The sequence below is a fragment of the Dipteris shenzhenensis genome, chromosome 13 (genome assembly GCF_047967505.1).
Source record: "Dipteris shenzhenensis isolate YYH24624 ecotype China chromosome 13, Dip_SZ_1.0, whole genome shotgun sequence".
NCBI lineage: Eukaryota > Viridiplantae > Streptophyta > Polypodiopsida > Gleicheniales > Dipteridaceae > Dipteris > Dipteris shenzhenensis.
In genome coordinates this window covers 39,780,950-39,844,760 of record NC_141608.1, presented here as the reverse complement: position 1 = coordinate 39,844,760, position 63,811 = coordinate 39,780,950, and the positions used below count along the sequence as shown (strand labels likewise).

The window sequence follows — 63,811 nt, the reverse complement described above, 5'->3', positions numbered from 1 at the left end:
AGCTATTGGTTGTGGGATTGGTATTCCTGTCCTCTTGTCCACTACTCTACTAGTTTTGTTTTTCCTTGCCATGTAGTTGTGAGAGGAGGAGATTCACAAGGAGAGATGGATGAAGAGATAGGAGGTTTGCTCTCTAAGAGAGATGAGAGTTTTAGTGAACAAATAGGTACAATGAGATAATAAAGGGCTTTCACTTTTAAGGTCACTTTTATAGTTAAAGTTATAAATGGCTTTGTTAAACCTTTTGCTCAATAAAGCCACGCTAATAAAGAAAATAGCCACCAAGGAAATTTATATTTTCAATATGGTTCAAATCAGTGGCGTCAATGTACACTCTTTTTGGCAACCCAATGCTTTCCTAATCGACTTCTAGCTACTAGCCATCCTTTGTGCTTGTGAGATGCTTCCGAATCTTTCCATGAATGCCTTCTTTTACTTGTTTGAGTTAGGTGAACCGCTTAGGCTAACTGCATCTACAAATCTTTCCACCAATTATTCCATGATAGACCACTCAAACATTTCTCAAAGGGCGCTACTTCCATTAATCCCACCTCCATGTCATGTACTTTTGAAGTATGCACCTCGAGCTCTATAATGTGACTTGTCCATCTCTTGAACACTCCAAACATTCAATGAACCATATTCTTGAAGGTACCATGGACCGTGAACATAAATAATGTGTTGCATCCATTGGCGAGCTTGGTAAACATCGAAGAAATGAAATTTGTGGAGAACAAACATACCATCTAATGAGTAATGTGCAATTCACCCCATCCATCCACTATGGCTTCGGTGAACTCTTTCACTATGACCTCATATAGTTGCACATCCACATTTTTTATGGAAGGCTTTCTTAGTATCTTAACCAAGTTATCCAATGATTTCCAAACACATGCTCTCAAATTTCTCAAGTTCGGGTCAGCTTCCAAATTAGTGGTACAGTCACACAAGTCTTTCCAATAATTCCATTGCATGTTTAGTCGATTTCTGCCATGATTGGACAAAAATCTTCGTGCCTTTGAGCCTCCAATGGATACTTTACTTGAAAGGTTCCCTAAATTTCATGAGAGTTGTGCAACTTTTCATAGCTTCACATTTCCTTCATGTAGTCCCATGCTCGAGAGAAGAGCTTTGAGCTTTGCAATACATGTTTCCACTCTCTCTTCCAGTTTCATGTTCCATACATATAAAATGTGCAAGTAAAGCAACTTGTCAACAAGTCGCATATCGGCATGCAACACACAAAAATGCACTCTAAGTAATGGAATGTTAAATATTGGATCCCATTTTTCATCGATTTTATCCCTATTGGGTGCAACATCTTGATCGCAGCTTATCACTTCATTGTTCTAGTACATTCGTTTCTTAGCAACGGCATCTACCATATCACTCATCACATCTTTAGCATTAGCAACATTTTTTCCTTTCCCTCTACGTTCCCCATTACTCGTATCCATGGTCACTCGAACTTGTTGTGAGTGCATGCAAAAAAGGCATGGGTATAATGCATTGGCACTCAATTCCACTCCAAACATGCACTTCAACGTTTTAAGATCTCCTAACATGTGCCATTCAACTTGGAAGGATCCAAATCCTTCATCTTGGAGCAACTCTCTTTTGGTTTAGGCATTTACTTGGAATTGGGGATCTACTAAACACCCACTATGTCTCTTTTAGAAGTTCGAATGCAGTGAGCCACCAAATGTGCCTTTTTAACTAAAAACAAAAATCCTCCTCAACTTCCTTATTTTTGGCTTGTTTAAGGGATTTGTTCATCAATGTAATACTCACCCACTCCAACTTGTGCCCCTTGACAACCTCACACTCATCCAACTTGATCGCAACACAAGCTTCCCTCCACAATATGAAAAAAATACAAATTTGTACTAGAATAAAAGATCAATAAATTGAAACTCAAGTATCTAGCATTAATTCCAACTCAAATAGCTTCCAATTCAATCAATTCCAACTCACATTTATACTACTAAAAAGATTATCAATTCCCCTATCTAGCAGTGTTCAGTAAAAATCAAAGTTTAATTTCTTGAAGGGAAAAAATACAAGTTTATACTACTAAAAAAGATAATCAATAAATACAAGTTAAGATGAGAAAGGTCACTTACCCCATGCTTTCATGTTGTACTACTCAACCGTAGCAGCTTGGACCTTGCGTGCATCCAAAAATAACATTGTTCATCTCTTTGTGTTGGAAGGCATTTGGTGTATGCTTTTCCCCCTTGGTAGCTTTTCCACCTTTCTTTATGGTTTCTTGGCCTTTCATCTTGTTTGTGCCTTCCAACATCATGCTCTTTGAAATCTATAAAAATCCACCATTTGTTTTCTTTCTTACATTTCTAACATGTACTAGTCTTGGCAACAATGGGTTCTTTACACCTTGAACAAGAAGTGCATTTACAAAAACGTGATATTGTTGGGAAAAATTAATGTAATGGGATTATATCAATGGGCACAATGTTGTCCTTCACTGTGTCTATTTTGAGCATTCTGAAGAAAAAGGAAGAGGGCACATCCCCTAGAGACAACCATAAGAGTCTCCCCAAACTATCCCCATTCATTCACCACCTTCCTCTCAGCCTTTTTTCAGTTGCTATCTCTTTGTTCCCATTCTTTCTACAATGGTGAAGCACTCCCCTTCCCCTAAACCAAAGCTATCTCTTCAATTTTGTGTAGGTTACATTTTGAAGGATAGTGTGTGCTTGTGTGTGTCCACATGGTGGTTAGTGTGACCATGTTAGGTGGTAGAAGCTTCTAGTAGGTGTGATTGAGAGATTCATGGACCTAATTGAGTGTTTGCTCTTTCTCATGGCTACTGCAGGAAGAGCTGGGTATTCTTAGTATGCAGAGTTCCGAGGCTTTTTGTCACCTACAGATATATCAATGCTATAGTTTGTAGTATAAGTGTAGCTTAGGACCTTGAGTCATATTCTGGTGAGAGACGTAGGATTAAGTGTGGCAAAAAAACATAGTGCATGCATGTGTGAAAGGAACGTGCATCATCATGGTTGGGCTAATGAAGGCTTTTGCCTTCATTGGGGGTTGAAGGGTTTAGGAGGAGTTTAAGGGTTAGAGGGAGGTTCAAGGTTTAGAAGAGGGTTCCAAGGTTAAGAGAGAGGTTCCAGAGTTTAGAAGAGGTTCAAGGGTTAGAAGGAGGATCCAAGGTTCCAAGTAGAGTACATGGTGGAGACCTCGTCTCCCTCATAGATCATGGAGGTCAAGGGTTGAGAAACTAAGGGTTTAGGGGGAGCATAGGAGTGGGAGAGGAAGAATGTGTAAGAGCATGGGAGGAAAGGAGAAAGAGGAGAAGGGAGGATGAGAGAGGAGGAGGAGGAGGAGGAGGAGGAGGAGGAGGGAGGAGGGAGGAGGAAAAGGGAGGAGGAGGTGGGAGGAGGACGAGGACGAGGAGGAGGAGGAGGAAAAGGAGGAGGAGGAGGAGAGGGAGAGGATGGGTTGCAAGATTGGAGGAGAGGGGAGGAGGGGTTGCAAGGTTAGGACATGCTTTTGGATGTGGAGTGCAAGGAAGCATGGACATTTGGAGACAATTACGTGGAATACTAAAGTAGAATTCAACACAATGCCCCAAATAATGCGGGCTTCATTCCATTATGGGGTATTTATACAAGTTGGAGAGCTTCTCTCTCTGCATGTAGGAATTGTAAGACATTCTCTCTCTACATGTAGAACTTGCATATAGAAGTCGCATGTAGGAGTTGCAAGTTGCATGTTGCATGTAGGAGTTGCATGTAGAACTCGCATGTTGCATGTTGTGAGTAGGAGTTGCATGTAGAACTCGCATGTTGCATGTTGTGAGTAGGAGTTGCATGTAGAACTCGCATGTTGCATGTTGCATGTAGGAGTTGCATGTTGAACTCGCATGTAGGAATCGCATGTAGGACTTGCATGTAGAACATGCATGTAGGAGTTGCAAGTAGAACTTGCATGTTGAGGATTCCTAAGAAAGATTATTCCTAGCCTTATGCAAGTACAAGCGGAGCTTTGCCACTACTCTACACACACATTCTATACTACCTAAGTCCATGTTGGCACAGAGACAGCATACTCCTAGATCCATTTTATTACCCATCCTTGGGTTATGGCTTATTGTGATCACGGAGTTGGGATGCCATACGTGTAATCCAGTGGCTGTGGAACTTGTGTCATGCCAGTCAATCCTGCTATAAAGCCTTGGCACTATACAAATTTTGCTTAGTTTCCAAGTAGCCAGTATCCACCATTTGTTCGAATAGAGATATGTGGCATGCTTCTAGAAAAATGACTCTTTGATAGAGTCAACTTGTAATATGAGAATCGATCCGTTCATTGGGATTGGCGGTCGATGTGGCTGGGGACCTCTAGAATGTATTCCAATGTTTTGCAGAAGATAGCACTTTGGCGAAGGAAGCGGTCAATGTTGCTACGCATTATTTGCTCATGCTGTTGAAGTGCTCAGATCAGTGTCCCTTGGATATTCCATTCTACACTAGAGTATGGCTCAATCATTGGCCTCCTTGTTGCAAAGGCTTCCAATTGCACCTAGTATCTTTATTTGTTGGAATGTGCATTTTCAAGTCTCCTTCCTAAATCTTTTCTGTGATCTAGCTAGTCTATGACTCAAGGGATTCACCTAAAAAATTTAGTGTACCACATGCATTCAAAAGGAGGGATAATTCAATCAAACTTTTTGGAAAAATTTAACAAAATTACAATAATAGGAGGGATTTTTTAATTTAATTTTTTAAAAAAATCACTTAGTTCATAAGTAAAGAGGAGTGTTTTTATTGTGGGAGAAATTTTAGTTGAGGGGTTTTTTAATACCCTTTGAACGCATGTTATCTAGGGTTTCTTAGTAGTGCACCCCCCGAGGTCTATGATTTCCCAAGCAAAGAGAAACTTTAAATGCCTTGCTATAAACTATTCAGGATCCAAATGAGTATTCAAAGGAATTATCATTCCTTGTTCCCCCATGAGTCTAAATACTCCAATGTGACCAAAAAAAACTTCAAGCATTCGAGTTTTAGTGGAACATACTCTTTTTGTAATGGAATGCAATTAACACATACTCCAAATTTTATGAGACACACTTATTGGCAACAAAAAGTGTTAATGGTTTTATTAATGTTTCTTGAGGATAGAAGAAGACTCGCTCATGGTCATGTAGAAGTCCATATTGGAGTAGATTTGGTCTCAAATTCGGGCCTCATATAATAGTAAAATTTGATCCCCATGGTTAATGGAGGCCTTTGAGGTCTCAAAAGGGTTGACAATGGCATATTGAGGTGGTACCTTGGCCTTTAATGAGCCTTCATCTCATTGGCCACTTCTCTTACACACTTTACCCTCAAGCCCCTAGCTAACCATGGTTTAGCCCCCTCCACATGCCCTCCCCACATGTAGCCTATCGTGCCCCCAAAAAGTCGGCTGACACATGTGGGTCCAATTTGACATCCTAAAGGGATGTTCTATTCCCCCCCAAAACTAAAAATTCAACTTTTTGGGCCCTTTTTGCACCCCACTCCATTGCACTTGCTCCACTATACCAAGCATACACCTCCTACTCCATTCTTGATCCCTCGTACTTTATTCTTGCCTCTTATACTTTTGTAATGCTCCTTTTCTTCATTCTCACTGCTTTCCCTTGTCCACTATTTCTTTGATACATCCATTCTACCACACCTCCATACACCTACCTACTCCATTGATGATATATCACCCATAGCCATGGAAAATAGCATGAGCAATCATCCTTGTAATGTAATTTCCTCTTTTATTATTTACAATGCTACAAGATTAACCCATCGTGTGACATAAAGGTTGATGGACTAGATCTTCATGAAAGGGTCCACACAAAGTGATCAAGAGAAAGAGAAGTCAATAGACCTTAAACGTGTCCACAAATATGTACCTTGATCCTCATGTGTACCACAAAGGATTGTGAGTACTTTTTCTACTAGCCATCATAGTTTGCTTTAGTTCTTGTTTCCAATATGATTTGTAGGTCTGCTTCCTCCTCAAATTATGTCACTTATTTTTTGGAATACTTTTCTATGTCTTTTTAGATGTGCTCCCTTCAAATTCATAGATTGGGAACCACTTGAATCATTTATAGGTTGTTTTAGTGCGTTTCATGAGGAGGTGGGTAGACTTTTTTCCCACTATTATATAATGAAGAGTTGTCATCCTCGTTGGTGAAGAAATATATATATTGGTACAATGCTAGAGACATTGTCCCTAAACATAAAGATGACTTTTGAGCACATGCCAATTCTAGCTCCTCCATTGGAAGATATTGATAGTCAAATGCCCAACATGGATACGATGCATTCTTACAAAGAAAAGAATTTAGGAAACATATCAAGGGCAATGAAGCTCTCATTTGGGTCAAAATGGTGTAGGTTACCATGGTCTTTTTTGTTCCATATTTTTGTTTATCGCTTCTATGCTATAGAAATGCATAGAACAAACACATTGTGGCCTTATAGCAGTGTTGATGACATGGTGCAATCTTTGTTAGGTGAAGGATGGGGGGTCAAAAATGTTGTGCAGAATGGTGATGAATTTGGAATCCATGCAAATGTTATTTTGAAGTATCACATTGAACGACAAACATTCTACATGTCCTTCCAATACAAAGGGTGGAAGAAGACCCATGGCCATTGGATTCCTTTAGATTCGAATGACACAAGTATGGATATCAACATTACCATCGGCATTGAAGGTGCTCATATCCATACAATTTTGATGAACTCCAAATGGACATTGCATGTGGTATGGGACCACATGATATCTCGAATGCTTTTGTGCTCAAAATGAATGGCCAAAGAGTTTCTAGAAGTTTAAAGAGGTCCATTTCATTTGGTGATTTCCACCCTCTAGCTGCATTACACATTCTCATGTAGCAGTTTAGTTGAATTTTATAGTTACGCATTCTTTTTTATCAAATTTACTTGTTTTAGCTTTTAATTAGTTCATATATATGAAGTGATTGTCAATATATCATTTCAATGGCTCTTACTCACTTCCTCACAACAAACTCTCCTACCTCCACTACCACCTCAGCCTCCTCCATGGAATCTACATGATAGGATTATCCACATGATTTCATTCATTAGAAACTACCTACCACGAGTGAGAGGATGAGCTCTTTGCCATCTTCTACAAGTCAATGGATGTCTTGGTACCAGGCATGTAAGGAAGTTTTCTTGGAACTCTTTGTTTTAATGGATAAGCATGTACATCCATTTGTATATGCTCTAGACAACTCAAGCAAGTGATGGATTCCATATCATTTCATCTTTCGTGTTAGTGGGGATGATAATATCATGAAGAAGTGCCTTGTTATATTTTTCCAAGAGCTTCCAAAAGAAGACTTTAGGTACGTTGACATGCATATGCTCTTGAACATGGGATTCCCTAACACAAGAACTAGGTTCCTACCATGGGAAATGACATTCATCTACTACTTGACACACGGACACAAGGGTACATCAAGAGCCTCATCCTCAACACCAATAAGATCATCTGGTGCATAAGTACATAGAGAGGAAGCACACATTCAAGGGGAGAATTAAACTCACAAAAAAAGGAGGTTTTGCCATTAAATCCATTAGTTGTTGCTCGGTCATTGCAATACCACCCCTCAACATCACAAAATCTAGTTGAGGCTGAGTAGGAGCAAGATAATCCCTCGACATCACATTGAAATCCAACTAAGGCTAAGTAGCAGTAGAAGTAGGAGGAGGATAATCCCATACTTGAGGTGTGGAAGCTCATTCCAGTCATTGTGGAGGAGAGTTAATACCTTTTTCTCCATGCCATTGAGAGCTTTTCCACCTTGTAAGAGGATGATAAATTTGGCACTCTGTGCACCTTTAAAGAGGCAATGTTGATGGACCATGACTTCAAGGACATTAGATTTTTGAATGCTCTAGCCAAAATTTGACTACCAAAAGTCCTAATGGACACACAAGTAAGAAGATGTAGAGAGACACATTAATTCCAACCCAACTTGGTTGTGAAAAATTAAACTAACTAATATTTGACTACTAGGATACACATCGATTTCAACCACCGGGCTTCTCATCAATCAAACAATAATAATATATTGTTACTATTTCTCCCTATTGCAAAATATATCGTTGTTCAACCACATTGGTTTAGGATAGTCACATAGCTAGTGTTTGGCCCAAACTAGCATGGTGATATATTGCACGATCTTCCAAGTAGACTTGATCGTATTAAGTCCAATTTAGAAATTAAACGATTAAACTATTCCAAAACTCATTCATAGACAACCACTGGGCTAGTGGAATATATTGTTGCTCAGTCAGGCTGGTTGATATTTCATACTTCATGAATGGTAATCTAGTCTATTTTCACATATTTCTCTTGTTTTTTCATAGAGAAAGGCTATAACTTCTTTCAAAACTGCCAGCCTGGGAATTGGTTTTTCCTGAATGCTCACAACAAAGCGAGTCTCAATATCAATGAAAATTCTAGAGAGCTATTATGAAGGTTTTTTTGAACACCACTATGGCTCACGAGATGAATCTCCCTCAAATGGGTTTTGAAGTTTATTCTTTTTTTGATGATAACGTAGATTAGACACTAATAGTCTATTCATTATTTGAGAATGTAGTTGATATTTCATACTTCATGAATGGCAATCTAGTGTATTTTCACATATTTCTCCTGTTTTTCATGGAGAAAGGCTATAATTTCTTGCAAACTTCTAGTTTGGAAATTGCATTTTTCCGAATGCTCACAACAAAGTGAGTCTCAATATCAATGGAAATTCTAGAGAGCTATTATGAAAGTGTTTTTGAACACCACTATGGCTCATGAGATGAATATCACTCAAATGCATTTCGATTATTATTTTGTTGATGATAACGTTGTTTAGACAGTGAAATTCTATTTATTATTTGAGAATGTACTTGATATTTTATTTTTCATGAATGGCAATCTAGTCTATTTTCACATATTTCTCCTATTTTTTCATGGAGAAAGGCTACAATTTCTTCCAAAACTGCCATTCTGGGAATTGTACTTTCTCGAATTATCTAATACGGTCTTTTTGTGCAACCAGTGCTACAAAATGCTAATGCAATTTTTAGTTTATAAAGAGCCATCAATACTTGCATGCAGTATTCAAAGAGCACTCATTGAAGGTGCTATGACAATTTTGTCAAACTAGGTTTGCCACATATTTTCTTGTGCTTACTCGATTGTTGGAAGTGTGAGAGGCTTTAATTGAGATTGTTGCTGATAGACGATGGATGAAGTGGCTTGAGAAGAAGCATGAGTACACAATACCATGTAATAGATGTGCACATCTTGTACAGTCATCTGCATTTTGGAAAAATGTAGAAAAAATCAAAGAAGGTGCTGAGCCATTTGTGCTTGTATTGAGGATGGTTGACGTGGATTCCTTTCTTATGGATAAAGAAGCAATATGGCAAGTTAAAGAATCTATGCACTTTGTAGTTAAGGAAAAGCAAGAGGTCTTGGCTTTGGATTATAAGAGATGGAAGCAAATGCACACCCCTTTTCACGGAGCTACATTTGGAAGTCATAAGTAACTTTTGGGAGGTTTGTTGAAACTTGCTTCCAGGCAAGCAAGGAAAATTTCCTATCAACAAGTGAAGTATACAAACCATGAAGAGTATTTTGGTGATCCTTGGAATCTTGATGCTATTAAGATGATGGTTGCACCTACTTGGTGGAAGGAATATGGTGGAGAAACATTGGAATTACAGCATGTTGCAACATGTGTGCTCTCTGTTGTTGCATAATCAGGTGCATGTGAGTGAAATTGGAGAGTTTATGATTCTATTCATTCAAAGAGATGCAATCCCTTAAATCCATTAAGAGCTGCCATTAAGAAAAAAGGAAACTCATTTTGGGGCCTTTTAGCTTGGAAGGAAAATAGCCGTCCGCCAATCAAAGGAGGGCCAACATAACGTTGAAAAAATACAAGAGGAAGAAAAAAGAAATATTGTCAAGTTAGCATTCAATGAGGATACTTGAGCTACTTTATTAGATCTAATGCAGAATTCGATACTTCTAACATCATCGATGCATTTGAAGTGGGCAAAAACCCTTGGAACAACATTTGAAACACTGAAAATGAGCACCCGAAGGCCCAAAAAAGGCCAAGAAGGCCCCACAAAAAAAGTTTACTGAAGAAAGCGATTTCACAGGTTGGCCCCAATTTCGAGGGTTCGGATGTGCCATGATGTTAGAATTACCGAATTCTACACCATGTGTCAGTGGCATGGTGTCAGTGGAGTTATGTCATATTTTAGTGTTTTAGAGGAAAGAAAAATCAAGAAATTGTGAATTTCTCTTAGGGACCCAAAATGAGCTCCCTTTTTTTGTAATGAGATTTGGTTTCTTGCTTTGGAAATCTGTGGTTGTTGAAAGGGTTTCATTTTGCGAAAAGGGTAGCAAGTGAATCCAAAGCAGTGAGAATTGCCAAACAATGCTTGATGACAGAAGTTGTTGCTAGGGGTGCATTTAGTGAAGAAGAGGATGAGCTTGAGCTACTCAATGACAACAGTGAAGTCGAAGAGATCGATGATGTCATACTGGTATTGACTACAATATAGTTTATTGAGAATATGTTAAGTGACGAAAGATCACATATGCTCGTATCCATCTCAATGATGTCATCCTGACTTGTATGCTTTTGTGGGATATTATGGTCATTTAATTTAGGTGCCTGTATGCTTTGTTGTCTTCTTATAATGCTCAGGTTCCATAATGCCTTCTTTTTTTCTTAACATGTCACCTTGGAAAGTAGTTGTGTGTTGGAGTTAATTTATGAACTCTGTGAGCATTGCTATAATGTGTTTCTGTAATCACCATTTTCAAAGTCCTTCTATTGTGCAAACAAGAGAGGAAAAAGGAGCATAGTTAAGGACTATAACATCTTTACAAAACTGCATTGCATATAAAACTTGAAAAAGAGTAAACATATTTCAAGATAATCTTTACAAAATTGCATTCCAGAATCTAGATACACATGTTCACAACATAATGTCTCATATAACAGGTTTGTCTGAAAGACATATCAATAGACAAACATGCTAGGGTCCACATAAGTAGTACCATGAGTGCTAGGTCCTGCACCCTGGCTGTCCAGATTGGTCAAGTCCGCAATATTGAACTTATCAACAATATCTTCAGAATCTAGATTTAAGTCCCTAAAATTGGTTCTATATCATTGAAGTTGCATCTCTAGGGTATGGACACGCACTCGCAAGTACTATATCTCTTTCTCTTGTCTTGCAATCTCAACTTGCAAGTCCTCTGCGGTAACACCCTATTAGACGAAGAGGTATGGCCAACATAGCTAAATTAATAAGGTCATTGTGTGCCTATAGAATCAATATGCAAGGCCTCCGAGATGCTGGCTCTTTGTTCCCAGCCCTTACTCGCTTGTGCTCAGCAAGACATCCTTTTCCTGTGCCCAACAAATGGTGTCTATAAATCTAGTCTACGTGCCGATGCAAGACATCATGTACATACACTTACTGGATGAAGTGCATCGGAATTTGTTGATTGTTTGGCATGTTCCCTTCAACTTCTATGAATTGCTGGAGTAGAATTTGCAAAAGATCTTTGTGTCATAGAATGGATAACTTGGGCTATGAGTACTTATTTTTAGCACGTCCACTTCAAAGAAAAGTGTGTTTCATACAAACAAACTCAAACAAAGCTTGGACACTTGTGAGAGAGAGAGTGGCTCACCTTGCATGGTGGTCTCGTCATCCATTGGACCTATGGCAAACACACCTAATCCCTCCCTTTGAAGCATCTCTTGCTGCTCATTTAAAATGGCTTGAGCCTTAGCATGATTCAATTGCTCATCCAAGTCGGCCTCTTGAGACCTACATCATTTGGAGTTGTGTCCATAGATACCTCAAGATGCTCTTGATTAGGTACGTTCTCTACCTCTGTGCTCATTTCAATATAAAATTAACCCTAAAAAATGACACAAACAATGCATCAAGAACATGCGATCCTGTATAAAATGATGATAATTTCACTATACTGTATCAATTAAGGATAGCAACATAACACTTATCATAGCAGCGACACTTATTTAAACAAATAACTTAATTTCAATTTTATTTATTTTTAAATCATAGCAACATGAAAATTTCAAAATCATAAGCAACATGATTACTTTATTTCAGTTTACTTATTCTTTTTAGGTGTAGCAACTAGGAATCGTACATGTAGAACTCGCATGTAGAACATGCAAGTTGGATTTCTAAGAGGGATTATTTCTAACCTTATGTAAGTACAAGCGGAGCTTTGCTGCTACTCTACACACACATTCTATTCTACCTAAGTCCATGTTGGCACAAAGATAACATACTCCCGGATCCATTTTATTACCCGTCATTGGGTTATGGCTTATTGCGAGCATGTACCTGGATTGCCATGCCTTTAGTCCAGTGGCTATGGAACTTGTGTCGTGCCAGTTGGGAAAGGCACTCCAAATTTACGTGGTGAAATCTTTGAGCAAAAGACGTAACAATCATGGGACTATTACGCTTCAATGAGAGATTACACTTGTTGGTTCTAGTCGGTGTCATCATTCCCCAATCACAAATGCCCAAATACATTTCTTCGGATTACTTTGAGAAATGAAGCATAATGTTTTGTGCATGCAAATAATTATGTACGATGAACTATGTTGGTACATGTAACAAATAGTGCATACAATTGCACTTAGAAGATTAAAACCATGCTAACAAACACGTGGAGCTCTAGCAGGCATTTATGCATCATCTCTATGTCCCACTGGAGAGGGACTCTTTCCATCATGTCTAAGATAGGTCATCCATTTTGTATTAAAAACTTAAAGTGGAGAAGCACTTCGTTGCTAAACCTGGAGATAGCTCATGAGGCTAAACCTTGACATGGTGATGTTTTCACTCAAGTCTTGAGATTAATTCAATAGCTAGCACTACTAGAGTAGCATCAAGAGTGACTTACTATAGAAAAAAATGAAAGAAAATAAGCATTGTAATTCTCGATAATCCATTGCTTCCATCATTTTAAACTATCCCCATAACTCCAACATAATATAGTTCAATATAATGTTCTTATCATAATAGAAACCCATGGTTTAATGGTATTTTCTCAATAGTAGAACCAAACACTTGCTCTATATATAAAACAAAAGTAAGAAGACAAAAGCACCATGACCCAAGATTCATGATAGCATTTTTGTGACTCCAAAGGAAGGGCCCTAAATTTGGGCATTGAGGGCATGCCGCTATGCCTTCCCAAGTGCATGTCATATTTTAAACAAAAAAATGGCAAAGAAATCCCAACAATATATTAAAAAACCAACCCATGAAGCAATTCAACTACCAGTGTGGCCACCCAAAGCATCATCAACTTGATTTGAAGAAGGTACATGAGAAATTATTGTTGGAGGAGCTGTATGTATGCCCATGGATGACATTAATTTGCCATAAGAGCCCTCTAAAATCTTTAAGATATCATAATAGTATTAATAAACATATATTGAGAGTTTAAAAACTCTAAAACCTAGTAGATATGGCATCACACACGATAATGCACATGCATGCATGGCACATAAATGCCCTTGGTGAGCCCTTGGTTCATCGATGGAAGTCCATGGGTACATATGGTAGGATTGTTTTCACTACACTTGTTCACGTGGCATGGGCATGACCTCAGGGCTTTTAGTTGATTCATGTTGGTGTGGGATTCAGGCTACGGCTATTGATGGAGGACAAGGAGGGGGAAAGAGAGAGAAAGGGAGGGGGGGTAAGAGAGAGTGGAAAAGGAAGGGTAAAGGGTAGGGGATGGGGAAAAGGAAGGGGAAGGAGAGAGAGAGAGAGAGAGAGGGGGGAAGGAAGGGGGAAGGGAAGGGGAGGGGAGGGGAAGGGAAGGAAGGGGGAAGGGAAGGGAAGGGGAGGGTGAGGAAGGGGGAAGGGGAGGGTGAGGAAGGAGGAGGGGGAGGGGGAGGAGTAGGGGGAGGGGAGAAAGGGGAGGGGAGGGGAGGGGAGGGGAGGGGAAGGGGGAGGGGGAGGGGAGGGTAAGTGGAGGGCTGAAGAAGGGAAAGGGAGGGGAGGTTGGGGAGGCAACCTCAAGCTAATGCACACTCTGGCAGTCGCGTCTATTGTCGAGCGGTGAAAAAAAATAGGAAATAAAAATTTAAGGGGAGGGGAAGGGGGAAGGGGGAAGGGGGGGGAAGGGGGGGAAGGGGGAAGGGCAGGCGAGGGGTGAGGAATGGGAGGGGAGGGGAGGGCCTCTCCCTCCTCCCCTGCACCCGATGCTGATTCTCTGCTGATTCTCCTAGCCAATCCTCTGGTTACACCATTGATAAGGCATTGGATCTTCATGATCTTGGCCTCAACGTTGCGAAAATGAATCTCCGCCTCACTGGACTTGAGAAGCTGAGTGGAATTGTGCGAGATGACAACAGGAACTATGTGTCCAAGCAATTTCAAGAATCAGAGAAACCCGAGGATCCCGAAGCCGATATTGCTACAGATTTTCATGAATGCCTCGCAAATCACGGTGTACCAATTGTCCAAAATAAAACCCATTGGAAGGCATTCCTAATGATTTTCCAATTGTAGCTCTATTTGAGATATAACCAATCCATGACACGCATTGGTATGACTAGATGGTATATTTTTTGATGGATGGTGTGTTTTCGAAGGATATGCCTTTGGATCAAAGAAAATGGATGGCAGAGAAAAGCAAACCATTCATGGAAGTGAAAAGCAAATTATTCATGGTAATTGCAGATGCTATCCCAACTTGTTGTTAATAAAGTGGTTTGCACATGCATACCATGAGTAGAATGCTCTTTTCATGAAAGCTTGTCAAGATGTATCTGATGGTCACTTTTTAGGCAAGATTATAGCAAAGAAGATCTTCCAGGCTAGATTGGGGTGGCCAATCATGAGAAAATATGCACATGATCTTGCAAAATGTTGCTAGTAAAAGGGATGGCCAACTAGGAAATGTTGATAGAATGCCATAAACCCTATTTTGCCCCCAGAATTGTTTCAAAATTGGGGCCTAGACTTCATGCCAGGTCCATTTAAACTCGTGGCTTGGCATACTGACAACAAGTATACCATGATGGCGATGCCGAGATGAAAACCACCTTTGTGGACCCAGGACCCTCATCCTTTGCAAGGCACCCTCAATGGGAATGCATGGATGATGAAGATCCATGGATGAGGGACTTTCGAGGGCAAGACCCTAGCTGAGGGGATATGAGAGGCTTCCAAGGAGGGGCATCTTATTAACCCCCAATAGTCCATGTGCCACCAACTTTCATCAACTATGGGGCTCCACAGGTTCCACCCTATTGCCCATTGCATGGAAACACTGTGCCCACGCTCCATGACCCAGGCTGGAGTATGGCCGTTTCCATCTGTACGTATTGCTCCAATGAATGCAGGCCTTGGTGCATCTATTCCAATGCCGGTACCAACAACTACATTGATACCACCACTTGGGCCAGGCTCAAGGCCACCCCTGCATCCCGTTAGGCCATACTGGCACCACTGCCCCCACCAGCTACCCAAATAGTGTTAGCTGATGAGGCAATGTGCATCTTGGTGAATGCCCTAAGAAGGGGGGCCACACCACCTCCACCCACCCCAGTGTTTCCCGCAGGGATTACGAATCCGTCAACGAGGTGACCCATACCCATCTCCAAGTTAATGACCAAATTCCTTAGGGAAGGAGACCCAATCTCCCATGTGGAGCGATTTGAGAAAATATGTGAAGCCTTTGGGGCTCCTAGGAATCTAGAAATGGCTAATGCATTTGGCCTCAGAGCAGGCCAATGGTATAGGGCTCTCACCCCAAAAGAAAAAGTCAACTAGGAGATGCTGAGAAAGGCCTCTAGATGGTTTGGCAAACACCAGAGCCAGGGTGGCTTGGGAGACTTTGATTCTCCCCACGAAGGAAGGAGACCTTAACATAGTAGACCCAGACTTACAGAGCAGCTTCAAGAATACTCTTCAGAGAGTTTGCCCCACCTCAGAGGAAGAGATTGATAGACAACTTGTCATGTGGAATGATAGTATACTTGATGAGCATCATAGACCACTTGTTGCTTCTCATTATATGCAGTGGTCTCGAAAGACGGATAAATCTTTACTCTATTCTTTGGCAATGGTGTCAAAAATGTTAAGCTCCCCTCCAGGGTCTCAACCATTGTTTGAAGACTTCGAGATAGAGTTGGTCAGGCTACTCCTTTCTTACACAATTGCCCTTTGGAGGCCGATCCACACCACTCCCATCTACCGTGTCAATTTGTAGCTCCCAGATTGCAATAATATCATATTGAAGACATGTACAAAGTATGGTTGAGTTTGGAGCTTGTTAGACTTATCAAAATAATGTGCAAAAGATCAATTTTGCCTAACTCTCAACATTCACAAAATTTTTATTTTGATTTCATAAAACATAGTAAATATGATTATATAACCCCAAAATCATACAAATAGATGTGATATAACTATTAATGGACTATGGGACCAAAAAATTATTTTAAAACAATCAAGAAGTGTCGCCATTTAATCTAGAAGTTGAGAAAATGACTAGTGAAATTTTGACTGACAGCTTGAGCTTAAAAATTTTTCAAAAGTCCCAAGTGAGAGTTTGAATCCATAATAATTCCAAGTTTTTTTAGCACATAAGCTAACATGTTCAATAATAAAAAACCCAAATACCTTATCAAATTTCCTTTAAAACATAGAAGGGGATCAAAGAAGATGAAATGCTTGATTTTGCAAAACTTATTACTGCTCTTACTCCTTCTCCCAGGCTGGTTGGAAGCTAAATGGAGGCCTAGAAGTGCTTTGGTAGTGGAACTTGAATTGGAGCTCACAGGTCACAAAAAACGTCGTCAGTAGTAGCAGCGAGATGTACAAAAATGGGCTATTTCCTTGCTCAAGTCTTTCACAAAGCTTGCAAAATGAGTAGTAGAGTGCAAAGCCAGGGAATGCCAGCACCCACGAGATGATTCCAAGAGAATTCGGCTCATTCAGGCTCAAAAAACATCATCGGGTCCAAAACCATCCTAAATTTGTCTTTTTACTTCAAAAACCACTCAAGCTTGGAAAAGCCTCTCCAAAGACTTCCAAAACCATCAAGAGGCTTCCACAAGGTTCAAGTACCACCTTGGTAGATCAAACAAGCACCCACAGACTTCGGCAAAGTTGTAAATGCCACCCACACAGCTGTATGGATGCCAAATGACCTCTCAGGCTTAGCTAAACCACCCACAAGCATCAGATAGACCACCCGGGCTTTGATACTAGTTGAGAGTGCTCTCAACAAAAGCGGGATGGAAGAGGGTAAGAGAGAGGGAGAGCCATATGAGAGCCACACAACTTTTGGTGGGTGCAAAACACCCTAATCTTTCATGTCATCCATATATGTATGGATTTGAGTATTGTAGAGATAACTGGGGTTACGACACACTAGCCTTTAGCCCCCATAAATTAGCCCAATTTTCCAACTATGGGGAATTGAAGACAGCATTCCTACATAGGCCCCATAAGCAGAAAAACTCTAAATGACATTTGTAGGAAGTTACGAGAGCTGTGCCCAAAAAAATTAACATGGTGGAGGCTTACGTGTAGAAGTTCCAAAATCTCAACACATAGTTAGATGTGGCAGAAAGACCCACAACTGAGACATTGGTAGAATACTTCTGTAAGGGATTACAAAATGAAATCCATAGTGCAATGAGTGGATTAGAAATCCATAGCCAAAATGTTTTCAACAACTTGGTAGATGTAGCAAAAAGAGCAGAAAGAAGGTACGGATTGTTCAAAAGTAGATCCAAGGAGGACGACTCTGATAGTGGGTCAAACTCGGATACGAATGAATCTGATAGTGATATGGATGAAGATATGGAATCAAATAGTGAAGAATCTGATAGTGATTTGGATGATGAAGACAGTAACTCAAAGAAAAGGAGAAAACACAAGAACTGGAAATTGACCAAGAAACAGTTGAAGAAATCCAAAAAGGACAAGACAAAAACAAAGAAGAAGACCAGTGAAACGAAGAAATTACTAAAAGAGAAATTGAAAAAAATTTGGGAGCAACCAATTCATCATCCCAGATAAGGTGTGTGATTTGCACAAAAAACCATCCAGCTGAGGTGTGCTGGTATAATCCTAATGCCCAAAGGAATCTGGTGTAGCAAGTACCCTGCACGCCAGTAACATCAGGAGCCAATCAGGTGACAATTGATTCAGCGGGCAGTGGCACAAAATGTGGCACAAATACAACAAACAAATAGCCAGAATCAAAGAAATAGCTAGAATCAAAGAGGTAATTAGAATCCATAAATAGCGTGGGGCTAGAATTTTGATGTGGATAAATATTGTAGGTGCTATTTGGAAAAAGGTCACCGTTATTAAGCCTCGGATTGCCCATTGTGGTGCAAACATTGAATAGAACATGGGCTAGAAATTATGCACTAGCCACTAAGACACGGACTACCCTAGCAAGAGTAGCCACCACTAGCACAAACCAATGCAGTGCTGATTAAGGAATGGGGGGACACATCTATATGTCAGACCAAGTCTACAACTCACTTATATGAGTTGCAGGAATGCGACTACTCAACATGCATTAAGTAGAAAGAGGTGAAGTACACCCATCCTAAAACAATTAATGTATATGTAGTAACATGATCTAAGGGTCCCATCCAAGACACTATAGTGGAGGCACTATTAAAAAAAAAAGGCACTTAAAAATGGAATGACAAGGAAGAGGTTTGTATGATAGCTTTGAAGTAAATTGAAAGGATGCAAGCATCTGGCAAGCAATAGGAGGAATGGTGACCTATTACACTTGTATCATGGGAAGCCATACCAAATCCTCCTAGAACAAGTGCAATACCACAAACGAATACAAAGGTAAGTCCCATAATTCATGTTGATGATAAAAGTCTAGAATTGCAAAAAAAATTGGAAGAATTGTTGACAACAAGAAGGCAAAGATGGAACTTCCGGTAGAGCGACTATTATGGATGGCCCCGAGGTCAAAAAAAGGCTAATAGGAGAATTGATGTGGCCCCGTGCAATTCAAACCCCAAGAGTTTGTACCACCAAGTAACCTGTATGAGGATGCACCAATCACATGCTGGGCTAAACTTGAGGATGTTGATTATATGGTACCGGCAGTGAAGGTGCAGTACCATGGTTAGAGTTTGGCAGGGGTATTGCTAGATGGAGGTTTTGGATAAAATATCTTACCTCAATATATTTTCAAAAGATGAGGCCCATTTTAAGTCTGCATGGTGGATTCAAGTGATTCACATGCAGGGAATGGTGTTTTGTATCAATTTCATGGTTCTTCAGATGGAGGAAGAAGATGTGCGGTACCCTATGCTCTTGGGTAGGCCATGGTTCAAATCTTCTAGAATAAAACAAGACTATGTTTTATCAATGATTATACAATAAGGAGCGGCAAAAGAAACTCAAGATGTGAATCATTCCATGTACAGTCCTCAAGAAAAGAGAACGACTGGTCATGGTGCAAGGGATGAACATGGGTACAAAACTTGATGATGACGAGGAAAAGAAGTTCTTAAATGCTAATCTATTAGTGGCTCTAGTCTTTGAGATAGATGTGGCAAAATTGTTCGAGCATCTCTTTTGAAGGAAATAGCCCACTACTGGTGTTCATTCAATAATATGCTATGGGAGAGTTCTAGCTAAAGCTGGTTGAGCTATTGCATAAATACAGAGAAATTTTTGCATGGGAATATATGGATATGAAAGGAGTGGATCTGACTTTTTGTATTCACCAGATCAATTTGAAAAAAATTACAAAGCCCATGATTAACCAGCACTACCATATGAATTCATAACTTTTGCAAAGCACGTCAAGGAGGTCATTGAGCTGTTGATGATGGGATTCATCTATCCAATAGATAAAGTGACTTGGCTGTCCCTAATAGTCATCGTTCCAAAGAATAATGGTAAGCTAAGAATTTGTGTGGACTACAAGAAGCTAAATGTGGCAATAATCACATATCCATTTCCTTTGTCATTTTTGATACTTTGCTAGATGTTGTTGCTGGGCACAAGATGTCAATTTTCTAGATGGTTCCAGTGGCGGATACAATCAGATCTATATGGTTAAAGAAGATAAGGATAAAATAACACTTGAGGGGTTTATGTAAGTATTGTGATGACGTTGAAATAAAAAATTGCACCACTAACATTCTAGTCCTAGATATAGATGGCATTTGAGCCACATCTTACTAGCTTTATGCAAGTGTTCTTAAGTGATTTCAACATCTTTGGAAAAGAGGCTAAACATTTACATCAATTGCATCTATGCTTTTATAAATGCCGTAGTGCTCGCTTAAGCTGAAATTCAACTAAGTGTGCCTTTGTAGTGAAGGGGGGTATTGTTGGGAAACATCATTACTAAAGAAGAGATGGCTATTCATCCTTGTAAGGTTGAGGCCATCAAAAAACTAAAGTTCCCAAAAATATGAAGGAGTTGCGAAGGTTTATGGGCCAAGTAAACTAGCATAACCAGTTCCCGTGTTACCTATCATATGTCAGCCAACCCCTTACAAAACTGACTAAGAAGGATGTTCCATTCGTTTGGGGGGAGGAATAGGAAACATTAGGGGAGAAATGGGGCCTCAAAAGGGCCTCCAATTAGTGTTTCCTAATTTTAAGGGATTAGAGAGGGATTTGAGGCGTACCAATGAGAGTGCTCCTTTGTGTGGGGCAATGGTATGGTGAGGTGGAGGGATGGCAAGCATGCAAACAACCCCCATTGGCTATTCCTCTTACATTAGGGACCTCCCAAACCGTCCCCCCCCCTTAACCCATGCTTGACCCTCCCAGATCAACCCAAATCTTGTTTAAGCCTTTGTGGGCCCTAGTGGGCAAATTTCTCTTCTCCTTGGGTAGACTGCAAATCTATCCCCTCTTTCTCTGGTCCTCTGCTCTAGTCCAACTATCCTCTCCCTCCATTGTGGGCCCTTTTGGAAGAATTTATTCCTCTAGCCTATTGTAGGCCTGCCCCCTCTTTCTCTTCTCCTCTACTCTAGTCCAATTGTTCTCTCCCTCCATTTTTCAAAATTTGCATTGCAACACCTCCTATAGCTGGTCTTCTCTCTGCTACTCTTCCCCCTCTTTCTCTATCTCCTCCTGCTCTATCCCCTCATGCTCTACCTCCACTTTCTCTTTCCTCTCTTGATCTGCCCTCTCTTGCTCTATGCCCTCTTGCATAGCCCTTGCAGGTGATCTTTCCCCTCCGATAGTTGCTTTGTCCCCTCTTACTTTGCCTTTTGCTACCGCAACTCTTTGCCTCCTATAGGCACTATTCCCCTCTTGCTTTCCCTCTCACATAGGATACAAGTGCTATTTCCCCTCCTACATCTATTATTCTCCCAACATGCATGGTCAGGAAGAAAGTGACACAAGCTGGCAATGTTGTGAGCTTCAGTGTGTTCTAGAGGCATGGTCAAGACGAAAGTGACACAAGTTGGCAATATTATGAGCTCCAATGTGTTGTAGAGGTATAGTCGGGAACAAAGTGACACAAGCTCACAATATTGTGAGCTCTAGTGTGTTCTAGAGGCATGGTCAGAAAGAAAGTGACAGTCCACCGTGGTCGTAGCCCGACTATTGTCAAGGTGAGAGCCACCATGGTGGTTGGCCCAATTTTTGAATAATTCAAGGTGGTGGTGGTATTGACACTAAAAGCATAATGGATGACTCGAACTTATAGTTTGACTAACTATATAGTCATGGAAGGTTTTGCTAAGGGTCCACATAAGCTTCCCAAGAGGAAGGATGTCTTGCCACATATTGAACTTCAAGGAGAGGTAGTATCTCTTGCCAAGTTGCAACATGTGTACAAGGCAAAGGATGCATTCCTTGCTTCTAGGATACCATCACATTGTAATTCATTCTTTCTATTTACCTTCCTTTGCCCATCTTCTTTACAAGTGTGGGTGTTAAGAGCCTATTTTAATGTAGGAGTGGGAAGCAATGGAATCTTTAATAGGTAAGTCCATTGCCCTTCATGAGGGTTTAGATATTACTGACAATGGACACTCTCTAAGTTATGTACAGGAATACCTTTTTGTCATGGATTATGAAATGTAGAGTCCTTCAACTTCACTTGAAATGGTGAAAAGGTAGGCAGGCATCAAGATAATTGCATGAACAATGTCCATTTTATCCCTCATGCAACAACTAAACAATGTGTTTGACTAGTGCAAGCATTGTAGGTCAGGCATTTTGGCATTTGCAACACTTCTCATTTGTTGAATAGTGAGATTGATATGTTTGTCCGGCGCCTGTTTGTGAAAGTGCTTATGTCCAAGCTCCCGCTTAGCCGCTGGAGTCTGGACATGTAGGGCCATGGGCGAATGCGAGGGGCTCTTTCCCCCCCCAAGGTCTCTAATGGTGGTGGGGGTGATGAAGGATGGAGCTTGAACTGCAATGATTGTTGATGAGTTAGCATATATGGTGAGGGTGTCAAAGATATAGAGCGCTGGCTATGGAGGAGCTTCACCTGTGCCACAGAATGTTTACCTCCTTTCCGGCCAAGTCTTCAAGCATCAAGCACATGTTCTCCCGCCTCCCCTTCTCGTCCATCCCCCTCTCACCTCCTCAGCTGCCCCCGCCTTCCTTTGCATTGCCATCTCTCTCCTCCAGATGGGTCTTCACATCTTTGATTCATTGCAGCAATCACTCCCTCTCCCTTCTGCCTGCTGGCACATCCCAACTTACTTCATTTGAGCCTTCTCATGGTATTCTTTATCTCGTTTTCAAGTTTGCGTTGTGGGTTCTTTAGACACAGCGATCTTGTCCTGGACTGATATTTTCCTGTGTATTTTCTCTCTCCCATAATGCAGTCGCAAGGACAGTTTTGGGTCGTACCCGAGTCATGACAAGGGAGAGCCCAACCTCGCAGCTTAACGAAGGGCTGTCGCAATTCGAAGCAGTTATCGGTATCGAAACACACGTGCAACTTTCAACTTCCACAAAGGCCTTTTGCTCTTGCCCTTCGCAGTATGGAGCAGAACCAAATGCTAATGTCTGTCCTATTTGCATGGGTCTTCCTGGCTGCTTGCCAGTGTTGAATGCGAGGGTGGTAGAATGTGCTGTCAAACTGGGGCTTGCACTAAATGCCGAGCTGACAATGAGGTCTAAGTTTGACCGAAAGCAGTATTTTTATCCAGATCTCCCCAAAGGCTATCAAATCTCACAGTTCGATATTCCCATTGCGAAGAATGGCCACATAGATATCGATCTACCTGTAGAATTTGGGGGGGGTCATCGTCGGTTTGGTATCACAAGAGTCCACATGGAGGAGGATGCTGGCAAACTTGTCCACGCCGGAGGAGACCGTCTTTCAGGTTCATTATATTCTCAGGTAACAGTCTATAGCGAAATTGAAGCATATTGTAATTATTGTATATTTGTGGATCAATATTATTTGTATCCTAAGGTTATTTATTGAAGACTGTATGCTCGATTCACACAAGGACTATGTGCCCATTCATGTAATTTAGAATACATGAGACCTGCAGAGGTTTACAAGTTCATGTGATCAACAAACATAGCTAGATGAGTAGACATTGGCAGAAGAGTCATGGCAGAACGTTGAGTTACAGACGATGTCTTACGAAAAGACGTGGACATTTTGTGACACCCTTCTTGAGGTTTGAGAACTTAGGTCTTGCACTCTTTACTTGATTCAGTAGAAATTCATTGCTACTCTTGTTAGAAAAGCTAGCTCATTAGTATCTCATCCTTTGCTTATGCAAAATGGGGTCATAATTTCAAAAAAACGATGATCACTGTTTTCTTTCCACTTTTAATAAAAGCACAATCAAACTGCTGCCCACACTGAATGTGGAATTGTGCATGACTTTAATTTGAAAGTGGATGACCAATCGTTGTAAAAGAGAGAATACCACATAGCTATTGGGTTGCAACAGCTTTCCCTTCGAGAGAGTAATTGAAGGCACTTCAATGGAGGGCATGCGGGTTACTCTCTCCAAGACTCAGACAGGTTGCAGACAATGTATCCACTGCTGCTTTATCACCTGTGAGGGTGTGGCAGCCTGCTCCGCAGTCTTCTAAATGGCTGAGCTTGTCCAACCCTGGCTGGCTGTTCTAGAGCTGTGGAGGGGTATACCTAGGTGACTTCTCACCGTGCCTAACCCTGCTACTCCTGTGTGCTTTTGCTGCTGCTGATTGAGGTCCGGAGTTGCCGCTGGCTGGTACCAAATATGGGCTGAAAGCCCACCTTGTATATGTTGGAAAGGTCACCTCCCCATCGCTAAGCCCCCTTATGAGGAGAGCATGGGGGGGGGGGGGGTCGGGACCTGGGTCCTGAGGGATGGCCACATGGGCAGGCATCAGAGAGACATACCTGGAATGATGGCATCATCATATGCGCTGGATATGGCAGCATGTAAGGGCAGGATCAGCGCATGGAGTATGAGCCAAGAAGCGCCACATGGTGGGTGTTCGTGGGCAGGCACGTGGCCTGCATCAAGCCTGGAAACAGACGGAACAATGGGGCCGGCAGAAGGCTGGCACATGGCAGAGATATGACACAACAGGGTGGCCATAGACTAGCCTGGTTAGGGCTTGTTGGAGCCAGCCTACCAGGGCAAGCTATGGGCAAACCAAGGGGCTGTGCCCCTGCAAAGTTATGGCAATTGGCCCTGGTTTTATACCCCAAGAGAGGCCAGAACAGGTCGGCCAGGAGGGGGGAAACTGACCGACCAGGCCGGCCAATCTGTGGCATTTGGGTTGGTAGGATTCCCAGCCCTAAGGGCCTATAAAAAGAGGGCATGTGTGCTCTCATAACTCATCTTTGGAGCAGCCTTTTGAGGAGCAGAAAGCAGCAGCACCACGAGCCACAGTTGGGCCTCAACCTGGAGGTGAACTAAGGCAGGAGGGCTGCAGACTTATTATACTCATTGGCAGCCCACCTAGGCTGGTTTGCAGACAGCAAGATGCAAGGGATAAGGGGAGGGGAGGGGGAAGGGGAAGGGAGAGGTGAGGAAGGGAAGGAGTGGGGAGGGGGACTCCCTAATGCATGCTTTGGCGGCCGTGGCCACCAAGCCCCTAATGCATGCTCTTGGAAAGGGAGGGGAGGGGTGAGGAAAAGATGGAGAGGGGAGGGGCCTAACAAATACATGCTCTGGTGGCCGCGGCCGCCAAGCCCCTGCAAAAATAAAAAATAAAATAAAATAAAATATTGCAGGGGCTTGGCGGCTGCGGCTGAAGATCTTTTGGACGGAGAGTCTACATATGCTTGAGGTGGAGCACGCGGGCTCAAGTCTAGATATATCTGGCAGATAGTAGAAGTACGTGGTAAGATCAAAGGACCACGCTCTGGCGGAACTTTGGATCTATCTCTCTTTTGCATTGTGTACATAGCTTTGGACGGAAATATATATTCTTTTGTAGCTTCTATATCTGGCTGGATGATTGTCTATTGATGAGTCTGCACATCTATGTGATGCACATTAAGTAAAGAAGTTTGTGATTCCACTCCCCACACACATTTGTGAGCTCTTGGGCTATTCTATTAGTATTCTGCTGTGCGTGCTCTCTCTTGGTCGATTTCTAACATGGTATCAGAGCCCAAGTAGGAGGCTCATAGGTGTGGGAGCGTGAAGGCAAGGACCTTACTGAAGGACGACCTTGATTCAAAAGCTCTTGGGAATCGACTTCCACGACTGGAGGAGAGTGCCCTTGCGAGAAGGAGGGTGACTCAGGTTCCAGCCAGGTGCGTACAGAGTTCTCGTCTACGGAAGGTTGAGTTTGTGCGACTTTGCTATGTAGTTTAGCAGCAAAGATGTTGATTTTCGAAGCCTCTCCAACCCCTCCTTCCCCTTCCTCCTCCCCCAGATTTCTTTCTTTCACCATCCCTAACTCTGGAGAGTCTGGGAAACTCGATTGGACAAATTACCCTATCTGGAAGGTGAAGATCCGAAGTCATTTACTTGCTCGGAAGTTGTGGAAATTGACAACGGGAGTGGAGGTGAAGCCGAAGGATATGCTGGACAACAAGGGGGAGATACTCATACTAGTAGATGGAGAGGAGTTCGAAGCTTGGGAAGATAGAGATGCCGACGCCCTGGCATTGATCACAGGGACTACGGCGGACTCTGTGCTTCCACACATTCAGATGGTTGACACGTTAGTAGAGGCGTGGGCCACTCTGAAGGATTTGTACGAGACAAATAACACATCCCAGATCTTACTTTAGCATCAGCTCTACAACTTGGATATGGATGAGGAAGATTTGGTACATGACAGTGTCACAAGAAACGTTTCGAGATTTTGACAGATGTTTCGTCTAGAATCGTGTAAAATTAGTGTATTTTATATAAATAATAAAAATAGTGTATTTTTTATAAAAAAAATTTCAAAAAAACTCACGTTTCGCACGTTTCTTAGAAACCTTTTGGGCAGAAACGTTTCTTCACGTTTCTACTATTTGAAATGCGCTTTTTGGTGAGAGAGGTACATGATCACTTGACGAAGGTCAAGGTGGTAAGGGATCATCTAGCATCAGTTGGTTAGAAGGTGGACTTGTGCCAGTTGGCCCTGATGGTACTGAGGAGGCTACCGCGGAGTTTCCAAAGCTTCGTTACGACTGTGACAAGAGGACAGAGGACCAAACCTCTAACTTTTGAGGAGTTGGGTCCATTACTGCTCTTGGAAGAAGATAGGGAGAAGCTCTACAACAACGATATATTCTTGGGATTTCATTTCTCTAGATGGTTCTTTTATTGCGGACCTTGCCAAAGGAAGGACGGGCTGAAACAGACCCTTAGTGCATGGTGCCTGGAAGACTCCAGATTGTTCACTCATTATGAGGGGGACAACTGGAATATTGTGGCGTCTGGATTGCTCGAGTTCGAAGGCGGGAGCGTGACATGGCAGCATGTAAGGGCAGGATCAGCGCCTGGAGTATGAGCCAAGAGGCGCCACATGGTGGGCAGGCACGTGGCCTGCATCAAGCCTGGAAATAGACGGAACAATGGGGCCGGCAGGAGGCTGGCACATGTGACATGGCAGAGATATGGCACAACAGGGTCGGCCATAGAGTAGCCTGGTTAGGGCTTGTTGGAGCCAGCCAACCAGGGCAAGCTATGGGCAAACCAAGGGGCTGTGCCCCTGCAAAGTTATGGGCCAATTGGCCCTGGTTTTATACCCCAGGAGGGGCCAGAACAGGTCGGCCAGGAGGGGGGAAACTGACCGACCAGGCCGGCCAGTCTAGCACCTGGGTCGGTGGTATTCCCAGCTCCTTGGGCCTATAAGAGGAGGGCCTTTGTGCCCTCATAACTCATCTTTGGAGCAGCCTTTTGAGGAGCAGAAAGCAGCAGCACCACGAGCCATAGTTGGGCCTCAACCTGGAGGTGAACTAAGGCACGAGGGCTGCAGACTTAATACACTCAATTGCAGCCCACCTAGGCTGGTTTGCAGACAGCAAGGTGGAGAGATCTTTTGGACGGAGAGTCTACATATGCAAAAAGAGAGGCAGTTGGGTCACTGGGTCAGCGGTAGGGAGGAAGGCTGGTGCTATGAAAATCGATTGTGTGTCAGGCCATAGAACTCGCACCGACGTGTTGGAAAGAGCAAAGCATGTGCAGGAGAGGAGCAGAGCAGGGCAGGATACTATAGATTCAAACCAAAAACTGAAGAGATGATGGAGCTGGAACAGAGTAGAGAAGTAGTGGAGGAGGGGGCAGGACTAAGCACTAGGCCAGAGTAGGAGATAAACTTCCCCATAAGGACCCACCATGGCATTGATGCAGATTTGGGGTAAGTGCAAGTAGCCTGAAGGTGTGTTTGTAGGGCATGGCAACGAGGCCCACCTTAGCAAGGAGCATGCATGCCTAGTGTTTTGAGAGTGCCACGGAGGTAGGAGAACAACTGTTGGCTGTGGATAGGGGTCCACATCTAGGTAGCATTCTGCTACTAGATGGTGAGACACTGGGCATACGTTGGTATTGTGTCCGTTGTGGATGGATGTATAAGTTTTGTTGGTTCTACATCTCTCTTGTGCATTGCTCATTTACTTACTGCACATGTGTGAGAAGTGCACCGGAAATGAACGGAAGACAGAGAGAGAACGCCTCACACACACACTGAGGAGAGAAAGGAGAGAGAGGCACAAGAGAACTGCAAGTGATCTCTGGAGAAAACCCCGCTACAACTGGGGGAAAACCACGGAAACAACGGACTGCTCGAGAGCTCGGAACAGACAGCTCAACTCCCAGGTGAATAGGGAGCACGAGGGAGTGAAAGGACTGGTCCATTACCTTGCTCCACAGGTGATGCTGTGGGCTGGCTCTGCACCTCTGCCAGGCTTCACATGATGCACAGCTGGAAGGACTGTTCCAGCTCTAGAAGATGGATGAAACACCAAGGAGGGGGGCCTATAAATAGCCCCAGCCTCTCCCTGGTCGGTCAGCAAGAAGGGGAGCTGACCAGCTGCTCTCCCTGGCCGACTCATATGCAGGGGGACCGACCCCCCTCTGCCCTCTATAAAAGGGATGGCTGGCAGCCCTACTGCACCTCCTAGAGGGCCGACCACCTGCCTTGCTCATGGCACACAGCCCTATAAGAGGGCACACACCTCTATCCCTAGAGGGGGCCGACTCAGCATGCTCTACATGAGCTGACCAGGCCTGCTGCTCCCCTATAAAGGGCTCACCTCCTCCAGCATACAAGGAGGTTGCCTAGCCTACTAGATCTACTCACGGGGTGGGCACACCCACAGCACAAGCCCTTTCTCTCCCTACCCTAAACTCACACTGGGTGGGCACACCCACAAACACTGGCCCTCTCTTATCAGGAGATGTTGATCTCTAACACCCCCTCTCACCTCCTGGATGGAACAGAGACGCCAGGGAGCTGGGTGTGCAGCTGGAACAACTAGAGGAATCCATCATGTGATGCTCCACCGTTGAAGACCGCCACAGGTACTGACGAAGAAGTCCCCTCATGGCTTGAACAGCCTCAGTATGATCACTGGAAACTTGGAACTGTTGCTCCTAGGCCATAGGTGGTAGGTACACTCGTTTGGTCTGGTACGGATATCTTGGGTCAACTGGTACAACAATCCAACTGCTGGTATTGGTACAGGTACAACAAAAATCCAACTGATACTACCTCCGGTGCAAGGTCTGCTTCCTTGCATGGGCACCTGTATCGTAGAGCTAGATAGCCCCCTCTCAAGTCCAAACTGGTATACTGTCGCCAGATCGATGAACTTCAGTGCTCCAATGGCAATGGGCATATAACAGCTCGCTAGGATCAATCAACTATGTCTGAGTTCCAGCACTGGCAATCTCCTGACCCATCCAGATCTCCAGCAACATCAGACAATAGCTGCAGTAGAACACTAGGAGACCCCCTCTGGATCTGCGAGGTCATAATGTCCAAACAAACTAGAAACCGATAACATACTGCCACCTGAGTCAACGGCAACTACTCCTCGTGGCTCGAGGTGTCACCGGCCTTTGGAATCCCCAAAGGGTGGTGGATACAATTACTGAGCAATTAACAGAAATGACAGCCACTTAGAAAATTCAGATTTGCAAGAAAGAAACTTTGAGCAACAATCCCAGAGCTAGATTGCCCCGAGGTCACACCTGACACCCTATTGGCCATAAAACATGGCGCTCCTTGTGGTATTTCTTTAATATTATCAGAGAGATCTATTTTACAACAGAGCCATAGCTTGGCCAATATCTGATAGATCAATCACTGAATACTGATAACAGAAACCCTAGCAAACGGATCATCGTCTATGATATATCTAATAGAGTCATGGCCCTTTCTTTATTTCAAGTCATCATTTGTTCCACGTCTAAAGACAATAGGTTTGAGTGTACTATGGTTATTAGAGCACTCTTTAACACCGTGAAACTCATGTTATGCATGATACCCTATAACAATGTGCAACTTTATCCTCTTTTCTTCTTAGACATGGAATTTGCATATGAAATTATTGCACGAGTTTTGCGTACTTAGCTTGGTGGCTATGCAAGTTTGGTGTTTAAAGTATACGGTCATAGTATCATGGCTAAGATCCATATAAAACTCCAAATCTTATAGATATTGCCTTCATGTTTTTAAAGCATGGATGATGGCAAAGTAAGAGTAAGAGATTACAAAGCTTTATTGATGCCGATTTAGGACATGTAGTCACAGTTCATACCTCAATTTTGGTTTCTAGTAACTTAAGAGACCTTTTCATGAAAGGCACAAAATTTCGATTGCACTCTTTTAGAGAGTCTTGCCTTTTAAAAGCTATCGATAAGGGAATCTCAAAGTTTGTTTTGCAATTAGAAGAATGTTTAGGAGTTCAAAATATCTTATTAGAATGGAAAGGGAAGATTTTGAAGAAAGTTGCTTTGAAACTAGAAGAAGTCCCTTCGGTTAATTGCTCAAAGCAAAGTAACCATCTTTCTAAAGAAGATGAAACTGTCTTTTCTTATATAGACAAATGTTCCAATAACTTTGTTTTCATTTGCAAAAAGTTTTATATTTTCACTTATGAATTTGAGTTTATGCAACGTCTTATTTCTATCAATACCTGCCCTATCATTTTACATAAGCTTAGCCAAGTTAGGTGTTTTATAGATGATTTATTTGTACCAGATGTTCCTAACTTTCAAGACTTTATGGTACAAAGATGCTAGTGCTTTTGGAGAAGGAATCTATCCTTGTGACTCTTGTGAACTGAACTGCACTTCAAGAGGGGATTCTTGTGTTTTCTTAGATCTTAGAATTTCTCAATCTACCATAGGATTAGAGGTTGATATATACGATAAACGTGAACAACCTGAATATAGTGGTTTACACATTATAAAAATCCCTCACTTTGACTCAAACATTTCTGATTTGGCAAAATATGGAGTCATTTCTTCCCAATTCCATAGATCTTCCCGCCTTTGTACAACTAAGGAGTCTTTTATCACTCAATGTAGTAATTTGATCACTTTAGTATAACACAAGAGGTATAATCAAAGGAAAATAATGAAAAAAGTACGCACAATCTTAGATATGAAGTCTTTGATCTATGGTGTATCGGCCTTGGGTATGTTTAGAATGATTGAACATAAGCTGAATACAAAAAGCGGGGAGCTGAATAGCCCGTTTTTCTTTTAGTTTCAAAAGAGAGTTTGTTTGAGTATGCTTGTGCTTTCTTAGTTAGAAATGTATTTTGCCTCTTTGTAGGAAACGATACGTAAGTGTAAACTTTAAAGGGCCATTTAGCTTTTTATGTTTCAAAAGAGAGAGAGAGAGAGAGAGAGAGAGAGAGAGCAGTTTTTTGGAAGATTTTGTTTCTTGACTTGCTTGTTTATTTTTGCTGAGTCACCTGCTTCCTTTCTTCTTTATTTATTGTTTTCTTTCTCTTTTGTTTATTTGACTTATTTTAGTAAGCACTAGGTTTGCCCAAGAGACTCCGCGGGTCTTTAGAAACTCAGGATAGTTGCTTATGCTTGGGCACTGATGACGACATAAGTGTTGCTTTGCTTGCTAAGTATGTCTTCCTCTTTGTTTTTCATAAATGTTTTTGTTTACCTCTTTTTTCTTCTCTTTCATTTTCTCTTTTATTTTCTGTTTAGTTTTTTGATCTTTAGAACAATAAAAAATCTAAATTTGTATGATTGGACTTATTCTAGTCTTACAAAGGTATATATACATGGATAATGACATACAACTCTTAGTTGCTATCATCTTGCAGAACAACTCTCAACTTGCATAGTTCTCAAATGACTTGTACAAACTCTTGAATAATCTCATCAAAATTGTGCACAACCGTTTTGAATTAGGAGACGTTTTCTAACTCACAATTGCACAAGACAATTCCTTGCAAATAAAACTACTTCACCAATCTGTTGCCACACTAGCATGGTTTGTTATACTTGATTGATTTGCATACAAAAAAACTTTGACTAATCGTGGGAACGAGCTTGCCCTTCTGCAATTTCTTTCTTTCAGGAAAGGCTTTCACTTGGCCAACATATGTTGTCGAAACATCCACCTCAAACATAACTTGCTTCGTGATTCAATTTGACAGCCAACCGACGCTCCGTTTTGTAGAAAATGATAGCAATCTGCACTCTTTGTAGAAACGAGAGCAACTTCGCCCACCTTAAAACTGCCAACCTTGTCCTAATGCCAACTATAACACTCAAGTTGCTCCCCTATGCAATTGACAATACTGACAACATTGTTCTAATACCAACTATAACTCTCAAGTTGCTACCCTATGCTGCTACATGTTCAAGCTGTACATTGTACAACACCAAAGAAACCCACAAGCTTGCAAGAGGTGTCACCTCCCAACCAAAAAGTGATGATTCTACATGCTTGCAGAATCCTAAGGCACAGTCCTTGACCCTAAATCCATACCCCACGTTCTTTTTGCCATGTGGGTGCCACGATTTTACCAAATTTTAACCTTGTGGGTATCCAGCCCTCTTGCAATCACACAAAAGACCTCATGGTGCAATATTTGACCACGAGGTCAACCCACATGACTCCAGCAAAACCACGTGAGGTCTTACATCAAAACCCACACATTATGTACAATCTTGAGTTTGTGTCAAACCACGCGATGGCCTCTTTAAATGTCCGTTGTCAACTGACTTGTCCGAGGTCGTATGACCTTCAAACTGGAATGTGACAACTAATGAGAAGATTCAAATAACTTGGCCTACTGAGTTACTTTTCTTTAAAAAGAATATTTAGCTGTGTCATGCCTCGCTTAAACTCCCTGTTTCTTTCTCTCTCCTCCCTGCCTTCTTTCTTTCTCATTGCTTGTTCACTCATTTTTCAAAAAGTTATTTTATAACATTGGTTATGTTCTAGTCTGATGAAAGTGTGTGTGAGAGAGAGAGAGAGAGAGAGAGAGAGAGAGAGGACAGAGAGAGAAATTAACTGCCCATTGGAAATGCCTAGGTAGATTTAAACAGGGCAGGAGTTCCTCTGCTGGAAGTGGTCTCAGAACCTGATATGCGCTCTGGTTTGGAAGCAGCCGAATATGCTGCAGAGCTGCAGAGACTTGTTCGCTATCTGGGCATTAGTAATGGCAATATGCAAGAGGGTTCCTTACGTTGCGATGTTAACATTTCTGTCAGACAGAAAGGGGAAGAAAAGCTTGGCACCAAGGTCAGAATAAAGCTTTCGACACATTTATTAGTGTTTCTTCTCTATTATTGTCCATTGGAGGCAGATGTTCTGGTGTACATCTTTGGTAAAGTGCTGATCAAAAGCTTGTAAACTGTTTCTTCTTTGTCTGCATATTGTAAACATAAATTTGAAGATTAAAGCAAGTTTGATACCATTGACACTGTGGCATATCAGCTGGTCCAGCAATTGACCAAGCTAAATGCTAGTGATGATGAGGAAGCAGGCTTGTAGGTCAGTTGAGATCATGTGTGTACATTCAAAGATCAACAGAAACATAGGGGGTACTCAAATCAAGGGAATCCTGTTGTCACAATTATCACTAGGGAAGTTGAACCTGCAAGGTACCTTCATAAGGAAGAGAAAAGGGAGGAAACAAGATGAGATAAGCAGCTTTACAATGTCTTTTGAGGTGGCCGTCTTAGAATTTAGAGGCTCTTTCTTTGCATCTAGAATGCAGCAGAGACAATTGGTCCACAATCAAAGAAGTGTTCTTTCCGTTCTACACTTACTTTTCCTTGGATTCGGTACACTGTTGTTACTATACTCTACAAAAGACAAGTCCTTGCAGTGCTCTCAAACAACTTAAGATTCCCTATTGCACTGGCCTGCAACTCAGCTTATCTACAACCCCGTGACAAAGCGATGAGCTCCCACCAACTTGCTGGGCATGAGTTCTAAGGAAAACAAATTGAATGTGGGTTGGTCAAAAGGAACGTTTCTAGCCCCTGGCCCTGTGTTTTAGTGAATTTAGGGAGGCCTCTGCTTGTCTACAGTAAAAGAAGTGTCAGGTTACAAATACAGGTTTGAAGACTGCCCATGTCAAATATGGACATTGTAATGTATAGTCTAGATAAACCACAATTTTCTGGGTGGGTGCATTCTATCCCAGAGTGGTTTAAGAATTGTATCTGGACCAGTATGTAGAAGTAAAACTCTTTAGGTCATTGATTTGAAGAGCTGTTCCCGTTTTGGCATTTGTTCTTCTTTCCTGAAACCGCGATATAATATTAACTGTCTAAACAATTCACAGGCCTATTTAAAACTTGTGTCCACCTCAATAAGGTTATTTCTTCCTAAGATGATGCATTTGATGGCAGGTGGAGATCAAGAACATGAATTCCTTTTCTGCAATGCAGCGTGCTATAGACTTTGAAATTGTAAGGCAGGTCTCACTACATCAAGAAGGGAAAGCTGCAAAGATTGTGCAAGAAACACGCCTTTGGGAAGAAGGATCTCAGGTTGGCCAGCTTGTTTTCTTTAGTTGTTGTTTTCCCTAGTTATGCCACATATCTCCCTCTAAAGATGGTTCATTTCTACTGTGTACAGCGGACAATTACTATGCGAAGTAAGGAAGGGTTGGCTGATTATCGTTACTTTCCTGAGCCAGACCTTCCAGAAGTAGTGCTTACACAGGGAGTGATCGACAGAGTTCAAGCCGAATTGCCAGAGCTTCCTGATTCAAAACGCAGGCGGTATGAAGGCATGGGATTAAGCATGCAGGATGTGCTCGTGTTGGCAAATGATTCTGACGTAAACTTTGAAACCTGACACTCATGAACAAGATCCCCCTGCAGAGTTCTCTATGTTGATCTAAGCTAATTGAGGTACTGTGTGTTTCTTTTGTCAGGTGGCTAATTTCTTTGATGAGGTGTTGAATGCCGGAGGCGATGTAAAGATGGCAGCAAATTGGATAATGGGTGACATTGCTGCATACTTAAAAACTGAAAAAGTAACAATAAGTGATGTAAAATTGACTTCGGAAGCTTTGGCAGAATTGATCTCATTGATCAAAGATGGAACAATAAGTGGCAAGATTGGGAAGGAGGTAGAACTAGAATTGCCAGAGTAAACATTTGTCTTTGCATTTGATATTGTGATTCCGGCCACATTTGCTGTGAAGGCACAACCGTGATTACTAATCGTTTTCCGTCGAGTACTAGGTGCTGCCTGATTTGCTCATGCGGGGAGGAACTGCAAAGGCTATTATTGAGGCAAAATCTCTCATGCAGGTAGATAATATGAAGGCCCTATCAAAATTTCAGTAGGTTATTTTTATTGCACTCCCTTGAGACACAATTGGTTGAAGACCTGTTTGACCTATTACTATTCCATTCATCGGTTTGCCGTCAATATCGCCTGCCATTGTGTATCCTCACTTGCATGCACTTGAGAAGATAGTCTGTCACTTGGTGGCACAATTGGACATAGTGTACTACAATGCTGATCTTGACATAGCCATATATGATTGGGAGTAGTTCATCAAGGATATTTAAGCCGGATTTTTTCCACCCCAGGTTTTTCACGTTCAATTCTTTGTGCTAGCACTACGGGCCATGTAGTTAACTAGTCATGACCACTCGCGAATCGTTTCATGCAAGTAGGGACGAGATCATCAATGGTCTCTGTTCATTCTTTTAGTGGCATGTCTGAAACTTAAAGCCAAAGCACTATGCATAGCTTATGAGCTTAGTTGGAACTTCGAGTCAATAAGCAAAGGTCATGGACCTAAAGGTCCCCTCAACAACAAGTTTCTTCTTAAGCGAAGGGGTCCCAAGACTAGAAAACTCCAGATAGCAAGCCAAAAGTAAAGTGTTTGACTCAATCCTGTGTAGAGATTTTTCTTGCAGGACTTCCTTGACACAGTACAAATATCTTTTGGAGCAAAGTACAATAAAGAAGATTGTCCATGTGATTGTCACTTTGGATGACACTCTTTGCAGGATGGATGGAACTTATGCACAGATATGTAAAAGGAATATGCCTAATTTAATTGGTGAGGTCTTGGTGGAGGAACTGACAACAATAGAGAGGCCCACATGGAAAATTGGGAGAAATCCCTTAAACGAAGGGCACTAAAAGATTAGGGCCAACAACAATATCTGGCTGCATTTTATGTACATAATTCCAGAAAAGCCTCCACTTTGAGACATTGCAGAGGCTCTGTACATTGTATGTAAAGCACTTAAGTGTTTGATACATGAAAGAGATATATACAGAAAAGTATAAGTATGAAACAAGATATCAGAGAGGCAAAGCCTCTGCCTGCATGGGCTGCATGCCTTCGTGATCCATGAAAGATATAGCATGCTCCCCTTCTTCAGAATCACATATGGGGATGCCCTTCTTCAAAACCCCCACCCAATCTTGAAGGACAGGAGCTGAAGTGGAAGCCTGGCCTGGTGAGGGAGAAGAAGCATCCCATTGACGAGATTGAAAGGGGTGTTGCTTCAACACAACCACCTTCTTAGGCTGTTGAAAACCATCCTGATCTGTTCCCCCAGATTCCTTCATCTTCTCTTTTTCTTTTTCTTTTCCTTTTCCAGCAAGTGATTGCACCTGATTAATTGGTTTAGCATTCTTTGCTCCATTTCTATTTGCTGCCTTAACTTGCAAATTCTCATTCTTTTCCCTTGTCTGGGGCAGCAAGGCATTAGGAGGGGGTTGATGCAGAACCATTGGGCATTGAGAGGCTAGATGCCCAAACTTGTGGCAGGCAAAGCAAGCTCTTGCAAACACACCCCATTTCAATTCAAAATACTTTTTCCCCAATTGCACACGCTCAACTTCCACTGCAATAGAAGGAGGGGTAGGTGTGTCAGTGTCCGAGAGGATGCAGAATCTGTTACGATTTCCCATGGGGCGTGGAGGACAAATGACCTGTCCCAAAGAAGCAGCCAGTCCAGGCAATTCTTCATGCATATAATCCGGGAAGTTAACAACCTCAAGCCATACAGGACAATGATGGCGTATAAGACTTTGGTAATCCTTATTTGGGGACCAAGGCATAGCATGTACCATCTGCTTCCCATAGAAGAGGGGAGAAAGCTCAAGTAGCCTCTGCTTGCACAAGGCATGTGATAAGTGCACCTCATAAAAGCCTCTAGATGCAAAATTGACACCCTCTACAAAGCATCCTCCAAGGATGGACTTGATCCACTGTGCAACATCACTGGCTGTTGGGATTCTATCTGGAAAGAAAATTATAACCGCGGTTTGAGATAGCTTCCTGAGAGGATTCACGAGGGATGGCAATTTCAATTTGTATGTGACCTCTGGAACTGGTTTGCCCCATTCCTGTCGTGACTGCTGAAAGTCATCCTTAAGTGTATCAAACACATATTGAGCTTCCATAGTAAGCTCGTCATCTTGTGATGCGGGCTGTGAAGGACGGCGCTTGGCATCTGCGGGTCTTTCTTTTCTAGCATATGTACAGACATCGGAACCTGAAGCCATGATTGAAATATGGCAAGGCAAGAAAGAGCTGTACGGAGAGAAATAGAGTGAAAGATAAACTAGATAGAGAAACTGTACGGAAAAGCACAGGGGAAAAATCCCGGAACTGTACGGCAGAGACTGCACGGAATAAAATGTACGGAAGAGACGGTACGGGACAGACTGTACGGGACATCAAGGAGACGGTACGGAGAATTCTGCACGGACAAAGATGGACTGCACGGAAATCAACGGAATTTGTACGGAAGAGGCTAGGTTGTACAGAGAAGGTGACGGGCGCTGAAAAGACTGCATTGTACGGAGGGACTGACAGAAACCGTACGTGCGTACAGAAAAACAGAGGTCAGAGAGCTATACGGGCCTGCGCGTAGATTTGGGCAGAGATGTCGACTCTACCGTACGTGCTGGCACGGCCGTCCAGAAAAACCGTACGGTGACCGTACGGGCGTACGGACAGAGGGGGGAAGGCCTGCAAGGAGGTCTTGGCGAGGCACACACACACGCACAGGCCACACACACTCACCACACACACACACACACCGACGCACTGTCGTAAGACACACACACACACACACACGCGCGCGCGCATACATACATACATAGATGCTCGTTTGGGAGAGACAAATGAAATCGTTTAGACTTCACAATAGCTTAAATGAAGAGATTTGGACTACTTTTTGATTAGCCTTCTCCTTTAGTGCTAGCCTTAGTACAAAGACTTTGTATAAATGGATGCTCAAGTATGTGTGGGTGTGTGGATCTGTATGTGTGAGAGCATACTTTTATACTATGGTCTACCCCCACTGTTGGGCGCTGATGACGTCAGTGGGGATGTCATAGTAGCTAGTCCCTGCTATGCGTGATGGAGTTTATGGTTTTCAATCTTATGAGTGACTATCGTGAGATTGAAATTGCACTATGTTGTGTTTTTAGAGGATGAGTTTGGGAATGTTCGTGGATTCATTTAGGTATTTGCTTCTGCTGTATTAGCGGACATGCAAATTTCACCTTGTGAAGTTTTCGTCCAAGTTGTGGCCTGCTGGTATTGCGATAATTCTTTCTATCTTAAATGATGCGTTGCCCTATCCGCTAGATTTAGATTTAGATGCTCGTTTGGGAGAGACTAAAATGAAATCGTTTAGACTTCACAAGCAGTTGTAGCTTGAATGAAGAGATTTGGACTACTTTTTGATTAGCCTTCTCCTTTAGCATCATGGCTGAGTTTGCCCTTCACCTCCGGAGTGCTGACAGAAACTCAGTATGAAGACTTTGTATAAATGGATGCTCAAGTATGTGTGGGTGTGTGGATTTGTATGTGTGAGAGCATACTTTTATACTATGGTCTACCCCCATTGTTGGGCGCTGATGACGTCAGTGGGGATGTCATAGTAGCTAGTCCCTGCTATGCGTAATGGAGTTTATGGTTTTCAATCTTATGAGTGACTATCGTGAGATTGAAACTGCACTATGTTGTGTTTTTAGAGGATGAGTTGGGGAATGTTCCTGGATTCATCTAGGTATGTATATATATATATATATATATATATATATTTGTATTTATGTATGTATGTATGTATGTGCTACCATGTGGGCAACACAAAGGAGCAAGTACCTGGCAGTTGGAGGCCACCATGGTGGGCAGAACTGGTATGACAGTGCCACGTGGCTGTTTGTGATTGGAGGGGGCAGAACTGCGCAGGGAATCCAGCAAAGAAAAGTACAATGACCTGTTAGGTGACGTCAGCAGCTGTACAGAGGTTGCCAGTAGGCTGTACAGAGCAGTTTGGAAGGGCTCTAGGGCCTGGAAGAGACCTGAACAGTTGTGGAACAGTTCCAGCAGGTAGGTGCCTTGTTTGGAGTGGTTTTGCGCCTGGTATGGGACCTAAAACAGGGAAGATTCAGGGAAGGCCTGCCTGGGCGAGTGGCAGCCTGCCACATGGTCAGGTAGGGCCAGCAAAGGGCCTCAAAATTATTGCTTACCAGGTCGGTTGGACAGACTAGAAAATCGGCCAGTAGGGGGCTGCTGGGTCGGCCAGTTTGCCCCTACTGGGTCGGTTGGTTGAGGGGCTTGGTGTCCTATAAAAGGGAGGCACTTGGGTCTCATTCCACATCCACCAAAGCAGCATTCAGCCACATGGTGACTAAGTCTACAGAAGGTCAGTGAGGACAACGCGGGCTCATGGATCTAGAGGTGCCAAGGTGATAGTAGTACAACTTTTGGTAAGATCAGATGATCAGGGTTTGATGGGACTTTGAGCCTCTTTTGTATTTGTCCATTTGAGGACAGAAATATATCTTTTGTTGGAGCTATATCTCTCTTGGTTCACAATCTATTTACTGGCTCGCACACTTTTTTTTTTTTGGGGTGAAATCTTTGATTGATTATATTATATGAGTAGCATCCTCAAAACAAGGTGCTACAATTACATCAACTGAAAATTTCAGTATATGCCAAAAAGACCTCATGATCTATGCAGCGGGTCTGCAAGTAATCAAAGAAAGATTGCTGCAGAGAACGCCTAAAAAAGCCAAACAGAGAGAAAGTAGGATCACCAAAGACTTTACAATTCCTATATGTCCATAAAGTCCATAGTGCCCAGTAGCGAATCCAAACGAAGAAAAGATGAAACTCCGGTTTGGATGGATAAAACCCAAATAGCCAGAAGAACTTCCCAAATGGAACAGATGGGAATCTCGCTCGTAGGCGTTGTCGAAGCAGATAAAAAAACTCACGAGAGCATGGACAATGCCAAAACAAGTGAGGCATAGTCTCCAAAGAAGCAGAACATCTGTGACAAAGTGCAGGAGCAATGTGTCGATGAGCTAATAGCTGTCTAGATGGAAACACTCCCAAAAGAACTCGCCAAAAGAAAACCGGTTAGCGAAGCGGTACTTTATAGGCCCAAAGTTGCTGTAATCTTTTCCTCCACCGCTTGGCTGGGCGATGCATTCGCTAAACAAAATCACCTCTCTGTGAAACCCAAGGTTGAGGCAAAAGGATTTTATACAATGCAGGTACAATAATCTGAGATAGCCTCAAAGGACGAGAAGAGGACCCTGGAGAAGTCAAAGTCCAATCTTTCAGCCGGTCTTGGAGTTCCAAAGGAGGAATCGGAACAAAAGGCGAAAGCATAGAAGTAATTTGTCGCCACAAAGGACGATAATGAGAGCCCAATCCATATCTAGTGGTTGCTAGAGAAAAGGGGAGCACAGTAATAGTACCAGCATCATCTATAACATCAGCAACCAAGGTGATGCCTTTAAACGAGACAAAGTAGGAACGTCGAGGTTCTTGTAAAGCCAAGGGAGGTTGAAAGACTTTCGACCAGTGAATGCTTTCAGCTCTCAAAGAATTCTCAAGTAAAGATTGCCGTCCATTCCATTCCAAATGAGAAGGAACATTCTTTTAGTCAAGAAGCAAGTGGGAGACAAAAGGGAAGCCAGGCAAAGTGCCATCAATGCAGCCAAAAAAGAAATCCCATTGATCGAGTTGCCAATGCCCAAACACAGAAATACTGATATGAGTGACCAGAGTCCTAATCATAAGAGCCCAAGGCTGATCACCTTGTAGAAATTGCAGCAACATTTTCCCCCTGTGGGCAAGAATATGCACATGAATATCCGTGATGTTCAATCCACCATGCATTTGGGAGAGCAAATGTGATGCGTCGAAAGCAGCCTGAGACTCTTTCTGCCATGTTTGGATCGCCAGAAGATTTCCATAAAGACAGACATGAAAGATGTAAGATCTGCCTTAGTGAACATGATCAATGGCAAGTACCGAGCACCAAAGCCTGCCAGGCATAATCCAAATGTATCTGACGAGAGAGAGGCTAAATAGCATCAGAGACCAAGGCTTTAAAGTCAACATGATCTAGATAACTATTATTAATCAGCAAAAGCCTTCGGCAAGGCAATCTGTCACTGGGAAATTCATGTAAGGAAAGCCTCAACCAAAGAGGAGCATGATTCGAATGTGTGAAAGCATGATCAACCCAAATTTGACAAGTAAAGGCATCACAATGCTGTGGATCAACCTGATACCATCTGTCCAAGCGCGCCCGATAAAAAGATTGAGCATTATGCTAAAAGGCATAGCCCGGAAGCATGGGCTGTAATTCCTTTCAGAGATCAACCAGGCGCAACTGAAGCAAAAAATCGACCATGCCTGTGTTTTAGAAGCCAACATATGAGTGTGGTTTGAGGTGTGTTGTCACCTGATTGAGGGGCATTATTAAAGTCACCACAAATGAAGGCATGTTGTTGCCATGGATAGCTATGCATGGTGAACAAGGCGTTGAACAATAATCCATCTACCATGGCGATCATTGAGAGACACAACAGGTTGAAGGTCGTGCTTTACCAAAAAAGCCACACCAGAAAAGGAGTGCTCTCCAGCATAGAAGATATCATAACCAGCAAAATGGCCTATCTGACCAGATCAAAGCTCTATCATGAGAAGATTGGGGGACATAAATTGATGCAAATTCAAAAATTTCCCCTTGAACAAGGCATTGAACAATCATCCATCTACCATGGCAATCACTGAGAGCCACAACAGGTTGAAGGTCGTGCTTTACCAAAAAAGCCACACCAGAAAAGGAGTGCTCTCCAGCATAGAAGATATCATAACCAGCAAAATGGCCTATCTGACTAGCATACATATGCTGATTATGCTCTTGCAAAGCAACTATATCAGGCTGCAATTGCCTGATATGCATCTAGACCAGTTTCCATTTGCGACCATCACACATTCCCTGTACATTGAGAGTAACACACTTCAGAGGATCAAGCATATTTACAGTTTTGGGACAGGTATGTACAGCAACTAACGGACTGTCTACGTCTGCATTTCCACCTCAATGTTTGGGCCTCTGCCTTGGGATGAAGCATCAGCCTGAGGAGAGACAAAAGTGCAGCAACTTCTTCTTTAGGAAACAAGGTCCAATTTGCAGTCACAGCAGCCTAGGTCAAGCCAACACCAGAGTTTTCAGCAGGTGCTTTTCCATGAGAGGATGCACCACTCCCTAGTCCGAGAAGGCAAAGGTCGCCTGGGGGAGATCACTTTGCGAGGAGTTTGCCATCCATCAGTCAAAAAATCCCCCCCCCCCCCCCCCCCCCCCCCCCTTCCCCTAAGGTGGAGAGGACAAAGGCACATGAAAAGAAGCATTACCATTTGAGACAACTGGGGCTTTGCCTTTGTCTTGAACAGAGAAAAACTGTTTGACCCCTTTGTTTTTGACCACAGAAGAGGCATTTGCATTCTTATTCAAAGGTTGAACCATTTCAGCTTGCACTGGCATCTGTGGAGCTTGGGAAGGGCATTGTGAAGCCATGTGCCCAAATTGCTTGCATTCAAATCAAGCACCTGCAAACAGTCCCCACTTGAGCTTGTAAAAAGGCACTCCCCATGGAAACATTATACACACATGGTTGTGAAGTACACGTAAGTATAGAGGTTTTGGATCCTGTAGTTAAAACACTTCCGCGTGTAATTCCTGGGATGCTCTTGAGTCTTCCACTGCTGCGGGATACCGTCTATATAGGTTCATTTTTAACATAGGATATAGGGAAAACTTCTAACGATTTTGATTTAGGTGGGACTCTACAGGGTGCTCTTACTCATGAGACTTTTGGAACCATGATTGTAAGAGTTCATGCCATTGGCTCCTTCCAATGCTCATATGACAACCAAATGGTCTGTTATCGCTTGCTTTAGCCTAAGACTTACTGAGATGGGGACTTGGCTCTATTGTATGTGCCCATTTGACGACTTTTGACTCCAAGCTAATTTCATAGAGCTTTGGCTATTACATTGCTTACCATGATTGTCCTGTAGCTCTTTGCATCCTTTTTGTCAGTACTACTTTGGAAATAGAAATTATTCTGTGTGTTTGCCATTCCCTCCGACGCCCTTCCTCATTTGCTAGCAAGAACTTCCTTGGCTTTTCTGTCCTTGTAGGTTTGGTGCCTTACCATTTGGTAATGTCTTAATCCCTCTCCTATTGTGATGAGAGGCTTTAATGTGACTGACCGATTCCCTTGGTTTATTTCCTCGTATATTTCAGAAGGCTGTTCAACAAAATCTACCAAATCTCCTCACCTTATGTATCCCTTTTGGCATGGAGTTTCCCATAGAATCTTTTGGGGTCCTTGAATTTCTTGAATTGTTTGGCTTGTTTTATCCTAACAAAGTTTCCCTCTTTTCTCCCTACAAAGTCTGGTGCTCTTTTTTGTTGCTGAAATTTCTGCCTCATCTGCTGTCTTCCATCCCTCACTGTTTTCTCTTCATTCTCCTTTCTTCTTTGCTGGCCGTTTTGGAAGCATGCATGAGCAAAATCACTCAAAATGAAGTTTGTTGCTCATCCTAGTGCAAGTCTATCTCTAATGATATGAATTACACCATTTATTTGGGAGGGATAATGTTTTTTGGCCAGCCTCCATTGTCTGATCATCAATTTTAGAACTCTTCTATGTCCTCGGCAGTGTTGGAGCTGACTATGAGTATGAGACTTGACCTTGTGCTGGTTGTGCTTGCACGCATGGCTGACTAGACTAGCTCCATTGCATATGGGTAGGCCAAAGAATCCACGTAGAGTAAGGAAATGCCTTATTGCAGAGGTGACGTTTCTATGTTCAGTAGTTCTTCACCATCACTTTTATATGTCCTCATTGTATCTGTCTCTCTCTTGCATCCAAATGGGGCTAGTACTGTTGACATGGTTGCTTGTTTGGCACCTGTTCTAGCATTGGTAACCTGCCAGCATAATTGTACTCTCCCTTGAAGTGCAAGAAGGGGCTAGTGTTGGAGATATTACCATTGCCTGTATAAATGGGAGAGTGAAGAGTAGCAATGTAGCACACTGCCCTGCATATTTTCTCTCTACCTTGTCAGATCTCAAGCCAAAGTTATTTATTATTTGAGTCATCTTTCGCCATCATTTTGTGAGAAGTGCAGCAGAAATGAAGGGAAGAGGGAGAGAGAGATAGCACGCCTCACACACACACACACTGAGGAGAGAAAGGAGAGAGAAGCACAGGAGAACTGCAAGTGATCTCTGGAGAAAACCCCGCTACAACTGGGGGAAAACCTCGGAAACAACGGACTGCTTGAGAGCTTAGAACACACAGCTCAACAACCAGGTGAATAGGGAGCACGAGGGGGAAGGACTGCTCCACTACCCTGCTCCTCAGGTGATGCTGTGGGCTGGCTCTGCACCTCTGCCAGGCTCCACAAGATGCACTGCTAGAAGGACTGCTCCAGCTCTAGAAGATAGGAAATGAGGGGAGAGGGGAGGCACATATATAGCCCAGCCCCCCCCTAGTTGGCCAGCATAGTGGGCACCGGCCAGCCAGCTCATGAGGGCCAATCCTCAGCCCTAGGGTCCGACCCCTACAGCCCTTATATGAAGCTGCACAAGGCCCCAAAGCAAGGGCCTGACAGCTGACAGCCAGGGCTCTAGGGCCGACTGCCCCTAGTCCTCCACAAGGTGCTGCCTCAGCCTCTAAGAGGGGCTGTACCATCTGCCCTCCAGCCGACCTGCACAAAGGAAGGGCCGACCCAGCTCTACCCTCCATAAGGGCTGAACTACTGCACCTCAAGGGCCAACTGACATGCCACCCTCCAGCCTCTAGGCCTCCCCAATACGCCGCAAGATATGCCTACACAAGGGCAGCCATGGAAGGGCATGTGAACCAGCATGGGGCCCAGGAGGACTACGCAGTACCTACCCTAGTCTATCCTCACGGGGTGGGCACACCCACAACAGAGGCCCTCACTCTCTACCCTAGCCTCACTCACCGGGCGGGCACACCCACAAGCAAGGCCCTCTCTCTCTACGGTGACATCAGGAGATGACCTCTGCCTGCTGGAACAATTGGAGGGATCTGTTGTGTGATACTCCACCGCTGAAGACTGCCACAGGTACTGTCGAAGAAGCCCGCTCGTGGCTCAAACTGCCTCAGCACGATCTATGGAAACTTGAAACTGTTGCTCCCAGGTCATAAGTGCTAGGAACACTCTTCTGGTCTGTTACTGGTACAGTGGGTCAACTGGTACAACAATCCAATTGCTGGTATTGGTACCTGACGCCATAGAGGATCGTGGAACAAAAAATCCAGTTGATAGTGCCTCTGGTGCAAGGTCTGCTTCCGTGCATGGGCACCTGTATCTCAGAGCTAGATAGCCTCCTCTGAAGCCCCCTCTCAAGTCCAAACTGGTAGATTGTCTCCAGATCGATGAACTTCAGTGCTCCAATGGCAACGGGCATATAATAGCTCACAAGGATCAATCTACTGTGTTTGGGATCCCGCACTGGCAATCTATTGACCCATTCGGATCTCTAGCAGCATCAGTCAATAGCTGCAGCAGAACCACTAGGAGACCCCTTCTCGATCTGCCTGGTCATAACGTCCAAACAAAATACAAATTGGTAACATAACTGCCACCTGAGTCAGCGGGAACAACTCCTTGTGGCTCGAGGTTCGCCTGAAAGCCTTACCTTGATAATTGACTACTTGCTCGGTACACTTGACCGGCAGGTCCAGCTGCCACAAACAAGCAAGCAATCCTCCATCTAGATCTGGAAAGCTTGCTGATAGCTCCTGCCAAATGCTACTAAAAGGTGGAGTAATCGTGGTCGCAGCAGTCACACTATTGGCCAATTGGTTACTGGACCCCTCTGCGTTCCTTCGGGGACATTGACGCCAATAATGACCTTGCTGGCCACATCGGTTACACGTACCGGATGCCTTGAGAGCTTCACATTCCTTAGCTGTCATTTGCTTTCTGCCTTTTTGATCAGCTGTCAAAGCCTCAGGCTGATTGTCATAGGTACGATCGATGAAGCGCTCCTGTTGGTCAAGCACCACGGGGACCAATTCCTCCCAGGTCAACTCATTCACCCTACCATTGGTGATTAGGGATGAATAGAAGGCCCCGTACTGAGAGGATAACTGGGATAGGAGAGTTATGGCCATGTTCGTTGATGAAATCTGCTTCCTTGCCTGGAGGATTTCCTGCTGTTCCCGCATCGATGAAGCTGTCTTGGGATCCAACCACCTCATCTGGACGTCCAGTGAGACCCTCTTCATGGGAGAGATTCAGTTATACATGGATGCCAAATGCTCCCAAATACTTTTGGCCACTGTCATCTGCTTCACATGATTAATCACCTGAGGAGTACAGGTTAAGAAAGATAAATGATCTTACCCTAGCATTAACACGGTGCCACGGATGGGACAAAGTCTCGGCCTCCTTCAGAGCTAGGATGCCAAGGTCCTCTGCCAAGGGATCTGGTCGGGCAACACCCATTAAGATGAAATCTGCCATGTCGTATGACTGTAACACGGATTCCATCACCTGCCAAATGCTGTAATTGAGCCCATCTAACTGCAGGTCACAATCGGGAACGTGGGCAACATTGGAATTCTAGTCTTGTTCTCTGCCATCTCGGACAAAGTCGCCATGTCGGAGTGAAGAGGACGATATACTGAAAGAGAAGGTGGATGGGATGGAAGGGATCTGAGGGTTGAAATAAGGAGAAGGCGGAAGAAGAGGATGAAGGGGCTGACAGCCCAGTGTACCTTCACACCTTGCTTTACGTCCCTTGGAAACACCTCCTCTCTGATCCGAAAACACCCTTCAAGTTACCCCTTTGCTGGTCACCCGAACAGTCCACTCCTCAAATACGCTCCTCCTCAAAGACATGAGGGAGTGGAAGGACTGCTCCACTACCCTGCTCCTCAGGTGATGATGTGGGCTGGCTTTGCACCTCTGCCAGGATCCACAAGATGCACTGTGGAAGAACTGCTCCAGCTCTAGAAGATGGGAAATGAGGGGAGAGGGGAGGCACATATATAGCCCAGCCCCCCTAGTTGGCCAGTGTATGGGGCACCGACCAGCCAGCTCATGAGGGCCGACCCTCAGCCCTAGGGGCTGACCCCTACAGCCCTCTGAATGAGGCTGCACAAGGCCCCAAAGCAAGGGCCTGACAGTCGACAGCCAGGGCTCTAGGGTCGACTGCCCCTAGCCCACCACAAGGTGCTGCCTCAGCCTCTAAGAGAGGCTGTATCCTCTGCCCTCGAGCCGACCTGCACAAGAGGAAGGGCCGACCCACCGCTGCCCTCCATAAGGGCTGAACTACTGCGCCTCAAGGGCCAACCGACATGTCACCCTCCAGCCTCTAGGCCTCCCCAATGTGCAGCAAGATATGCCTACACAAGGGCAGCCATGGAAGGGCATGTGAACCAGCATGGGGCCCAGGAGGACCACACACTACCTACCCTAGTCTATCCTCACGGGGGCCAGCACACCCACAACAGAGGCCCCCACTCTCTACCCTAGCCTCACTCACTGGGCGGGCACACCCACAAGCAAGGCCCTCTCTCTCTCTACAGTGACATCAGGAGATGATCTCTAACACATTTATGATTTTTCCCCAAGTCGCTCGTGATGTATCATGCAGTTCTTCTGAAGTCTTTTCCACCTATGTAGCTCACCTTGTTTCAGATAAAGGTCTTTGTGAGAGATCTACTATCATCGATACCCAGGCTTGTGTTGCCTTTAAGTTCCCGTCTCTCTACCACCAAAAAAATTGCAGTTGCTGATAATATGGTTTTTGATACCATATCCTTTTCTATGGTTTGATCTCCTACATCTCAAACATTGATCATGAGGGTCTTGAATCATGCTTTACGGCACTTTGCTTGCCCATGTCTAAAACCACTGCCAGCCGTTCTTCCTTTGCTTCGTGTACTTTTAGCTCAAAGTAACCTTGGAGTGTACAGCATGCTGTTTTTGGAAAAATAGAACTCCATTAGGAAATTAGAGTATTAACCTAGTTAGATGACACAGTCTATACGTTCTCGAGGCAAGTGTATTAACAAGAGGTCATGAAGATGAGATAAACAAGTGGCTGATGGCAAGGTGAGAAAGCAGGTGCTGTCTGTGATGTACGTAATATAAGGAGGTATACTCTACTCATTATCAAAATTGCATGTTAGAACCTACTGCCTTTTGGGGCAAATGTGCTGTTGGCTAAATAGAGAGATTTCAGCATTCGATCTTTCAAGAGTTTGGAGTATGATGGATACAAGTGATTGCTAATATCATGATGTTATGAACTCATTGTGGTATATTTTGTCCAGATTTCAGACCTTGCTGTTATAGAGTCCATGGTTGACAAGGTTCTGGCAGCGAATCCAAAGCAAGTAGAACAATACAAAGCTGGAAAAACAAAGTTACAAGGATTTTTTGGTGGACAGGTGCATTGGATGATCCTTCAAGATTATTTCTGGAATTCTTGATCTGTTCCTCAAAACAGTGTTAGAAATTAGTATGCTAATGCTGTGTGAGTGCATGAATACTTAGGTTTAATTTCTTTGCAAGCGACCCGTACCGACTTTTGGGGTTTGATATTAGTAGCCCGTCGTAGCTGTTTGTCAGTGCTTTCATAATGATCTGCTGAATATTTGTGAAAGGACTTGTGAACTGAAAAGCAAACGGATTTTTTCATGTTTACTCTGCTACATTTGCTTATAAACTTTAAATCATTTTCTGTATTTGTATATATATGGTGCCCTCTTGTGAGTGGCCTGATGAAGCCCAATTTAGTAACTTTGAGTTTATGTCGAGGTTTATGTTGCCGCTTGCCAGATCATGAAGGCTTCAGGTGGAAAGGTTAATCCCACATTGATGAACAAAATCCTGGTCGAAAAGTTGAATGCTAAGTGAACCAGTAACATTATGGACCGTATAATCCTTTGCACAACTGTAGAAGATGCCTTACGTCTTCTTGGGTAAGACAAAAATCCATGATTTTGAGCTTCTAGAAGGTACTCCTCATTCTTTCCGAAGTTTGTACCCGACTGACGTGTTTTGTGGGCATGTGCATGTGTGTTTTGCAGCTCAATAGTTGATTGACACCTCTGTAATCTGGAGGTGGTCAAGATTTCTCCAATCTCGAGAAGAGGTGCAAGCGTCTTTTTTAATTCATTCATATATTAGTGGGAGGGCTTTTTATCAATCTGTTCTTCTGTTTAAACCACAGATTCTTGAGCAGTGTGTGAAGGCAGAAGCAAAGGAGATTGAATCTAACATAGGGACATCTGTTTAAACCACAGATTCTTGAGCAGTGTGTGAAGGCAGAAGCAAAGGAGATTGAATCTAACATAGGGACATAATTGATGTGACTCCTCCACATACATACTAATATCCTCACTGAAACCAAATAGTCATGAGTGGCGAAAAAAAGCTGCAAGAACCCCATAACTTGAAGTAAAAAAGCTCTATATTTCAAACCAACAATTGGTATGTATCATAGTGGAGCTGGGTTCTTATCGCACTGTATTTCAATTGTCCTAGTAATGCCAGGTTTAAGAATCTACTGTGCCCAAGCATTAATCAGTTGGATGGAGAGGAATTGAATAACTGCTCGTTATTTTAAAAAAAGGCCGCCTTTGCCGATTTTATGTGTTTGGAATTTCGGTGTTGGTAGGCTTGGAATATGGGTACAAAGATGCATCCATTGTTAATATCAGTAATTTTGGGCATTAATTTTTAGAAGTAGCAAACAAACTTAGATTGCTTTAGGAGAGCTTACATTAATAAGCTAATCTACTGTTTATGACCTATATTTTCTTGATGGGTTTCTCTCTCTATATAAGCATATTAATCTTTCAAACAAGAGAGAAGAATGATCCTACAAAGGCTGTTTAGTTGCCCTCCCCTAAATAGGGGGCGCTTGTTTCCGCACACGTATTTATAATATTTATCTCAAAGCTAAAATGAGAGTGCAAAAAATCTTACTCCATGAATTTATATAAGGTAGCTCATAGAACCCAAAATTAGAGATAGGCGATTCACAATAATCAAGTTTTTACGGCTTAAATACTTTATTATAATACAAAAATTGTCCCACAGCCATACATTAAGTGTGGGACACCTCAATTGGTATCATGAGTATCTTTTCATTCCTCATCATCGGACATATTGCTTGTACCAAAGACCACCAGATCATACCGATAACTAGTAATTAAAACCTATGGTTACTTCATATAGAGCCAATGTTATAACCATAATACAAATATCATACAAAACCCTAAGCATACAGTTACTATTATTGATATTATGATTATATCATACTATTACTATTATATAATGCAGTCATGTCAATAATACAAACAATGTTACTATTTAGCTATCACTTTAGATAATGAAGTAGATGAGTTGGCCAATTAATCATGCATTCCTAGTCAACTTTTTAAAGTAAAATCTAGAGAATCTTCGTTGTCACTACAAAGAAATACTTCTCATCGCCTTTCTCTTGTATAGTTAATGCTCTGAGTTGCATATTTGGCCATATTGCGATAAGAAGGGTACAAACAGATCTTGCAAGCATCCATTAAGCATCATCTCTACAATGATTCTTAAGTTTCAAGAAAGATTGTGTAAACATGTCTTTCTTTGTGGTAGTTATATAATATGTTTTGGTTGAAGCATCTTGTTCTCGCCTACTAGTTGGTATATGTATGTGAAAGATAATTGTATATGATAGGAATATGTTTATAGTCAAGTGAAATCACCATTGGAGAGAGACTTGTTTGATTGGATGAAGGAGTGGCTTCCTAAAATACAAACAAAAGAAAAGAGTAGTGAGTCTCACTAGGACACCCATAATATTGGCAGTTAGACAATAAGAAGTAACATACCAAAGGCATCAATGAATAAGCTCGGTCACTATTTTGAGAGATGATACCACAACACAAAACAAAAGCAAAGACTAATGAGTCTCATATGAATTGGCCTAGCCCCTGTATAGATTGCTTGTCGATTTTGAGTGGACCTTGGAGTGTCAATACTCCTATGAAAAGCTAAAGTAATCCTTCGCTATTGGAGAACTCCAAATCAGAATGTCATACTCCACTTCATTCGTCTGACTTTGCAAATGTGATGGTGCAACCAAGCAAACAAAAAAGGTTGCAAGTTGCCAACAATGAGGTTGAGGTTAATCACACAACCACAGAACGATAAAGGTTAGCCATGGTATATGTGGTATACAAGTTATGCCATTACCTACTAGCGAACAAGTTTGTGTGGTTTGTGGACTATCACACCTTGTTGTACTTAGTCAACAAACCATGCACCATAGGATGACGAATCACGAGGCAGAGAGGCAGGTACGGAGAGGACAATGATCTTCTTGATACCCCCCTTTTTCAATCTAACCTAAAATCTTAGTGGGCGGAAGAGTTTAGTCACTACCTATCCAATGGATTCGCATAAGATTGACCCCTTAATAGGCAAAGGGTTGCCCCATACTAGCTAATTGCAGGCAATTATACAAGATCAAGAAGGATGGCATCCTAAAAAGATTTGTCCAAGAAGATGAGAGTTCTTGGGTGTGCTTGAACAGGTTACTAAGGGATAGAGTTGTAGGGAGCTAAAGCCACAACTTGCAAGTAGGACTAGAATGACTCTCATCCAAATCTTGTCCAATCAACCCCTCTAAGAAATGGGAGATTGATTTTGTAGGACCAATTAACCCCATTGCTAGGCATACCCAAGCAAGGTACATCATTGTGACAATAGACTACTCTACAAAATGGGTAGAAGCATGAGCGACAACAAGTGTTATCACGATTTGGATGACCAGCAATTGTTTAACAATAGCTCACATGTCATCAATGAAGTCATGATTGCATTGCTAGACCGCTTTCTATACTTCATTGAAAATCGGCCCACTACTATTGAAACATATGCCAAAATAGAGGGCTTTGAGCTGCTCATCCACCCAGCCACGAATCCCAATTCTCCTTCCTCTCATGGTTTGTCTTCCTTGGTCTCCTCCGTTGAGACCTCCTTTCCTCAAGGAGCTCTTTCTGGAATTATCCCCCATGCCCAATGCTTACTGTGTGGGATAACATAGTGGTTGCCATGTGTCCTAAAGTGACCTTTCATCAAACCCTCTCAAGGGTACTCCAATTGGACCTTGCCTAGCATTAGGAACACTCCTAGACTGTAGCCCTTTACTCCACCTATGCAGGCATTATCTAGCTCTCTTGGTTTCCCTCCTCATATCATGGCCTCAGTATTATAGTTGATGTAACAACTACCTCAAGACAATGGTTAGGTTGAGAGCACAAAGATCCCACTACTACCTCAAGCCAATGGCGAAGTTGAGAGCATAAGAGAAACCCTCTATAACATCTTAACACGAATAGTTGAATTGAATCAGTGTGACTAGAGCACAACTCTAAACCATGGGAATATAGAGTTTCCTACAATATAGAGGCCAACAACCCTCCCTCCAATTAAGTAAATGGCCTTGAGATAGTAATGCCTATGGAATACCTAGTGCCAAGCTTACGGGTTGTAGTAAGGTAGAAACTCATTGAGAATGCTCTTGTTGAAAGGCTTGTGGACGTGGAAAGGCTCGATGGATCTTGGATTAGGTCAATAGATGCAATGATGGTTGAAAAATTACAATGAAAGCTGTGGTTTGAGAACCACTTCAAGTCAAAAGGTCTAAACAAGGCCAATACATGCAATGATGGTTGAAAAACTATGATGCAAGTAGTGGTTTGACAACCACCTCAAGTCAAAAGGTCTATACAAAGGGGACTCATCCCTCTTATACAACGTATGCAATGTGAAATGAAAATTAAATTACAGATGCATAGGACCTCATAGGGTTCCTAAGATGTAGGCCTCAAGTGACAATATTATGCAATGAGGAATAGATAAGGAAGGATAAATTACCAATAGCAAAATCAAGCGGTATTACACTTATGTTATGGGCTACTCACCTAACAAACGATTGTATAACTTCACCATTATATGGAAAAGCATAGAAAGAGTAAGCTCTCAAACAAACAAGTTAAGGAGAGTTTTTCAAAAAGAATGTGAGCATTGAGAGAAAAGACTCTATTTCGATAAAGATGGCAAGCAAAACTGAGGTGACCGAAGACAAAAAGCTAACAATAGCCCCAGTAAGGGTGTGGATTGTTTTGCAAGTTCAAGGAATTATAGAGTAGGTGAAGTCTTTGATTGATAGGGGTGATGCCTACTTTAAAATGTGGAAGTCCTTACATAGGGCATCTCTAACGTGCACCCTTGCTAAATGTTACTGGTTAATGGTCAAGGTACAAATATTGTAGGATCAATAATCATAAATACCTTAACTGGAAATCATTTGAATCACTCACTCTCTTGCAAGTATATTTAATCCCTTATAGGTACCATGATAGAAGACATGCTACTAGGTTGGACATGGATTTTGGCTACCTTTCTACATCAATTGGAGTAAAAGTACAACCATGTTATAGCTACCTAAAGGTATCATGTTGGTACTGCTATGTTAGGATGCCAAGACAGACGAGAAATCAAATGTACACAAAGTTGCTATAGATATTCCCCTCGCTTCATCCTTGAATACCTCTCATCATCCCCTAATGCATTAAAGATGCATTCACCCTATGAGGTTTTGGTGGTGTAGAATACACAGCTAGCCACAACACTATGGAGTCGTGTGGAGAGGTTCCTCACCATGCTTTGCACAACAATGAATTAGAAAGTAAGAAATGGGCAAAGGTGATTGCTATTAGCGAGAGGCCAATAAGAGTAGTATATCTTAGGGGGAGAGAAAATAATAGGATCGAGCTACATCATAAGAAGAGAGATGTAAAAATAGTAGGGGTCAATCTCTAGTGCTTAAATAGGACGCTTAAATAGGACATAGAATGAGTGAGAGGGTAAGCGTTGAGTGTGCAACAAAAAAGAAAGGATAGGAGACAAAAATACAAAGGGTGAGGATCGAAAGGGTGCAAGTTGGAGTTAGAGGGGGTAGCAAAGTAGGTGCAAGGGGGGTTGCAAGCTATTGCAGGATCAAAATGCTCTTGCTGCGAATGAGGGAGAGGAAGGAAGGACATGAAGAGGCAGAGAGGAGGAGGAAATGGAGTGAGGAAGAAGAATAGAAAGTCAAAGCAAGGTTAGAGATAATGTTAAATTGGTGATATCCAAGCATGGGTTTAGGGGGGTAAGATGGGTTAGATGGCCCCCTATGTAAGATGAGGACCTTTCTTCATGAATGCTTATGTGCCACTCTGTTTGTCCCTCATATTGCCCTTCATTCTTCGGTCTTTGGCTTTCCTTTGTCTTCGGCCTCTTTTTTCCTTCGATGTTAATGCCAATTTCATTGGGGAGAAATGGGGTCTCAAAAGGGCCTCCAATTAATGTTTCCTAATTTCAAGGGATTAGAGAGTGATTTGAGGTGTACCAATGGGAGTGCTAGAAGGTGTTGGGCAATGGTATGTTGAGGTGGAGGGTGGACATGCCTGCAAAGAGCCCCTATTGATTGCTCCGCTTACACTAGGGACCATCCAAACCATCCCCCCCCTCTTAACCCATGTTTGACCCTCCTACCAGGTGCACCTCCCCCTCATGAGCCTAAAAATTCCTTCAATGGGATGGTAGGGCCTTTCTGGCGCATTTTCCTTCTCCCCTCCCTCTTTTTGGGGCCTCTGTCCCCCACTATTCTAGTCCAGCCAAATCACTCCATTTGAACCAAATCCCACACATTTTCCCTCTTTCCCCTCTTTCTCTACTCCCTCCTCCTCTGGCTTGCTTGATGTAGCTCCCCCCCCCCCCTCTCTCTCTCTCTCTCTCTCTCTCTCTCTCTCCCCTCTCCCTCTCCTGTGCCTCTGTTGGAGCTGCTCTGCTGTCCCTCTCCTTCTCCCTCTCTTGTGCCTCTATTGTTGTTGCTTTGTCCCTCTCCTTCTCCCTCTTTTGTGCCTCTATTGGAGCTGCTCTATCCCTCTCCTTCTCCCTCTCCTGTGCCTCTGTTGCTGCTGCTCTGTCCCTCTCCTTCTCCCTCTTTTGTGCCTCTGTTGGAGCTGCATTGCCCTATGTAGGAGTCCCATTCTTGCTGTTGTAACCTCTGCAAGCATGGTGAGGAGCAAGGCTATAAGACCACGCGATGCTATGACCTTTTGTGTCTTCCACAATACCAGAAATGCATTGGATGAGTGGATCCCTTGCACCTACAGCTTAAATGATTGGATAGTGATGAAAGGATCGGCCAAAGGTCCACATAAGCTTCCCAAGAGCAAGAGAGGTGACATCTTGCATGAGTGGAAGGGGCGCATCTTGACTTCATCTTGAAGTTCAACTTTGGGAAGAAAGGATGGCTCGCAAAAGTGCAACATGTTTACATGGGAAAAGATATGCGGCTTCCTCTTGTTGGGGTAAAGGCCAATGGCCTAGTATATACCCCTTTGTACCATACATATATAATAAGAGCTTACCTTGATCTGGGTGAGTTAGCACCCACAATTTCGGTGTTCTCCCTTTCTTTGTTGCTCTCCGGTAAGACCTTCTCTCTATCAACTGGTATCAGAGCTTAGTTGAGCGAAGCCAACAAGGAGACTGTAGCATTGCGATGCTGCTGTGCCAAGAGCCCGAACTTGTTGCGTGGAGTCTCCTACTGCACGTAGACTACCCTTGGGAGCTGTATTTTGACATATACTAGCTCGTTTTTATTGTTTCAGCTTTATATATCAGGTTGCCTCGACTGTTTAAACAATCTATTGCCTTGTTTGAGCGGGGGAGAAGGAATATTATCCATCTACGGTTAAAAACGACCTGTTGCTCTACAATTCCAGCCATTGGAAGTTTTTTTTTGGGGCCCGAAAGCAAAAAACGTCTTTTGCTTGTGGCGGACTCCAGTTGATCAAAGGTGGCTGGTACATTTAGATTTCAGTTGGGTTTATGCCTTCAAGTTGATGCATATCAAGCCAAAGGTTGGCTGAAAGTGATTGCTTATAATTGATGCATTTTGAGCCTTTTAGCTGAGAAAGTGAGCATAAGTGAGCAGTGTTTTTTTGAAGCTGTCTTGTATCCCAGGAAGGGATTATTTTTGTAAGTGCAATACTCTTCCCACTAAGGGAATTTTTTGGATAATAATTTTCAGAATTGTTGGGCTATTTCATTGGAGTTTATGCCTCAAATGCTTTAGGAAAAGTTGGTGATTGGCAGTTTGCAGTCTTGTGACAATAATAAAAAGTGAGCAGGTGGCTGTCTTCAGAAGTGAATATCAGAGAATCCATGAGGAATTGTCTTTTGAGTTGAACTAAGAAGTTTTAGTTTTTTGGACAATCTACAATCTTGTTTTTGAAAGCATTTCAATTCGAGATTTAGAGAAAAAGTTATGATGCCCGGTATGCCCATGATTTACAGTTTTGATAGTTTATGACAGCAGCTAAAAAAAGTGAGTAGGGAGCTGCCTTCAATAGTGAATATCAAAAAATTTTGACTTGTAGTAAACTAGAAGTTTGTAGATCTATTGGTTGTCTACAACTTTGGTGTTTACAGCAAAAGCAACCGAGATATAGTGGGAAGATATTGACAGTTCAAAATAGGCCAAAACTATTGCAGACTGTTATTACAATAGTAAAAGTTTGCAGGTGGTGGATTCCAACAGTAGATATAAGGAAATCTGTAAGGATTTTGGACTTGCTATAAACTGAGAACTTGTAGAGTTTTCTACAAGCTACATTTCTTCTGTTTACACTTTTTGCATCGGAGTTACCGTGCAAAAGCTATTGGTTAGTTTTGGGATGCCCTGAGGTCACTTACAACAGAACATGTATTTGTGACACTGACAAGTGTGGCTGTTGTCATTGCAGTTGATATTTTTTGGGCTTGAGTTTGGTACATTGGTGCAGTGGATCCTGGTTGTTCTGTCATCCATTGTGATGGCTTTAGCATTAGAGAATGCACTATTTAACATTGAGAAGTTGGATGGCATAAACTTCTCCTATTGGTGCAGAAGAAGCAAGTAAAGCCAAAAAAGTGCAAAGGCATAAAGCCAGAGGATTGGAAAGATGATGAAGAGTGGAAGGAATTGGATGAGCTTGCACACTCCACGATCATGCTCACACTTTCAAAATCGGTGTATTTCAATGTGAAAGATATTGCAGGTGGTGCCTATGGTGTGTGGACAAAGTTGCATGATCTTTATGAGAAGCCGAGTGCTGCTTGTCAAGTGTATTGGCTAAAGAAACTCATAGATCTTTGCATGGAAGAAGGGACTTCCATGTCTAGCCATTTAAATGAGTTTAACACAATTTTCAGTCAACTTTCAGCTCAAAAAATCGCCTTTGATGACTCAGTTAAGGCAATGTTCTTGTTGGTCACCCTTCCTGAAAGTTGGGACACTTCTAGGACTACCATAAGCAATTCAGCCCGTGCAGGAGGCCTGACAAGCAATGATGTTGAGAGTAGCCTTCTCACTAAGGAGGTAAATAGAAAGAACAATGCTGGAACTAAAAGTTGAAGTGCTCTCAATGTGAGAGGGAGCTCATATTCTAAGGGAAAATACCACGATAGAAATACAAGCAAGTCTAGAAGCAAATCTAGAGGAAAAGCTCATGCCAAAAAGGATTTGGAATGCTTCTATTGTGAAAAGAAAGGCCATTTCAAAAAGGATTGCTACAAATGGAAGAATGATAAAGGCAAAGGCAAAGCTAATGTGCAACCCAAGAAGGAAGAGAAATCCATGGTCAATATAGAGGAAGTGAATGCCATAAGTAATAATAGTGATGAGGGTGACATTCTTTATGCCTCTATGTTTGAGCATGCTTTTCTTGTGAATAGTGATTATGCATTGTCACAAAATTGGATACTAGACTCAGGAGCATCTTTCTATGTCACTCCACATAGGGAGTGGTTTACCATTTATGATGCAGGAAGGAAAGGGACTGTGAGACTTGGAAATGATTATCCACGTGACATGCATTTAAGAAATTTTGTGAGCTATGTGGCATTAAGCGGGAGTTGACTACTCCTGAGAATCTTTCTCAGAATGGGGTTGCTGAGAAGATGAATAGAACTATTCAAGAAAGGAATATAAGCATGCTTTCTAATGCTGGTCTACCTCATGGCTTTTGGGCTGAGTCTATCAAGACAACAGTACATCTTATCAATAGATCGCCTAGCAAGGCACTAGATGGGAAAGTGCCAGAAGAGGTTTGGTCAGGCAAGCCACCATCTTATGGGCATCTTCATGTATTTGGCTGTGAAGCTTATGTTCATATCCCTAAGGAAAAACACAACAAGCTTGATCCAAAGTCAAGGAAGTGCATTTTTCTTGGATATGGTGATTCAGGTGAGATGGGATACCGATTGTGGGATCTAGAGGCCATGAAGATAGTACACAACCATGATATTATCTTTAATGAGGACAAGATGCACAAGAAGCTAGAAAAGACTGTTGAGATACGTAGAGTGGTGTTTCAAGAGGATGGAAAACCACCATATGAGAGGCATGCACAACCTTCCACATGATGCAAGGCATAGACAACCCATAGATCGTGAGGTGGGAGAGCCACATCTAGGTGGACAACCTCAGGTTATGCAGGAAAATTAGTTGGGACAGCAAGATGCTCATGGTGAGCAAGTGTTCAGACGTTCCACTAGAGTCTCACGACCTCCACAGAGATATGCTCCATCTCTAGATTATGTCATGTTGATATATTGTGGTGAGCCTTCATGCTTTGAGGATGCTATGTCTAGGAATGATAAGCATAAGTGGGAGAAGGCTATGCAGTTAGAGATGGATTCTTTGATGAAGAATGCTACTTGGGATTTGGTTTATTTGCCCAAAGGAAAGCATGCATTGCCATGCAAATGGGTTCGAAGATGTCTCTAGTAGATGCATTGCCTAAGTATAAGGCAAGGTTGGTAGCCAAGGGTTTTAAGCAGGAGAAGGGTATTGGCTTTGATGAGATCTTTTCCCCAGTGGTGAAGATGACTACCCTTTGTATAGTGCTTGCATTGGTTGCCAGAAAGGACATGGAGCTTGTCCAAATGGATGTAAAAATAGCTTTTCTACATGGAGATCTTCATGAGAACATCTATATGCAATAGCTAGAGGGTTTTGTTGTGCAGGGCAAAGAATGGATGGTATGCAAGCTTCAGAAAAGTCTTCATGGGCTAAAGCAGGCTCCTAGGGAGTGGTACCATAAGTTTGATGCATTTATGCGATCCCAAGGGTACACATGGAGTGAGACAGATCATTGCCTCTACACAAAGAAGGCATCAGATGGTAGCCTTCTTATTTTAATTTTATATGTTGATGACATGCTTATTGCTAGGAAATCTACATTGGATGTGGATGCCTTGAAGAAAAGGTTGCATGAGACCTTTGACATGAAGGATTTGGGTGATGCCAGTCACATACTTGGCATGAGGATTGTTCGGGATAGGAACAAGAAACTTCTTTATTTGTCACAAAAAGAGTACATTAGTAAGGTACTTGAGCGTTTCGATATGGAGAGGGGGAAGTCCATAAGTACTCTGTTGCCTCCATATGTGAAACTCAACCAACCGAACAGTCCTAAGTCAGATGAGGAGCGGGCTGAAATGGCAAAGATACCTTATGCATCTGCAGTAGGAAGCTTGATGTATGCCATGGTTGCTACACGTCCAGATATTGCTTTTGCAGTGGGAGCTACTAGCAGGTATATGGTAAATCCTGGCAAGAAGCATTGGGAGGCAGTGAAAGGTATCATGAGATACTTGAATGGTACAAAGAACATGTGCATTTTCTTTGGGAGGAAGAACACATCTATTGTTGGATATGCAGATGCTAAATTTGTAGGGAATGTAGATACCAGGAGGTCTACTACAAGATATGTTTTCTCATTCACTCGAGGTGCAGTTTCATGGGTCTCTTGTTCGCAGCCATGTACGGCTTTGTCTACCACTGAGGTAGAGTATGTTGCAGCCACTGAGGCATGCAAGGAAGCGATATGGCTTACTCATCTAGTGGGAGACTTGAACATTGTAGGAGAGGTTCCAATTTTACACTGTGATAGTAAGTGCCATCCAGTTGGCACGGAATCCTGTCTTCCATGCAAAGACAAAGCATATTGATGTGAAGTATCACTTCATCAGAGAGGTGATTGAGGACAAGTGCATCTAGCTTGTTAAGGTTCACATAGATGAGAACCCTATAGATCTTCTTACAAAGAGTTTTTCCTTAGAGCAGTTTGCACATTACAGAGTATTGATGGGTGTCGGATGACATTAGGATGCTTATCTTCTCCCTTAAAGGCACATTGGCTTTTAAGTGGGAGGTTATTGGGGTAAAGGCCAATGGCCTAGTATATAACCCTTTGTACCATACGTATATAATAAGAGCTTACCTTAATTTGGGTGAGTTAGCACCCACAATTTTGGTGTTCTCCCTTTCTTTGTTGCTCTCTGATAAGACCTCCTCTCCCTATGAGCCTTTCTATCTATGTACCTTTTTCACCTGTAAGTGTAATGAGTCCATTTGGAAATTTTGTGTTTGGTTTCTAAGAGCTCTTATTCATGGTGGCAGATGTTTTCCCTTCAGACTTTGAGGAGTGGGAACCAGTTGAATCATTCATAGGCAAGTTCACTGCGATTCATGAGGATTTAGGTAAGCAAATGCATGCCGGGGAGAAGTTGGCCTCCTTGAGAATGAAGAATGCGTATTGGTATAATGCAACATACATCACTCCAATGACATCATCAAGCTATGGCCGTCTGCAAACCATTGCACCACCACAACTTCAAGACATGGATTGCAGCAATGTGGACTCGAGGACATTGCAATTGTACAAGGACAAGATTACGAAGGATGTGGACATGGCCATGAAGTTTACATTTGGATCCAAATGGGCAAGGTTATCTTGGTTTATGCCTCTACACATTTTCGCTTCTTTATTTCAGAATATATATATGCATAGAACAAAAACTATGTGGTCCTGCAAGCGTGTAGATGAATGTTCTTGAAGATTTATTTGGGATGAATTGGGGAACCAGGTTAGGCAACCAAAAGGGTGATGTGTTTCAATGTCATGCATGTAAAGAAAATGTGGTCATTAGATACCATTTGTCATGCCAAATGTTGTAATTAGCTTTTCAGTACAGGCGCTGGAAGAAAACAAATGGCCAGTGGCTTCCGCTAGAATCTAATGATGATGAAGACAATACGAGGGTAAGTTTGTCTATTGATGTTGAAGAGGGAGATGTCAAGAATGTGAATGTCACATCGCAATAGACTCTAAGGGATGTGCGAGAACACCTATTGGTCATGGAGTATGGCATGTCAGAGTTCTTCTACTTTACCTTAAATGGTGGTAAGATTAGCCGTTGTGTGGAGAAGTGCATGCATAGTGCCAATTTCATTCCTCCTACAACTGTGAAGATTGCTAACAATGTGTTTGACTAGTGTAGCATTTACTTTTTGTCTCTCAAATCCTAAGATGATGGACAATTAAATTCGAATATTATTTCTTGTAATGTTTTCTCCTTTTAGTTCATCGTAAATGTTTTTGAATAAAATTGCGGATTTTATGATTAATTTTAATTTTTAGGGTTTTGATATATATCAAGGGGTAAGAGCCCTTTTTACATCACATTCTCACTTTCATGTTTATAGAGCCATAGAAACTCTCGTCCTCAAAAGTTACTCCCTCCATCATGCTATTTGTCATGGATTCAGCTAGAACTGCGTTCCATGACCATCTCACGAACTGCATTTGCAGATCGTGAGGAAGAGCTATTTTTAGTGTTTGATAGGACTTTAGATGCGAGCCAAGGATGACATCTCAGATCTCATCCTTTACATGCAAGATAATTTCTCAAATTTTGCTTATACACTTGACCACTCTTCAAAGAGATGGGTTCCCATAGATTACATAAAGTATCTGTTCATAGAGGAACCCAAGTTTGTAAAGCGCTTGGCACGCTTTTGTGACAACCTTATAGAGGAAGGGTTTAGGACAGTCGAAGTTCAAGACATCCTAGACGCGGGGGTCACAGGAAATATAGGCACCAAATTTCTTTCAAGGGAGATGCCATTCATCTTCCTTCTAAAGGAAATTTAGAGGAAGAAGCCTCATCATCTAGCACCCCCTCTAGTAGAACTGCTGATCTGGTCATCCCTAGACTAGACTTGGACATGTACATGGAAGAGAGTCTTGACGATGCAACAGAGGAGATGGAAGCAGCTCAAGCATTGAGCCTACTTCAAGAGACCCCAGTAGAGCAAGAATCTGCATCGGAGACCGCTGACCTAGAATCAAAATTATGGTCCTTGTCCCCCCTCATCATCGATGAAGAAGAGTATGTATTTCTCCATGACATAGAGGTTCTTTTTGGACTACGAGAGGATGAGGCACTCGGAGTCCTATCGGGGTTTGATGTTGACACAAGTGTTAAAGATCCTAGGGTTTTAGGTTCCGAAGACCAAACAATGGAAGAGTTTCTCTTGACAACGCTGGTTCCAATGAGGGATGCAGACATGCCCGCATATGATGCACAACCCTCTCATGCAAAAGCTTCCACCTCCAACATAGGTTAGGAGAAAGTGTCCACCTCCCAAATGGAACATCACATAGCACCTGGTTCCATCAACATTGCAAATGATGAAGGGATAGAAGCCGACGACATTGTAGTGGTAAGTTCGAACAATATTTTTTATTTTGATGTTCTTTCAGTATAATTTGTTTTGTCGGTCTTCTAATGTTTGTTGAATTGTTGCAGGTTGCATTTGAGCTTGATGAATTCTCATCTTGATGGGGTAATGTTTGCAATGCATTTGGGCAAGGCATTGTCGTGGTTTTAAGTTATCGTTGCTCATCATGAATTCCATTGTATTTTGTTTAAGTCGTTGATGATATATTTCCTCCATCATTTTAATTGCATTAATTTAATACATTTCTAGCCAATTTAATATCATTTTCACAAATTTTGGGTATCAAAAGTTCATTTCTGTCAAATCCTGAAGGAATTTCACCGTCGTGCAAAAGGGAAAGTGTCCGACACATCACTTGGACCCTAGAAAGCCTAAAACCCATCACGACGAACTTGCCCAAATTTGTGCCGTGGCAGATTTTAGGCTTTCTAAGGTCCTGGCGATATCCCAGACACTTTTCCCTTTTGTGCGATGGTGAATTCCTTTAGGATTTGACAGAATTCAAAACTTACATCAAAATGATCAGTTACTTCAGTCATAAACATGGAGAATACACAACAATGCAATAGCGTAGAGAATGTGGATATATTTTATTAAAAAAGATTAGCCCTTGGGCCTTAGATACAAGATAGTGCCTTCAAGAGCAGGGCGTGGTCTAAGTCCTACGAGTGGGCTACAAAAGAATCTAGGGCTTCAAGCTTGGGTCACTCCGTAGCCGCTTTGTTAGATCCATGTCCTTGTCCATGACTGTGATGTGCACAAGTTGGCATCCTCGAACAGAGCGACACTTGC

At 42.7% G+C, this 63,811-nt stretch overlaps 1 protein-coding gene across 2 annotated transcripts; it reads left to right on the top strand.

Moving 5' to 3' along the window:
- Window positions 1–22,510: 22,510 nt before the first annotated feature.
- GATB (GLU-ADT subunit B) lies at window positions 22,511–49,953 on the top strand. Of its 2 annotated transcripts, XM_087384069.1 has the most exons (11): window positions 22,511–22,843; window positions 22,949–23,469; window positions 33,048–33,257; window positions 34,376–34,516; window positions 34,605–34,808; window positions 34,906–35,103; window positions 35,219–35,287; window positions 48,660–48,776; window positions 49,168–49,310; window positions 49,419–49,540; window positions 49,614–49,953. In XM_087384069.1, exons 1-9 carry the CDS (start codon window positions 22,591–22,593, stop codon window positions 49,243–49,245), a joined length of 1,791 nt encoding a protein of 596 aa, XP_087240195.1. In that variant the 5' UTR covers window positions 22,511–22,590; the 3' UTR covers window positions 49,246–49,310; window positions 49,419–49,540; window positions 49,614–49,953. The 2 variants fall into 2 exon arrangements, with proteins under 2 accessions (XP_087240195.1, XP_087240194.1); XM_087384068.1 differs by lacking the exon at window positions 49,614–49,953 and having other exon boundaries at window positions 49,419–49,613.
- Window positions 49,954–63,811: the final 13,858 nt, after the last annotated feature.

Excerpts from the sequence above, each read along its gene's own strand:
- GATB (XM_087384069.1), top strand. The coding sequence starts at position 22,591 with ATGGAGGAGCTTCACCTGTGCCACAGAATGTTTACCTCCTTTCCGGCC. Across the intron at positions 34,517-34,604 it reads TTTGGGAAGAAGGATCTCAG|CGGACAATTACTATGCGAAG; the intron begins GTTGGCCAGCTT and ends TACTGTGTACAG. Across the intron at positions 48,777-49,167 it reads AAGGATTTTTTGGTGGACAG|ATCATGAAGGCTTCAGGTGG; the intron begins GTGCATTGGATG and ends GCCGCTTGCCAG.